Source organism: Dendropsophus ebraccatus, chromosome 3 (genome assembly GCF_027789765.1).
Source record: "Dendropsophus ebraccatus isolate aDenEbr1 chromosome 3, aDenEbr1.pat, whole genome shotgun sequence".
Lineage (NCBI taxonomy): Eukaryota > Metazoa > Chordata > Amphibia > Anura > Hylidae > Dendropsophus > Dendropsophus ebraccatus.
Window position 1 is genome coordinate 23,689,951 of NC_091456.1, and position 72,089 is coordinate 23,762,039.

Consider the following 72,089-nt stretch of genomic DNA (forward strand, 5'->3'; position numbering starts at 1 on the left):
CAAAAACCTTGCTATGTTGGGAAGGTGTTAAGTGTGAACTCATGAACGTAAGCTGACGTAATTCTGTAAATACTTTACTTTGCTCTGAGGAATACGTTGGTCAATGTGGACTCTGGACCATGGATCTTTAACACATAAAAGCCTGTACTTATTGTACACAAGTAGTGATGAAGTTTTGCCACTAGATGTCGCTATTATGGGTATATGTACTTAGATGCTGCACGGCTGAAGTATGGAAAGGGTTATTGTTTATTTGTATGTCACATGGATCTGTGAACCTATAGGAATGTCTTCTTCTTCTTTCATCTCTCTCATTACTTCTTCTAATGCACTCTTCACCCACTCACAGCGCACCTTGGATTTGCTGGGGAAGGAAATCACATGGGTAGAGGAAGTGTATGAGTCTTTTGTGTTGGATATTGTAGAGGAAGGATGCAAGCTAGACAGCTCTCTACAGTGGTCCTCTCTGGGCCCTGGCCCTCTGCCAAGTCCCCCTACTTAAGAGTCAGTCTTAGTAAGGTCGCCATATGAGTAGCAAGCAAGACAAGACACAGCTAACAGTTTCTCCGCAATTTACTCTACACAATACTATGCAGTGTTAAGCCCTTACAGGAGAGGACAAGTCAAAGATCATCTCAACCCACGCCATGGACTAGGAGAGTCACAGTGCAGGACAGTCTCCACAAAAGCCAAAAGAAGCTAGGAAGTGATCCGGATAGAGCAAAGTTGCAAAGAGCCTAGGAACTCTATCTCGCAGCGCGGTTGTCAGCAGGAAATCCTCAGCATTCCGCTCATCCCAGGTAACAAGGTCCGGGGCCTTGTGTCACCCACTCAGGCCGGTCCCCTGACACTGGTAGGGCATTAGGTGGGGCAAAGACCCAAAAGGTCAAAACATAGGCACAAGTATTCTCCTCTTCTTCTAAGTATTCTTCTATCTCATCCTCCAACATTCCGGCAGAGCACAGTACTACTTTGGTTGGGACTCTCACGACATCCTCCTCTCTGCTCCTCTGATTCTTTGTATCTCTCAGTCAGCACGACTGCACTCTTCACTGTATTCCTATCACAGATCTGGTTGCTGTATTATTAAGGGTACAACCAAATGTATTCTCAAGTGTATTATCAAGTGTTTTCTCAAGAAAAACATACCCTGTCAAGGGAAAGTTGTATTACCTGCTGCACACAAGTACTTTGAGGGTGCGTTCACACCTACAGGATCTGCAGCAGATCTGCAGCAGATTTGATAGTGCAGATTTGATGCTGTGTTCAGTTATTTAAATGACATCTGCTGCAGATTTGCTGCGGATCCGCAGTAGAAAATCAGCTGCAGGTCCTGTAGGTGTGAACGCACCATTAAAGTAAACAAGATATTATTTATGATAAGGAGACTTTGTGATTCTTCGGCCCACACTGACACAGTGTATACTACATCCTTGGGACACTTCCCCTTTCTGTGGGTGGCAGTTCCGATAATCCGGGAGGGTCACTACACCACCCACCGGCCCACCGTCATATCAACCCAAGGGACCCGTAGCAGCCCAGCAGGACACTGTTCACAGGGGAACAAGGTACAACTAGCCCTTTAAACTAACCGACACTGGCCTGACGACATAACATCATTGGCCCGGCTGTATCTCGGCCAACCACCATAGAACTGGCGTCACACATAACCTAGCAAGTGACCGGCCATACCTCCACACCGGGGGTCACCACAAATGGACATGTCAGTTCTTTCAGCGGAGATTGGAGGCACCCTATACTTAGCAGTGAGGCAGGCGGAATTCTGAGCAGAGTCCGTGGTGGGGATTCCACTCACAATTTATGCCTGTTTTCCGGAGTGTGAATGGGCCCTTATACAGAGCTGTATCAAAACTAGGCACACACAACTGCAATAAGGGCTATTATCCAGCCTTGACTTTACAATACAGTATTTATATGGAGAACCAACACTGACTGTCACCACTGGTTAAACCATTCATTGTACTGAGACCATAAAGTGTCCCTGTCAATTACAAAAAAAAAAATAAAAAATGTTTTGATCAGTTAGGATCTGGGCGTTCAGACCACCTCCCCCCTCCCTCTCCCATTGACCATTGGACAGAGATGGGAGAGGTGTGCGCTTTTCCCCCTGGCTTACATAGGCTTCATTTTAAAGTGTCACTGACTTTCCCCAGGTCCCCCCCTCCCCCCCCCCTCTCTCATTCACTGCTCATTATCAGGAAATCTCGACTCTTTTACATCAGTCGGCCCTGTCTGTTCTATGGAGAGGGAAGGGGGGAGATTAGTCGCCAGCAGAGAGCAGAGAACAAAGGATTACACAGTGGGACCTGTGTGAAAGCCGCTTTCAGAGGTCAGAGAAGTCAGTGCTGACTTCAGAGGAGATAGCCTGGTGATGTAGCTGTAAATTAACTCTTTGTTGTCCTGTTTTGGTGCCTCATCTCCCTCCACCCCTCCCCTCTCCATAGAAAACAAAGAAGACAGGCGGAAGAGCTTCAAACTGCTTTTTCATGATAAAAATGCATTTTTCGACTAGTAACCCCAATTACAAAGTTTCTTAAAATCGCCTGTACTATTGATTTCTGCAAAAAGATTTAAATGACAGTGACACTTTAAGGCTATAGAATCCATCTACTGCAATAACAATGCGGCCAAGGGAGTGAAGCGCTCAGACACGCGCTTCTCCCAGCTTTATCTGTACTCTCTGAATTAGAAACTGTATGCTATCTGTTGCTGACAATTATGTGTTTGTACCTAGAAATCTTCAAAATTGCTGATTTACAAAGAGGGTTAACATTGCAATCTTTCTGTAATGCCAGAGTCTCAGCTAATGAAAAGCCAGAAGTTATAGAGTCACCCTGCAAGGAGTGACTGAATGAACTTCATCACCAATCCTCACCAAGCTAAGCCACAGATTTTCTGCTACATCATCCTCCTTAAAAATCTATGGCTCGACCTATCTCTGAGGTATGTACTAAATATATAGATGAGGATATACTAAAAAGATGTAATACTATTTATTTTATATATTATTACTAGAGATGAGCGAACCTGGAGCATGCTGGAGTCCATCCAAACCCGAACTTTCAGCATTTGATTAGCGGTGGCTGCTGAACTTGAATAAATCCCTAAGGCTATGTGGAAAACATGGATATAGTCATTGGCTGTATCCAGGTTTTCCAGACAACCTTAGAGCTTTATCCAAGTTCAGCAGCCCCAGCTAATCAAATGCCGAACGTTCGGGTTCAGATGGACTCTAACCCGAACCCGGTTCGCTCATCTCTACTTATTACCATTAATTTTAGAATCTAAAATATATAGGTACTGTTGATAAAATGTTTCCTAGAAAAAAATAAAAAATGCTGTAACATCACGTATTGTTGAATTTCACTTATTCTAATATAAAGCTATGTTCCCACTTCATATTAATATTGGCGGAAGGCGGGCACTTTGTTGCATAGACAGCCGCTAACAATGATCATTATTAGCCGCCATCTATGTTACAAGACGGACGCCTTCCTTCCTAAATAGTAAATTACAGCCTCAGAATATTATCTTAGACGTTGATAAATATAAAATTGTACATAAAATTTCTTAGATATAGTAAGCTGGGCTATAGCAGTCAGTGCCTAGTAGCGGCTACCATAGCACATAAAGTGTTTGGAGCCATTAAAAGTGGCATAGATGATGAAGTGTTGTTCTATGGTTCTATTACATATAGTCAACGCTATGTTGCAACATTATACAGATATAGCCTGTGTTAACTTGCTCACAATAACATGTTTAACTCAGCGTTCTATTTGACCTTACATACCTCCCTAACATAATTGTTGCGTCAAGGATCATGTTAACCGTGGCGACATCTGTACATGCCCCGATGACACTGCCCGACCCTTCATGTAGAGGAAAAGCTGTCAGGCTGTGTTGTCATGGAGCCTGAAGTCAAACGGCAAGAAGCAAAGTAAATATATAACTTCTTAGATCTTGGGACAACTACTAAAGAGGGATATTCTGCTAAAAAATTAACTTTTATTAAGACGCCCTTCTAAAATAAGACACCCCCAACTACCCTACCAACCAGCCTAAAGTAAGGCATCCACCCAAAATGAGGCACCTCTACTCTAAACTAGGGCATTCACCCCTACTCTAAACTAGGGTATTCACCTAGTCCTCTCATGGACCTTCACAGCCGGAACCGCAGACATACTGGTCCATGGCCCCCACGTCCTCCGCACATCCCGACGCATGTCCCACCATGTCCCTCCAGCCACACACTTGACTGATGATGTCCTCTTGGTTCCACTGCTGATGCGCTCCTGCTTCAGCAAGGATGTGAGTGTTTCGGGGAGGTCTTGGGGATGTCTTCCGGTGGGCCCCTAGCTTTAGAACTTCCACAAACACTGACTGACATGTCTTTTCTCACTGATTCTTCATTGGTGGGCCCCCAGGATCATATCCTCTGGTGGGCCCCAGATACCCCAGTCCGACACTGGTCTTGGAAAAAGTGTGCTCCCTGTCTCGCAGTGAGGACCAAAATGGTACCTCAGAGCAGGTAACTAGGAAACAGGGCTGCAAAACATGGCCACTTTGAAAAAACTTTATCGAAAAGAACAAGAGCAAGCACATACCAATTCTGGCTTGCAGATGGCAGCATAGATAACAATGCATGGAATAGACAATACAAATGAATGGAGAACTCATCCAACAATATTAACAGCTGAATAACAGTACTGATAAGGGGAAAACAGCACAGTAAGAACATAACAAACAGCCTATTCTTACCTCTCTGCGCCCCCTCCTGTGTCCTCCTAAGTCATCTTCGGGTTCCAGTTAAGCGATCCCACCTCCACTTCCAACACAGACCTGTCACGGCAGTGACAGCCCGCTCAGCCAATCACTGGCCTCGGAGCTATCCCGCCTTGGTTGAGTGGGCTGTCACTGCCAAGACAAGTCCGTCCCGGAAGTGGAGGCAGGATTGCTTAACCGTAACCCAGAAATGATATAGGAGGAAACCTGGGGAAGTGCAGAAAGGTAAGAATAGTCTGTTAGTTATGTTCTCACTAAGGGCAGCAACATATTAAAAGTAAATTTTGAGCAGAATACTTTTTTAAATACACGAATAACATTAATTTCTCTGCATTTTTAAAAATATAAAAAATGTCCCCCCCCCCATCTCTCCTACCAATGTTTTTATATTTGCAAAACTATCTCAAAATCAAACGTTTTTGTTTTTTTGTATTCCCAGGTGCTGCCTCTTAACCTGCCCCTGCTAACTCTGGTTTTGGGCATTGGTGGCACATTTCAGTATGGTCTACACATTTCTCTTATCAATTCTCCTTCGAGAGTAAGTTGTCCTTTGTAAGCCATTTGGTTCATGTCCCATCTGCTCAGTTGGGAATGTCCCAGATATGCCTCCGCCTTCAATGGAATCACAATTTATACTGTTGTCTGGCCTGGTTTATTAGGTCTTTTGAATGAGAAATGGGCATGTGAGAATTATTTATGGCTATGGCAGAAAAATTAGAAATGAAGTTGTTTTACCTGTGTTATAAATTTGTGTAGGTATACTGCATTCTAAAATCAACAATTTTTTTTTCTTTAGTATGTTCAAAAGTTCATCAACAGCACATGGGAGAACCGGTATGGCGTCATCCTACATCCAGACACCATCACGTTACTTTGGTCCATGATTGTTTCTTTGTACAGTATTGGTGGACTCTTGGGCTCCCTAATAGTGGGACATCTGTCAGTCATCTTTGGAAGGTACTTAAGTGTTTGATATATCGATTTAATTTACTTTTGCCCTATCCACAGGATAGAGGAAAAGTAGGAGGTCGGGGGAGGGGGGGGGGGGGTTAGTGTCCGACCTCTGTGCCCCCTGCCAATCTCCCTATCAGGCCCCGCTGGCTCTGTTATGCATAGAGTCAAGGGTGCAGCTCGTGACCCGCTGCTCTATTCATTTCTATGGAGCAAACGGAAAGAGCCAAATACAACGCTCCTCTGGCATACTCATGTCTTTCCGTCGCTTCATAGGAATTAAGACATCTAGCGGGGCCGTTTGTTTGCACAGCCCACTTTTAAAATTAAACGGCCAAAAAAATAGGTTGTGTGGTCGTGGCCTAAAACTATAACGGAAAGAATTGCACCTTTTTCTGTGTCTTGGCCCCACTCCTCCTTTTGGTAAAAATACAGACCAAAATACTACGTGTGAACCAAACTTTTAATTTCTGCTCCCATTATTCTCGTGTAGAAAGAAACCCCAGCTGTATAATAATCTGATCGCTATACTGGGAGCTGTGCTAATGTGTACGAGCCGTTCTGCCCAATCATTTGAGATGATTATGTTAGGGAGATTCTTCTATGGAATTAATGCAGGTAAGTGAAGCCGAATTCTAAACCATTTAAACCTGACTCTATGTATATGTTGGTATTACTATGCACAGATTGATATTATGCACAGCTATTTAGGAATCTGACTATTGCTTTACTGTTGATGCCAGTTGTATGGCATGTAAATGTAAGGCATATTTATCTGTCGTGTTGTATACTTTAATACATGTCAGTTGCTTGACTACTGGGACACACTATTTGGAGGTTATAACGTCATTATGGGTCCAGGAAGGGCCTAACATTAGTGTTGAGCAGACTCGCCAAAACTGTCCTGGTTCAACAACTTCTATGAACCCAAATGCTCAGCATTTGATTTCCGGCGTCCGGAGAAGTTGGAAACCGCCGTAGGGAGTCCTGGAAAACATGGATATAGACTAAGACCTATGGCTGAATCCATGTTTTCCTGGTAGCCCTAGGGCGGCATCCAACTCCAGACACCAAGAATGAAATGCTCAGCATTCGGGTTTGGAGAAGTTGCCGAACCCAGATAGTTTCCTCGAGTCCGCCCAACACTACCTAACATTTACATACAGTAGCCGCACGTGTTGTGAGTATTATACCATAATGCTGATTGGAGGAGACTAAAAAAAAATAAAAAAGTGTGCTTTAATGGTCAGGTGCAAATGGTCTGTATGTGCAGTCAAGTGGACCAGCAATTGATTAGTGAATTTGAGGCCTGTTTATTTGGGAGGCATCAGTGAAGGGAAGGCCAGCATGGGAAAGGGAGGGACATGATCTTTGAGACTAGAGTGGCTTGTCCATTGCAGAAGTGGTGGTGGGATGGAGGCTGGAGTGTGTGACATGGGGCCTGTAGTATGTGAGTGACCCATGGCAACAACTGTCAGCTGAGCAACATTTGGAGGGTCACAAGAATACAGTGAGCTGACCTGAGGTAATTACTGCGGCCATCTTGTGGGCTGGGATAGTCTAGCCATGGAAGTGGGTAGCTTGCAGAATTCAACTGGGGCTGAAAGAGATGTCAATCCAGGAGAGAGCCAAGTCACAGAAGTGGTAGCAGTCAGCAGAGGACCCAGTGACGCCGCAGGAGGACACCAGGGGAATGTGGGGAAATAAGAATAAGATGTTTTTTATGATGGCAGTAATATATAAAAAGTTTTTAGGGGCCAGAGTAATTCAATTCTATAGACACATCATTTTTTTGGAAAGTGCTTCCTTATTTTACTCCTTACTTTGAATCTACTTTTAGTTTTGGCTCAAAAGCCGCCATGTGTGAAACCGGCATAATGGCAAATGCTCTGATTTTGGTCTATATTATTAAAGCGGGTTATGTATGACTAACAGCATGGTATGGTTAGTGCTTGTCTGTTTCACTATATGCCTCCCTGTTGGTGTTTGTTCTAGGCATAAGTCTGAATCTTCACACAATGTACATTGGGGAATGTGCCCCTCAGAGTAAACGTGGACTTGTCACTGTATCCGTTTCTTTTTCCATTGCCTTTGGGAAGTTGATGGGATTTGTCATAGGACTCAGGTACTGTCAGCAACACTTTTTAAAGGCAACATGCCATCAGAGAATGATCTATTGTGTAAATATTGTTTTTATGTTAAACACATTTTTTAAACAATTTTTGGTGATTTTTTTTTATTTCCAATTTTTATCTATCTATCTATATATATATATATATATATATATATATATATATATATATACTGTATAATAAAATAGTCCTGGAATCTTGCAGTTTTCATTCTCACCAATGGGGGCTAAAACTAAGCTGAGACTTCCTGATCTCTCTTTGGTGATAAGAGGAGGCTGCTGTAAAGTGACAGAATTAAAGCATCAGGTGACACCAGTAGATAGAGGAGATAATAGCAGCTCCCTGTGGAATGACGCTCAGTAATGTTTCACATTCATTTTAAGGGGACAGTGTGTGTCTATTGTCGTCTATGTCTATGAGTCTTACTGTCACTAAATGCTGTTAAAAACAACGCAGACAAGATGGCAGCCCCCTTAACAATATACAAGTGAAATTAAAAAAAATTACAGACAGAAAAAAAGAAACAGATTGAAATAGAAGAACAACTTTTAGTGTCTGGTAAAAGAAAATCTACATGATACATTCCCTTTAAAGTTGTTTATAATATCCTCTTATATTCTTCATATGTTAACTAAGCAATTCTTTACTACCAGTAACCATTGTTTGTGCTATTGTTTTCTTTAGTTCAGTACATGTCATAACTTTACTTAATTTTCTTCTAGGGAATTGCTTGGGACAGAGGAGCTGTGGCCCTACCTCTTGGCATGTAGTGCAGTCCCAGCACTCATTCAGCTAGTTACATTACCGTTTTTCCCAGAGTCTCCTAGATACCTTTTTATCGACAAAGGTGACAAAGATGGTTGTCTAAAAGGTATAGAGAGGTTACACTGTCTCTAGTAAAGTGGTGTCACTCTATTCATTATTACATCAGATGTTTTTATTATTTTTTCCAGCTATGCAGCAGCTGTGGGGTCCGGGGGATCATAGTACTGAACTGCAGAACATGTTGGCAGAGAAAGAGGTGGTAGGAGAACAAAGCAAAGGTTTGAAGGATCTACTGGTGGATCGCACAGTGCGCTGGCAGATGATCTCACTCATGTTAATATGTGGAGCTATGCAGCTAATAGGCATCAATGCGGTAATTGTTTCATTCACCTTCTATGCCTTATTCTTTATATTACATTTACTGATTTTATCTCTAGTTTTTTGTGCTTATAAAAATATCTATCTCTGCTTTACCACGTGTCTCTTCCTGTATATATATATAAATATATCTGTTTTGCTGCCGGAATAATACTGTGATGTCATTAGCATTTTGTCAATTCCTATGAACTTTTTTAAGCTGCTGCCTTTGAGTGACAGCCATTGTCCCCATAACAGTGCCAGTTACTGTACCCCATAACAGTGCCAGGCATTGTCCCCATAACAGTGCCAGTTACTGTACCCCATAACAGTGCCAGGCATTGTCCCCATAACAGTGCCAGTTACTGTACCCCATAACAGCGCAAGCCATTGTCCCCATAACAGTGCCAGCCACTGTACCCCACAACAGTGACAGCCATTGTCCCCATAACAGTGCCAGCCACTGTACCCCATAACAGTGCCAGCCATTGTCCCCATAACAGTGCCAGCCACTGTACCCCATAACAGTGCCAGCCATTGTACCCCATAACAGTGCCAGCCACTGTACCCCATAACAGTGCTAGCCATTGTACCCCATAACAGTGCCAGCTACTGTACCCCACAACAGTGCCAGCCATTGTACCCCATAACAGTGCCAGTCACTGTACCATAACAGTGCCAGCCATTGTACACCATAACAGTGCCAGCCACTGTACCCCATAACAGTGCTAGCCATTGTACCCCATAACAGTGCCAGCTACTGTACCCCACAACAGTGCCAGCCATTGTACCCCATAACAGTGCCAGTCACTGTACCATAACAGTGCCAGCCATTGTACCCCACAACAGTGCCAGCCATTGTATCCCATAACAGTGCCAGCCACTGTACCCTATAACAGTGCCAGCCACTGTACCCTATAACAGTGCCAGCCATTGTACCCCATAACAGTGCCAGCCATTGTACCCCATAACAGTGCCAGCCCCTGTACCCCACAACAGTGCCAGCAATTGTTCCCCATAACAGTGCCAGACATTGTACCCCATAACAGTGCCAGCCACTGTACCCCATAATAGTGCCAGCCATTCTACCCCATAACAGTACCAGCCACTGTACCCCATAATAGTGCCAGCCATTCTACCCCATAACAGTGCCAGCCACTGTACCCCATAAAAGTGCCAGCCATTGTACCCCAAAACAGTGCCAGCCACTGTACACCATAACATTGTAATCCATTGTACCCCATAATGGTGCCAGCCACTGTACCCTATAACAGTGCCAGCCATTGTACTTCATAACAGTGCCAGCCAGTGAACCCCATAAAAGTACCAGCCACTGTACCCCACAACAGTGTCAGCCATTGCACCCCATAACAGTGGCAGACATTGTACCCCATAACAGTGCTAGCCACTGTACTTAACAGTATCAGCCATTGTACCCCACAACAATGCCAGCCACTGTAGCCAATAACAGTGTCAGCCACTTTATGATACCCCTACCCTATTCATGCTTCTCTCTCATCTTCTACTGGGAAGAAAGAAAATACACCTGAGCAGCCATTCTTCTTGCTTCATTTGACATTGTTCAGGTTTTCTACCCAAGGGAAGCAATCTAGCCGCTTGTTAGAAATCAAAAATTGTTATGATGAACACAGGAGACTTGGGAGGTATCTCAAAAAAGTTACATGTGGGATTACATTTACAAAATAATCCATATGAGCTTTTACTACATATTGCTGCACTATACTACAGACAAAAACAACCAAATTGTTTCGTTAAAGTGACTCTGTACCCACAATCTGCCCCCCCCCCCCCCAAACTGCTTGTACCTTCGGATAGCTGCTTTTAATCCAAGATCTGTCCTGGGGTCCGTTCCGCAGGTGATGCAGTTATTGTCCTAAAAAACAACTTTTAAACTTTCAGCCCAACAGCCGTGGCTTAGAATATCTGTGCCCTAACTTTGCACCACCCCTCCGTCCCTCCTCCCCACCCTCTTCATCATTAAGAATACCACTGAAACATTTTATCCTGTCTGAACATTGCACAGGTGCTTTGACGATCCAGCCCATGTGCCGGGCTGACACAGGTGAGGAATAAGAGACAATCTGGCTGGAGCATTCCTAATGATGAGGAGGGTGGGGAGGAGGGACAGTTGTGCCAGCCTAATGCATACACAATCTAGGCCACGGCCGTTGGGCACGGGGCTGCAAGTTTAAAAGTTGTTTTTTTGTTAATAACTGCATCACCTGCCGAACGGACCCCAGGACAGATCTTGGATATAAAGCAGCTATCCGAAGGTACAAGCGGTTTTGGGGGGGGGGTCAGATTGTGGGTACAGAGTTGCTTTAAAAGCTTTTTTATTTTTTATATTTTAATTATATAGTTTTACAATAATGACCAACTAAAAATAGCATTCCTTGTATCCACTGCCAGGTTTACTTCTATGCGTATGACGTTTTCCAGAATGCAGGTATTGCAGCTAGTCAGGTACCATACATGTCTCTTGGCATCGGGATTGTGGAAATGTTTACAACAGTTCTGTGTGTAAGTATTGCGTCTACTTCAGCTTCCACCACATTTTCTTTATTGTAGAGTGCTGAGACTTTACTTTGCACATGCAACTCATTGTCCTGCTGTTCGATATCTTTGTTGTCTTATTACAGGGCTTTCTCATTGATCGTCTGGGCAGAAGAACGCTACTCTGGGTGAACTATGTGATTTTGTCGCTGACGTTGTCCTTACTCACTGCCACTCTCACCTTTCAGGTAAGAACCGTGTTGCTGCCGTGTAAGTATGAAGGAGGCTGTCGCACAGCCATCCAGTGCTGATGAAGAAAGAAGAAAGCCTATACATCTCATACAAGGAATTGTATTGTTTTTATGGTTAGACTACCATAGCAATACAGGAAAAAGTAAAACTTACTCTCATAAAGGGCTATTCTCATGATCAAAAATGATCTCCTATCCACAGGATAGGGAATAACTAGCAGACTGGTGGAGGTCTGATCTGTGGGACCTTTTTTCTATGTTACTTTTATCTGTTTCCCATATTTAGAATGGAACTATAATCAACTGGTGTCTCCTTCAAGTCAACTGGTGTGAGAAAGTTATATAGATTTGCAATTTACTTCTATTTAAAAATTTCAAGTCTTCCAGTACTTATCAGCTCCTGTATGTCCTGCAGGAAGTGGTATAGTCTTTCCAGTCCACTGTGCTCTCTGTTGCCACCTCTGTCCATGACAGGAATTGTCCAGAGGTTTTCTATGGGGATTTGTTACTGCTCTGCACAGTTCCTGACATGGACAGAGGTGGCAGCAGAGACCACTGGAAAGAATACAGCACTTCCTGCAGGAAATACAGCAGCTGCTGTATGTCCTGCAGGAAGTGGTGTATTCTTTCCAGTGTGACACAGTGCTCTCTGCTGCCTCTTCTGTCCATGACAGGAACTGTCCAGAACAGTAGCAAATCCCTATAGAAAAACTCTCCTGCTCTGGACAGTTTCCGTCACAGGTGGCAGCAGAGAGCACTCTGTCAGACTGAGAAGACTACATCACTTCCTGCAGGACATACAGCAGCTGATAAGTACTGGAAGACTTGAGAATTTTAAATAGAAATAAATAACAAATCTATATAACTTTCTGACATGAGTTGATTTGAAAGACAAAGATTTTTTTTTGCCGAAGTTCCCTTTTAAAAGGGAGCAACATGATCACAGGATCAGACACAATTTAAAGGGCTTTTTTGTATTTTAGAACTATAGAGACAGATGTGTTGTGTACGCATAACGGTAGGATATGGAAAGTTGCTCTATCTTCTATTTTGGACGCATAAAATATTGGTTGCAAAGTTAGAGTGTAGTTCTCATACCACACATACACATGAACTAAATATGTAGTCAGCAACGTAAGAACGGTCCAAACAATTACAGTACATGATCCAAGAAGAAAGGACAACGTAATTCTATAAGATATACAAGATGTCATTTATGTTTAACACATTGAATGAATGTCCTTGCAGGACGTCTACTCCTGGCTGCCATATGCTTCTTGCATGTTGATTTTCGTCTTTACGTTGAGCTTCGGCTTGGGTCCAGGTCAGTTATTTATTAGTAAGATAAACACAGTTTTTAGTGCTATTGATTCATTTATTAGTTAATTGGATAGAAATCAGTCTAAAAGAACTGGGGTACAATAAACTTCAAATCACGCAGTTCAATTTTTATATGTATGTATGTTTGTGTATGTATTTGTACGGGTCCTATTACACGGGGTGATTATTTGCCCAATCAGGCCGAATCGAGCAAGTCATTGGCCACCGACCGTGCATCGCTATGTGTAATAAGGGATGCGTGGTCGGCGGCTGATTTAAAGGGGTAGTGCACCCAAAAAATTTTCTTTCAAATCAACTGCTGCCATGAAGTGACAGAGATTTGTAATTTACTTCTATTAAAAAATCTCAAGCCTTCCAGTACTTATCAGCTGCTGTGTGTCCAGCAGGAAGTGGTGTTTTCTTTCCTGTCCGACACAGTGCTCTCTGTTGCCTCCTCTGTGCATGTCAGGAACTGTCCAGAGAAGGAGCAAATCCCCATAGAAAACCTCTCCTGCTCTCCAGACTGGAAATAATACCACTTCCTGCTGGGCATACAGCAGCTGATAAGTACTGGAAGGCTTGAGATTTTTTAATAGAAGTAAATTACAAATCTCTGGCACTTCATGGCAGCAGTTGATTTGAAAGAAATTTTTTTTTGGTGCACTACCCCTTTAAGTGTATAGAAAATAATAAACAGTATACTTACCTGTCCAGGCTCCTCTGGTGTCCTAATGTCTTCTCTACTCTCAGCCGCTGGTACGTAGTGAGCCGTCTGTGACAGGCAGCTAAGCCGATCACTGCCAGCGGCACTGTCATGTCTCAAACAGTGATTGGCTAAGCCGCCTGTTACTTCAGAGACAGCTTCACACATGCCAGCACTGACTGTGGTGAGCAGGGAACATGCTGGAGGACACCAGAGGAGCCTGGAGAGGTAAGTATGACTTAATTATTTTCTATATACAGCAAGGATGTATGTGCTGCAGAGGCTCGGTAAGCAAGCACCAATCTAGCAGATTGGCGCTTGCTTACATTAAATATCAGGCCTAAGAATATAATCTATTAGCATTGTTACTAGTGAAACAGGGAAACCATGGATAAAGCTAGGTTCACATTTCCATTTGGAGTACTCCAAACAGAAGTATGAACCCAGCCTCAGCAAAACTTAGCGGGTTCGTAATTTTATGTCTGTAAATACCTGGATTAATAATGATGGATGTTTTCTAATATTTACATTATAGGAGGCATTTCTTGTGTCCTGCCCACAGAGCTGTTTGTACAGTGTTACAGACCAGCTGCCTATGCCATAAGTGGGGCCTTCATTTGGCTGGGATTATTTGTCATTGGCTTGGCTTTTCCTTTTATTGAGGTAAGGTCTTCAGTATAGTTGGTGTAATCTAGATGAATATATCATTTGATATGAGCAAACCTCAAGCATGCATAGGTTTGTCCGAACCCGACTGTGCTGCATTTTAATACCAGTGGCTGAAGAAATTGGATGAAGCCCTAAGGAGTCTAGTAAAATATGGATACATATGGCTGAGTTCATACTATGGGATTTTGCGGCCGTAAAAAAAAAAAATTTCCAATATTAGCCGATGACGGACGTCTCTAATCACTATGATCATTATAGACAGCTGTCATTAGCAAATATCAGACGTCTTTTTGAGGACCATTGGCAATGACGGCGGTAAAATACTGTAGTGTGAACTCAGCCTATGGCTGTATCCATGCTTTCCAGGCAGACTTAGGGCTGCATCAAACTTCATAACCTGACTGGTTCTGTCATTATAATAGTGACCGCAGCATCTAACAGGGAGAGAGAGGGAGAAATCTCTCTCTGTCCTCCACCTTGCAATGCAATGGTACCAAGGGCAACTGGAGGCCTTAGGGAAGCCACCGGTTTCCTGGCTTCAGAAGCCAGTCAGGCTTCCAGTACTTATCGGCTGCTGTATGTCCTGCAGGAAGTGGTGTATTATTTCCAGTCTGAAACACTGCTCTTTGCTGCCACCTCTGTCCGTGAGAAGAACTGCTCAAAAAAGCTTTTTTATGGGGATTTGCTACTTCTCTGGACAGTTCCTGACATGGACAGAGGTGGCAGCAGAGAGCACTGTGTCACTCTAGAAAGAATACACCACTTCCTACAGGATATACAGCAGCTGATAAGTACTGGAAAATTTTAGATTTTGAATAGAAGTAATTTACAAACCCTTATAACTTTCTGACACTAGAATTAAAAGAATAAAATTTAATATCTGCAAAAAAAAAAAAAACAATAAAATTCTTACGTTCTTTTTAGTGAGGTCTGTAACATATATTTGCGCTGGGCCACTCCGCTGAGGGTAGTAGTACTGGTGGTGGTAGTACTGGGTAGGAACCCTTTTGCCTGATGGTAGTCACGGTATTGGCACAAGGGATAGCAGCTGTAGACCAGGAACCTGACCAAGCGGAGGCCGAGCAATTCTTCGTTGTGCTTAGTCAGGGCACCAATAATTAAACCAATGCCAGGGTTCGGTAGTTGTGCATTTATTGAAACGGTGGTAACTAGTGGCAACAGTCTCTCCGGATGCAACCGGGAATAAGGCAGACTTGGATAAGGCAAAGCAATGGGTGATGCTGCAATAGGCTTTGATGGTAGCGTACTGAATGATGGGAGTAGTAGTACTGAGGATAAGATACTGGGCGGAATGAAGCTGAGACGAATACTTGCTGTGGATGATGATGGGAGATGATGAGAGGAATGACTGAAGAATCGGCACCCAGATCTTTGATTGAGATGAGAATCTTTAGGACTTAAGAAGGAGGACACAGCCAGGTCCCAACTGGACCGGAACACTTCTAGCAATGCTGGAGCAGCAGAGCACACGTGTCTCTTTCCTGACGGTGGAGAGAAGACACACACAACCTGTCCCCTTGAAGGTAGAAGATAGGACTGAGGCAGAGAGGAAGTCACATGGTATCCCCAGCCAAAGCTCGATGGCTATTGGGGTTACCATGGCAGCAGGGGCAGTCACGTGACATCAAGCCATTGCATCATCACACCATTAGGCATACTGGACTGAATATACATGAGAAGTACCATACTTGAACACTGGGGGGGGGGCGACATAATACCATTAGGCACTGATAACTGAATATGCATGAGAAATAAATGAAATAGCAGACCTGAATACTGAGAGGGGTGACACAATATACAGTTTTCAGAACAGAGGCAATAAAATACTGACTGACTCAGATATAAGAATACACTTTTGAGAAAAACAACAAGAGGAGAAACTCTATTCTGGGACACTGCATATTTATTCAAATGTTGCACTGCTCATCTCAGTGATTGTAGTCATAGAATAGCCTAACAATTAAATCATATGAACGGATAATATATATGTGGAGATCCAACTACACTAGAAGTTACATCACTGTATTCTGTTTTTAACAGGAAGCACTGGGGACATTCTGCTTCATTTTCTTCTTGGTTTACTGCATCTCTATGGCTATATATTCCTTCTGTATCCTGCCAGAGACCAAGGACAAGAGTATCATGGAGATCCTGGAATCCTTTAATAAGCTGAATTTTGGAGCTATAAAAGACAAGGAGGAGGAGCTTACTTCTACCCGATTTTAAAGCTTGAAGACAATGTGTAAATAAATTTATTAATGTGTGTAAATATTTATTGTTTAACCTAAAGACCATACCACTTGCATAGGGAGAAAATTTTTTTTATAGTGCCCTTGTCATTAGGAAATAAAAACTTTTGACATGGAACAGAGCCATACCAAAAGGAAAAAGTCCAATACCACCAAAATAGTAATTTTTCTCCATTGGACTGTTGGGCTCTTTTAACTTTATAAACATGTAAAAGTGGATATCCACCTTCAATAATTGTTGGCCAAACAATCATTTAACAGTGACATGTCCAAAGTTTTGATCAGTTGGGGTCTGGTTGTACAGACACTCATCTTTAGATGGAGTCAGGAGAAGTGCATGGTTGAGCGCTTCACTCCCCAGCTTGCTCTGATCTCCATCTCACTGGACTCTATCCAGTGACCAGTGATGGTCTAAACCCCCATAACCCCACTGATCAAAACTTTTGATATATCTTTTTAATGGAAAAATGCATTCTTCAGATATTTTTTTAAATGACAGTCATCCACAAAGACGGTCATCATTATAGCCCTAATTTTTTTATCTGAATAATTATGCCACCATGACCCCTTAAAGGGATTTTCTGAAATATTTTTTTAAAAATACAGTCAGTTATCGTTGGAAAATAAAAAAAAAAGATGGCATCCTCACCTGTTTTACGCATCCAGTGTTGCGGCTCCTCCATCCTCCACCTTCTATGTAGAGATGATATGCCTAAATACCCTGTAGTAAATTACTGGTCTCAGCAGTAGATGCCACAAGACCACTGACGTAGCTACCATAGAGGCAGACCACACAGCTGCTACGGGGCCCGTGCAGTGGGGACCCGCCCTGGCAAAGCGTGATTTGCCTTCATGGGACTGCCAACCCCCCACTGGACAGCCGCTGGCCCGCAACCAGCCTCCCGTCTCCAGACAGCTATTGACCCGTCCCCCACCAGCCCAACCCCCCCCCCCCGGCCAGCTGGGCTGGATGAGTATGTATGTGTACTGTACGCTTGGGGGGGGGGGGGCGGGTTGGTGGAGTGTACAGGGGGTTCATGGGGCCCCATACAGTTTTTTGCTATCGGGCCCTTATGAATCCTAGCTACGCCCCTACAAGACCCCTAAAGCCAGTGATGATTGGCTAGGTAATTTCTGCAGGGAACTAAATAAAGGTGGCACCTGGTGTTCTGTAGGTCAGGGAATTCAAATAATACAGATAAGGACACCTAAAGAGTATCCAGCACTGTGACTGGGGGCATGTGTCTCTAGGAGAGTGTGCGTATAGCTCACTAACTGCAGCTACAGATATCATTGTGCACACATGAGATATATATTATATTTCGGTATTGGGTAAGAGCCATGTTACTGGCATGTTAGTAATTATTTAGGATAATAAACACACTAATTTGAGAACTAGATGACTAGCACTCAGCTGGAGGGGTCAGCCTTATAGGCCTGGACTTTGTATCAGCCCAGTATTGCTGCCATTTGGAATTTGTCACATTGAAAAACATTATTGGTAAATGATTAATTAAATAAAGGGAATGTTTCATCAGAAAAGAAGCTATTGCATCAAGCAGGTCCTTGTATTATCACCGGGAGGTTCTCAGGCTGTATGTGGGTCAGTTGTATTTAATAGATTCTGAACAAGCCCCTTTGAAAAAAAAATCAATGACCTAAATGTAGAGATGAGCATTGCGAATCTGACGAATTCCAATTTGCAGTGAATTGGGCATTAAATTTGCTCCGTAGTGCTTCACGGTTTCACCAGATTCGCTTTGCAAATTTGCTAAACATGGCGGCTTAAAGAACTGTCTTTTGGCGGGAGCAGGGGATTATCCATAATCTCTTGTGCCCGTCCAATCAGCTGCAAACCCTACTGTGATGTCAGCAACCCCCCCTATATAAGGTGATTGGCATCCTGGAAGCGGCCAGTCGGCTGTGTATAGCGGAGAGCAGGTTGCAGCAGGCAGTTAGAGCAGAGAGAGAAATACAGATAGATAGGGACAGAGAGGTAAGGAGAGTGGATTGCGGGGGGGTTTCTGTGGGAGCAGTGAAGCCATTGTCCAGTATACCCAGTAACTGGGTAACTGTTGTTCATTATACCAAGTCACTGGGTCTTGTGTGTGCATTATAGGAAGTCACTGGGGGACTGTTGTTCATTATACCAAGCCAAGGTTGGGGAGAATCTTAAAATTGTTGAGTATTTGCCACACCTAGTAGTCGCTAAATAGGAAATAACCATTCTGGTCACATGGCACTACTATGGACAACTGCAATGTGAAGTGTTTTCAGATCCATCTTTCTGGGCGAGAACTAATCTCTGCAAAGCTAAATCCAGTCCTCTGTCCCCAGAGGGCTGGAACTTTGTAGTCAGTCCTTAGGGATACAGTTTTCTCTCCACCATATCCAGAACCAGCATTTTGACTCCATTTGCGTACAGAAAGGTTTGATGGGCAAGTTTCCTTGCAAGTTGGGTCTCATCATCAGCAGGTATTCTGGTGGATGCTCAATGGTCCAGTCCAATCACATCCTGGAGCGGGTCCCCCTATAAAGTGTATTATTGCCCTGTTCTGTATGCTGGCTATTAGTCTTTTTTAAGCGTGCTAAGTGAACCCTTGTTTCCTTATATTCTGTTTCACTGTTACTCTGTTTTTACGTTTCTTTTGGATTGTGCTTTTGTACTGCATTATCAGTTTGGTTTGACACCAGCCTGTACGACTACCCCTTTCTTGTTTGTTCGTCTTGTCTTCATTTTATGTTTTGCACCTTGGTCACAGGCTACAGACTGTCCCCAGTTGCTCGCAGCCGCTTAGGGTTGTCTAATGCAAGTAGCCAGGGATAGCTGACAGGGGCAAGTTTGGGGCTCACAGTCTGTGTCCTCCCCAACCTTTCTCTGGCCGAATGACACATCCTGTGCTGACAGTAATTATTCAGGATCATAATGATAGTCCATTATAATGCTCCATCCTTTAATGAATTGTCAATGCCTCTTTTAGAAAGTTGGCACCAGATTGACATAGAATTTGGTTGTATCATTAGAGGGGAACTATCCACAGGATAGCTCCCTAGTGGCCACAAGGTGCTGAGGATGAAGGTATGTCTCTTACATTCATCCTCTGCGCAATTCCTGTGCTTTTAGCTGTGAAATCTTCTGCCCGGTAAGCTATTAGGAGCACCTATCCAGCATTAGGGGGTGGAGGGGGGATCACTGTTTGTGTGGGAGAGTTGTGGGCACTGGTGGGCACAGATGCACAAAATCCATTTATTTTTCACAGAATGCACAAACTTTTTTTGCGTTTTTTTGCGTTTGTGTCACAAACTTATTTTTTAGTCCAGACTGGCCCAGATTTACTAATGTGTTCCTGCCAGAATTTTGGCTAAAAAAGTGGCGCACAGGACTTTTCTCCACAATTAATTATGCATTTTAGACACTTTTCCACCTGGTACAAAAAAAGAGGAGGGTTTATGCAAAAATGGGGCATGGTCTATTTTGCACCAAAAAAAAAAAAAAAGCACTGGAATCTGGCTGAAAATTCTAGCGGACTTCAAGCCAAATAATAGATGGTGTAAACTTTGCACCAAAAAACTAGACAGTCTTTTAGTGTGACAGATTTATCAAACTAAATTACATTCTTTAACAACTGTCATCAACTAGGGTGCCGTTCATATTGTGAACAGGAATTAACTGACCAATTAGAGAGCTTGTTGTTGGTTCACTAGTCTTAGAGGCCTATTACTTGGGACATTTATCGTGCAGAAAATCATTATATACTTTAAATTTAACTATTAACTATTGTAACAATCGTAACTAATGGTGCATTTACACAGAGAGATTTATCTGACAATTTTTTTAAAGCCAAAGCCAGGAACAGACTATAAACAGACAACAGGTCATAATGGAAAGACTCACATTTCTCCAATTTTCAAATCCATTCCTGACTTTGGCTTCCAAATTCTGTCAGATAAATCTCTCTGTGTAAACACATAATAATGGTGTGTTTAGGGTCCATTTACACAGAAAGATTATCTGACAGATTTGAAGCCAAAGCCAGAAACCGACTATAAACAGAGATCAGGTTATAAAAGAAAGACTGAGATTTTTCCTCTTTTCAAATCCATTCCTGGCTTTGGCTTCAAATCTTTGACAGATAATCTGTCAGATAATCTTTCTGTGTAAATGGACCCTTACACAGAGAGATTTATCTGACATATTTGAAGCCAAAGCCAGGAATGGATTTGAAACGAGGAGAAATCTCAGTCTTTACCTGTTCTCTGTTTATAGTCTGTTCCTGGCTTTGGCTTCAAAAATCTGTCAAAAATCTCTTTGTGTAAATACACCCTAACAACTATTCTTTTGTGTAATATGGTAATGATTTCAGGTTTCAGGTTAACGATAAACGATAGTCTCGTTAATCATTAAAAATAACTTCGTCTTATAGGACCCTTAGTCAAGCGTATATTTCCCATTCAAAACTCTTGTAATTTAGCAGTGTAATCTCCAGGGCGCAGGTTCTTATGAAGCACAGTGTTAATTTATTCTCCGGGTAGGAAGTAAAATACACATTTGTTTTGGCTTACCATCTCAAGCACATTTCTTTTTGTTTTGCAATGCTGTCCCCTAAGGTAAGGACATTTTCATCAGATTTATTTTGTGTCAAAATAAATTGTGTTTTTGCGACATTTCTGGTAGGTTGTGGCTCAAACTATTGAGAAACACAGGAAACACTCAAGGACAGTGCTCAAAAATGTTCACTGGCCCCATAGAGAATGAATGTAGTGCAGGCTGTATAAGCGGTGTGCTCTATTCATTCCACCAATCAGCTTGTTATCCTCTATCCTAATGATGCGTTTACACAGACAGATTTATCTGACAGATCTTTGAAGCCAAAACCAAGAGCAGACTATAAAAAGGGATCAGGTCATAAAGAAAAGACTGGGATCTATCCTCTTTTTAAATCTATTCCTTGCTTTGGCTTCCAAAATCTGTCAGATAAATCTTTCTGTGTAAACGCACTCTTTGGATAAGAAATAAGTTAATGACAGGGGGATACCCCTTTAATAATTTCATGTCTCAATGTATTCAGGATATCATAAAAGCCTATGGGATAACAACAAAGTACAGTTTTTTGTGTGTGTTTATTAAAAATTCAGAATTTTTTGTTCCTCAACATTCGGCGATAACATATTTTCATCAACTTGATCTGACAGCACATTTGCCAGCAAGTAAGTGAATTTATTTTCATGTGTTTGAGGAGTGTTTAATGAAGCCGGCTATTAAAGGGGTTATCCAGCGCTACAAAAACATGGCCACTTTCCCCCTACTGTTGTCTCCAGTTTGGGTGGGGTTTTTAAACTCAGTTCCATTGAAGTAAATGGAGCTTAATTGCAAACTGCACCTGAACTGGAGACAACAGTAGGGGGAAAAGTGGCCATGTTTTTGTAGCGCTGGATAACCCCTTTAAGCAGATGTTGCTAGGTGCTATATGCGATTTTTGTATTTGCAATGAAGTAAGAAAAGCTAAATAAACATCCGTAAGGCTTGAACCAGACTCCAGGGTTTTTCCGGATTAAAAAAGGCAATAAAAACACCAAAATTGGTGCATTGCCTAAAAACACTGCAGAGGTTGGCTGAGAGTCAATGGGATGTTTTTTGGTTTGGATTTTTTCTAGGGAAGTTTTGCTCTTTTTCATTCAGTTTTATGAAATTGCAGTAGACTAGACATTTGAGTGTTTTATTGCAGAAACGTTGGCATTTTCCTCCCATTAGGGGGACAAAGATACCAGAACAAACGCCATGTCTATATGCATATTGCAATTTTTTTTCCCAGTGTTTTTTTTTTTTTCATAACACATTCAGAGAAATTGTGGAATCACAGGATGAAAAAAAATCTAATTACTTGTAATAAAAAAAACGCAAGGGATAAAAATGCCTATACTAATTTACACTAAAATGAGAAAACGGCAGAAAAACTCCTGGAAACAAATGGCAAAAAACAGTAAAGACTGGTGGCATTTTTGTGGCATATTTTAACACAAAAAAAAACGTGTCTTAGGGAAGCCTAAGTAGTGATTCCATAATTCTTGACAAGGGCTTGTACATACTGTATGTTACATGGTTGCAGGCTAATATCACCTTTTGTAATAGGGCTGACAATCAGCCATTGAAAAAACAAACAGATTTTTTGACCTCTCAACAAATCATTGGCAATTGGCTGCACCGCTCCCCATGAAGTAGACAATCCAGGGCTTGTTCATGCAACCCACCCTAGAGCCAAATCTATATAATCATTGTTTCTATATACTGTGCGGTCAAGCCATGTAACTGGGCCCTTAGTCCTAAAAAAGACAAAGGATAAATTACAAAAGATAAATCCTAGCCAACTCATTTAATCCCTTGGAGATATATGCTGTACATGTGCAGCATGGCTGTCTGGGTTTTGAGGACTGGTGCCATACATTCACAGAATGCTTCTGTGGTGTCCCACCACGGATGTTTCTAGTCTTTACACCCTACGCAAAAGTCTGTACTCTAAAGTAGAAGTGGTAATGAAGTAGTATCCAAGTTTTGCCACTAGATGTTGCTGTTATGTGTATTATGTACCTAGGTGTTGTACGGCTGAATGTAACTAAAGGGTTATTGTTTTAGGATCTGTGCACCAATGGGAGTTCTTTCTCTTTTCCTCCTATCTCTATCCTTCTGTTTCTCTTGCACTCTCTTCTCACCCACTCACAGCACAATGGGTAGAGGAAGTGTAGCCACACCTTAGAGAGTCTTACCCTGGCTTTTGTAGAGGAAGGACACAAGCCAGAAAGGTCCCTGTAGTAGCCAAGAAGGGCCCTGGCTCCTGCCAGGTCCCCTGTGGACAGTCTTACTCTGGTCTCTGTAGTGAACAGATGCACATGAGACACCTTAGCACTCTTCTCTTAAAAGCAGCACTACCAAATACTATGCAGTGCTGAACGCACTCTTAGAGAGGACAAGTCAGGGATCACCCCAACCCATGCCAAGAACCAGACTAACAGAGCAGGAAGTTATCCTACAACTGAGGAACTGATCCAGATAGAGTACGTAGGCTTCTAGCAACTTTGCTCTATCTCGCAACACAGGTGCCATCAGACAACTCTGACCACTCTGCTCAACCTAGGTAACAAGGTCTGGGGCTTGTGTCACCCTCTAGGATGGGTCGCCCGATGCTGGTAGGCAATAGGTGGTGCAAAGACCAAAGAGTCAAAACACGGGCACAAGTATTCTCTCTATTCTCAAGTATTCTACTTATTCTACTTCTAAAGTTCTGGCAGAGCACACTTCTACATTGGGTTGGGACTCTGTCAACATCCTCCTCTCTACCTCTCTGAATTTCTACTACCTCTCAGCTCGCAACTCGCTCGACACGACTGTATCTCTCTCTCACAACTTCCCAGCACAGTTCGAGTTACTAAAGATATTATCAAGTCAAGATCGTAATATATATCACTGTATTGAGCCTTCCTACAGTAAAGAAGAGTTTATTTATTTTAACTGGACTCAGTGGTTATTCACCAAGAACCTACACAGCCCTTGCATCCTCCTTGGGTCATCTCCCATTTCTGTGGGTGGCGGTACCAATAGTCCGGGTGGGTCATAACTCCACTCCGGACCACTGTGATAAGCACCCAAGGGACCCCCGCACATCCCAGCAGGTCACTGGCCACAGGGGAAAGGATATAGCCAGCTCCTTTAAAATAAAAGCAGGTGTGCCACCATACCTGTGTGCCCAAACGGCACTGGCATCACGACAACCTAACATCTGGCTAAGCTATATTCCGACCAACCACCATAGAAGGGGCGTCACACGTTACCATCTAGCAATTAAGCGGTCGAGCGTACACCACACTTCTACCAGTGTCGGACTGGCCCATCAGAGGATCCTCCAATGGGCCCCCAGCTCAGAACCTGCAATAACATTGACTGACGTGTCTTTTCTCACTGATACACCCCAAATACCCCAGTCTGACACTGGCTTCTACTATAGTACTATGTAGCAATAGTGCATAGCCATTGTGGCATTTAAGTGTGTCAGTGACAGGATTGGTACCTGTCACTGATCACGTCAGCTGGAGGCCTTCTCCTCACCTCCCATTTGTTTGAATGGCGAACTGATACAAGAGTCTGCCTCAAGCATCACAATAAGGCATTATAAATATTTTGTAAAAAAAAATTTTTTTACTGTTCTAAAACATTGCATTTACATTGCATTATAAATGGAAATTCCCCAAAATGATTGAAATTGCATTTTTTTTTCCTTTTTTAAATTTTACCTAATACATGTAAATAATGCTTTTTTGAGTTACATCATACAATTGTTCCAGCAAAAAAAACAACACAAATTTGGCTCTGTGAAAGAACAAGTAGCAAAGGGGGGAAAAAATGAAAATTGGCCGTGTCCACCAGTTTCTCCACTGTGTCCTTAAGGGGTTAGGTCATATCCCACTGCAAAGAGGAACATGAGGCTGAATTATATGACTCACTATTTTACTTCATCTTTACTTTTCAATCAATATAAGATTTTAAAGTGACTGTCAGTAGGTTTATTCTGCCCTATCCAGAAGTAGTATAAACTAAGGACAGAGAAGCTGAACAGAATGACATACAACATCAGAAGCTGAACTGTGACAACACATATCAGGGTCCAAACTTTAGAATCTGATAACTAGAACTAAAATGTTTTGTTTGCTGGAAGATCTACAAAAAATGTCAGAGCTTATGAAATAATGCAAAGTCATTGTAATTATAATAAAGGGAATTCATGCAAATAACCTCCGTAATTGAATAATGGACGCTGCGTCGATTATTAGTATGAAATAAATACATGATCGCAGCAAGACGTGAGTGCCGAGAATTTTCCTACAACTTGATACTGTTTTATCTATGAACACCACGGTACGAGGATTGAGGCTATGTTCACACGTCGTGAGAGACCGGCCATTCCGTGACCCTGGCCGAGTCTGCGACCTTTCGGCCGCAGGGTTCTGATGCGGGCGCATCAGCGCGCGCTTGCATCAGAACCTCCCATAAGCACACAATGAGCCGCTCGCTTCACTGTGTGAACTGACAGGGTTTCCTACGGCTGCAATTCATTGAATTGCGGCCGCAGAAAACTGACATGTCAGTTACTTGCGGCCCCGTGCAGGATCCCGGCCAGAGCGTATACGATGTATATACGCTCCAGCCGGGATCCCATAGAACAATAGGCATTGTTCACCCGTACAAAGTACAGCCGTTGTTGCCGATGGCAACAACGGCCATACTTTTACGTAGTGTGAACATAGCCTAAGGGTGGAGTGCCAGTATACAGACTTTGATTTACCAATATAGATGAATGCTGATTGGCCAGCAGCCGTCCACATCCCTGTACACAACCCCTGTGCACTTCTGAGCAGTGATGCTAAAATCAAAACCGGGAGCATACATAAGGCAAACATAAGGTTTTTCTTTATATATGTCATGACAGGTATACTTTAAGGCTATGTTCACACACTTTTGAAATGTTGGCCTTTTATATCTGATAGCCGCCATTTAACTGTAAATAACAGCCATTATTATAAGAATAACGGACATTGTTATGGAATAACGGAAATTACTATACGAATAATGGGCCTTCTTATAAATAAAACGGACATTGTTATACGAATAACAGGCAGTGTTATAAAATGAAGGAGATTATTTGCCGTTAAATGATGGCTATCCAGTATCGGACTGGCCCACCAGATAACCGGAGGATTATTCGGTGGGCCCGCAGCTTTAGAACCTGCACTAACACTGACTGACATGTTGTTCCTCACTGGTCCTTCATTGGTGGGTCCCCAGGATCGTTTCCTCTGGTGGGCCCCAGATACCCCAGTCCAACACTGCGGCTGTCCTATAAAAATGTCTTTCGTTTTGATGGTGTGTGAACATAGCAATATATAGAATACATCCATATTTATGTTCTCAGGATAATGATATCTCAGGCTGCTTTGCAGAACAATATTGTCGTTGGTCACGTATCTGGCTCTAGATAACCGTTCATGAATCCAAATCAAACAATGATAACCTTATGCGTAGTTTTCTGAGTCCTAGGTGTAAAGGTAATTTCAGTAAAGTGATAGAATCGTTGCTCATCTCATCATCAAAGACATGGCTGGGTTCCTCGCAAACCTGGTAAGTGCATCTCCTTATAGTCATATATGTTACAGTGTGTAATATATACTAAATATTTCTTGGGCTAGGACTACAGGTACAAACTGAGGTGACAGTGTGTGCCTGAGGATCACACGCTGTACAAACAAATCATAACCACAAATTCTGGCCGTAGGTAGTGTTAAACAATGGTCATGTGCGGTGGAATGGTCATTGTTTGTACAGCGTGGAAACATAGCCTTAATGTGAACAGTGTGAAGAACAGAGCCAGACGTCAGGCAGTATACCGGCAACTGTCTGAGGAAAATGTGGACCTGTACATGATACAGGAGACCAAACAGATATGATACATCAGTATAGAGAGGATCTTAGAGATCAGTGCTGGGTGATGTCGGATATTACATTTCATATTGAATAATATTACCTATACAGTCATCAATATTTATGCTTTGCTTGTTTGTTTGTTTTCAGTTTAATGTAAATATGTGGATTGTTTGCTCCGTGCACACAAAAGTAAAAGCGGCAGAATTGTCCGCCGCGGAATGCCGCCAGCCTCCTTGTCATAATGACACTCTATGGGAGGCTCGCATGGCTCCTCTCTCGCGTGTCATTATGTCAGGGAGGCTGGCGGCATTCCGCGGCGGACAATTCTGCCGCTTTTGCTCTGTGTGCACGGAGCCTAACACTGATTTTCAAATAAAAGATTGACTACAGGTACAAAGCTGAGGATGGGCAAAACAGTAACGCTGGGTTCACACTGTTTTTGCAATCCGTTTCTTTGAAAAAAAAAAACTGATGCATTTGTGTGCATCTTTTTTTATCTATTTTTCCATTATAAAAAAAAAAGAAAAACGGATTTGTTTTTTTTTAACGGACACAAAAATGAGGTCAACTACGTTTTTTTGTGTACGTTAAAAAAAACAAAAACATCCATTTTTTTAAATAATGGAAGTCAATGGAAAAACGGATCAAACCAGATGCACACAATTGCATGCGTTTTTTAATCCGTTTTTTTTTTTAAAAAAAGGGATGAAAAAACGTATTGCAAAAACGTAGTGTGAACCCAGCCTAAGGCTTAGACTGGGTTCACACTGTTTTTGCAATCCGTTTTTTTTTTTCTTTCAAAAAACAGATGAAAAAATGGATGCATTTGTGTGCATCCGTTTTGATCCATTTTTTTTTATTGACTTCCGTTATAAAAAAAAAAGACGGATCAAAACGGATCCAGTTTTTAAACGGATCCAAAAATGAGGTTGACTATGTTTCTGTGTAAGATAAAAAAAAGGAATAGTTTTGATCCAATTTTTACAATGGAAGTCAATGGAAAAACGAATGAAAACAAATGCACACCATTGCACCCTCTTTTTTCATCTTTTTTTTTTTTTAAACGGATGAAAAAAAAAAACGCAAAAAAAATTGCAAAAACGCACAGGTAAAGAACAGGAGTACAACAGGGTGAGGCAAAAGTCTCAGGAAACCTTTCATTTCAGAAACAAAAGTTTAAATTATGTATTTGAATACCCAAGCAAGTAATGGGCGAGGGTCCTATCTTTTAGGCTATGTCTAGAATATGGCCAATGTCTTGAAAGCCTCCAATGGAAAGGTAGTCATGTAGCATCAAAGGAGACCAGAATGTCTCCAAAATCGATTACCTGAAATCACTCGTGGTTCAAAAGTTATCAACAAAAACTAGAAATCTTCCCGGAGACGCACAGCTATTTGCCGTGTTTAACATGTTGTCCCTGGTGCTGAACACAGAGCTGAAGGTGATGGATCCAATTGTTATGGACAGGCATTGACAACTTTTGAGTGGCAAGAGATATTGCAAATCTGATTGAGGCAATTCTTTGATCTGGTACATGACCACCTTCCCATGGGAAAAAAACTTGCCCTGGATCCAATTGAACAGCTTTCATGTTGCGGACATAGACTAAAAGTTAGGCCTCCTTACCCATTACTTGCTGGGGTCTTTAGATATGTAATTGTCTCTTTTGTTTCTAAAATTAAAGGGTGTCCTGAGTTTTTTTTTTTTACTCCCCCTGTATTACTGCAGAATCCAGACAAGGTATCCAATGTGACCAGCTGTGGTCTTCACTAGAGATGCGCGAACCGGGTTTGGGTTAGAGTCCATCCGAACCCGAACGATCGGCATTTGATTAGCCGGGGCTGCTGAACTTGGATAAAGCTCTAAGGTTGTCTGGAAAACATGGATACAGCCAATGACTATATCCATGATTTCCACATAGCCTTAGGGCTTTATCGAAGTTCAGCAGCCACCGCTAATCAAATGCCGAAAGTTCGGGTTCGGACCGACTCGATCATCTCTAGTCTTCACACTGGACACCCAGACTATTGCTATACTTGTACAGCGGGATGTGCGCAGGAGTGAACCAAGAAAAAAAATTCGAATTTTGGCGGGAGTTAACAGCTACATCAATTTCTTAAAATGAGATAATCAATAACCATTTAAATAGAAAAACCTATTAAAGTAATTACGTCCTACTGCATAAGTTTGTGGTCATTTACTGGCAAAGTTTCATCTCATTATATCTTTTAGCAGATGCATGCCCCCATGCACTTTTATTTTCTGGTTGTTACCCCATTTGTCATATTGGAGAGGTATTAAGTGTGTTATTTAAGCCAGTGTTATATTTTAAAGCTTGTCTTGTCCTTTAAGTTTTACATGTTAAATTCTAATCAAGTCTTTGTATTATATTAGGTTCAACACTGGAGAATTCTTCCTCTGATTATTGTGCTAGGTCTTGGTAATGGTTTGCCATTGGGTTACCATGTATCAGTGATCAGCTCATCATCTTTGGTAAGCAAAACTTTCCGTCTTTCATTTTTCAACCAAGTAAAATTATAGTTAGTGTCACCATCGTTTTGAAAAAAACGAGACATCATAGAGACATCAAAAAGACATGTCAAAAGTTTTGATCGGTCCGGGTCTGAGTGTTCACACCCGTACCGATCGTGAGAATAGATCTAGGTCACATGATCAGTCTATTGCCTATGTAAGTCTATGGAGCACGACTGTTAACTGTAAAAGTTTCCAATGCATTGGACATGGGCACGACTCTCAGGAAAATTATAACTAGGTATACACCATCAGTGAATTATGTACAATCTTCTCTTTTCTCTGGCCAGTGCTTTGCCACAACACCTCAATTCATGTCCTCTGCAGTTTGTCAAAGGCTTTATGAACCAGACCTGGATAAGAAGGTATGGATCAGCTATACCCCAAGAAACAGTCACCCTGCTTTGGTCTACAGCCATTTCAGTGTATAGTATTGGTGGATTGCTGGGATCATTGGTGTCTGGATGCATGAGCAGAAGGTTTGGAAAGTGAGTACTTTTATTCTAAACTACAAGCCATGGTAAAAGTCTGCAAAGTGGGTTTTCTTACAACTCATAAAAATCTTTATCTACTACATTAAAAAAAACCTTTTAATCTCCTCCCTTCCATAACTTTTTAGGTCCGTGTTGAATAATGTTAATGTAGTTTTTGGCCAGGTTCTCACATCATATGACACCAGCCGTTCTGTGACCTGGCCGTGTCAAAGAATGGCTAGTGTTAGGGCCCTATTCCACCGGACGATTATCGTTCGCATAATCGTTAACTATTAACGATCTCAAACGACCGCTATTGCGAAAGACCTGAAACGACTGCGAACGACCGAATGACATCTTATTCAATGCGAACGTTTTGCGAACGAGCAACGATAAAAATAGGTCCAGGTCTTATAAAGCAATTAACGATTTCTCGTTCGGACGTTAATCAACCGACCGTATTTCAACCGAACGACTATTGTTTAGATTTGAACGATTTAACGATAATCTGAACGATAATGGTCCGGTGGAATAGGGCCCTAAGTCAAGATCATCTCGGCAAGTACTGAAGTAAAGGACGGATGATCTTCATTTCTGTTGAATTGTTGAACCAATTCACCATTGCACACAATGGAGAGTGCGGCCGGAGCTGCACTCACCATTGTGTGAACTGACATGTCTGTGCGTCCGCTATTCATTGAATGCGTTCAATGACATGCCAGTTTTTCTTGTGCGGCCGGTTGGACACACTTTAAACACTTTTGTGCCATTCTCTACAAGGGAGGTGTGGCTTATCATCTACCATTTTTGTAAACTTAAACTATAAACTAGACTGTTTAAATGGGCACTGCCATTAAAAACAACTTTGCATATTCTAACAGAGGCATCAATATCTAGCATATTTGTCATTCACGTCATTAAAAAATGTTGTTTTCTGTCTGAAGTTCAAAGTTATAACACTGACTTATAGGTGTCACTATGTAAAGCTCCACTCCTCGTTGTCAATGAAAGCATGTCAATATAGTTATAGCAATTTTGACAGTAACCAGGAAGTGAGGGTAGGAGATTCACAGCTCTGTTCCTATCGTGTCAATCACAATGCAGGGAGACAGAAACAGACATCACAGAGACACACAGTAATCTCCTGAACTAATCATATTCATAATTTTTACCACAATTTCGGCAAATTCACAGAAAAATCGCATTAATTACCTAATGTGCCTCTCTGTCTATGTCTCTGATGTCTGTTGTTGGCACCCTGCACTGTGATTGACAGCACAGGAGCAGAGCTTTGAATCTCCCACCCTCACTTCTTGGTTGCTGTCAAAATTGCTATAATTATTGATGTGCATTCATTGACAGCAAGCAGTGGAGCTAAAAAATAGTGATAGCTAGTGACAGTCTACTTTAAGTTTACACTGTCAGAGTATCAAAGTATCCCATAGTATTGTAATATATATTAAGTACACGCATTTCTAACTTTAGGCTATGTTCACACTACGTAAAACTACGCCGTATGTGCAATGGGATCCCAGCCGGAGCGTACACACATTGTATACGCTCCGGCCGGGATCCCATGCGGCGCCGGAAAAAACTGACAGGTCAGTTTTCTGCGGCCGAAATTCAGTGAATTCCGGCCGCAGAAAGACCTGTCAGTGCACACAGTGAAGCGAGCGGGCAGTGCACACAGTGTGCCCGCATCAGAGCTCCGCGGCCGGACGGGCACAGGGGTCACGGCCGGTGTCACGGAACGGCCGGTCTGATACGCCGTGTGAACATAGCCTTATACTGATTGATACTTTTCATACTGAAGTTCTGTCCTCTTACATGGAAAACTGTGTGAGATGCCTAACAAGATCCTCTTTCTTTCTCTTTAGGAGACGGTGTCACATATTCACCGACCTTTTGGGTATAACAGCATCTCTGTGCCTTGGGCTCAGCAAGATTGGGGGATCATTTGAAATGATTATTGTAGGACGGTTTCTCTATGGATTCACATTAGGTATATGTTAGTGATAGTAGTTCAACCCCTGTCGATTAACAAATCATAGGTCATCATGACAGTTATTAAAGGAGAAGTCAGGGGGATTATAAAATCCTGCAGCCGGCAGGGGTAAGGGGAGAGGTAAGTTAGTACTTGTAATAAATTTCCACCCTGCCCCTGATAGGTGCAGTATTTTATAATGCGCAGGACTTCTCCTTTAAGTGTCCTTATAATTCTCATCAGTTAGCAAATTTTGTCTACTTAAGTATAATTGTATAAATATATACAGTGGTGTATAAAAAGACTGTGCTTGTAATCCAAATCACTCTTAAACCAAAGCAAATTTTCCCATAAGGAATCATTGAAATGCAGACAAATGGTTCCACACCCCAAAAATAATGATTTTTTGATTGAATGATTCTGAATAACAGGTAAAACAAGCATTTAGAAAGCTGGATATGTCATATTATAAGTTACTGTACAGTATAGCAATCAGCATGTGGTGTATTATGTATAGTAAGTGCTAAAGAATAAAAAAAAACAGCAACAGTTTGTAGATACAGAATGGAACTGCAGATCCCCATAATGCAGTATTGTAGTACAACAGGCTAGAAAAGAGAAGCAGGGCTGCTGTTAGAGGTCTGTGTTGTCACATGATCACAATGGGGAAGGGGGGAGGATGTTCAGCATGGACCAATCAGGAAGTGAGAATCGCAGAGCTGTGCAGGAGGACAGTGACAGAAACTTTTCTATACAGCAGTGTGACTGGGTGAGTGTAAGTGCAGGTGGATTATAGCAGCAGTTTGTGTAGCTGAGTGTAAGTGCAGGCACATTTTAGCAGGAATAGAGAGGAAAGGAAACACAAGGGCTGACAGAGACTGCAGGAAGCATGAAGGAAAGAGCAGGCCAGATGTGGGCACATACATGCGGCACTCTCTGTCCGGGGAAAGAGGGGTTACAGCTATGAAGAGAATACTTTCACAATCCTGTCCCCTGATGCAAGCCCCAGCCTGAAGTGGATCTGCCATGATTTGGAAGGTGAGGGAGACTTCCTGGGTCAGAGTACAGTGCTGTAGACCCCGCTATGCAGACCATGCCCCTCCCCCACTCCCCCTCCCACCGAGTACAGGGAGCTCTTAAACCAAAGCAATGCTCTTACACCAACTTACAATTTTGATAAACCGTGAGCTCTTTTTGCAAAACGCTCTCAATCCAAGTTACCCTTAAACCAAGGTACAGCTGTACAACCCATTTCCAGTAATCTAATAAATGAATAAAATGAACAATGACAATTCCCTCTTGCAGAGAGTTTTATAGGCTCACTGCCTTTACAGAGAAGAACCCTCCCTCTATGTTGGTGTACAAGCTTCATTCCTTCCTCTTTTCCCTTAAACCTACGGATACAACAGCTTTTTATTTTTTTGGCAGGTTTGGCACTTAACATATATATTCAGTATCTTGGAGAAATCTCTCCCACTAAGTTGCGAGGCTTCACTAACACTACAGGCCCAATCTTCGTTACTACAGGCAAGCTCTTTGGTCAGATTGTTGGACTCAGGTAAGAGCCAGCCGCAAATATCATGTAAAAGTGTGGTATCCCACCACGGGTGTTGCTATTGGCTACACCCTTCGCTAAAGCCTGTACTTATTGCAAACCACGATTTTCAGTCTGAACCAAAACTTGTATACACATTTTTAAAATGACCCAAACGTACTCACTAGCTTTACCTCATTGGTATGAATGAAGCCCTTGCCCTTACAAGCACAGATACCTCGGCATCCCATTTGACAGGATACCAACGTGTCCGTGTCTCATTCCCATATTATGTTGTGTGCCAAGTTAGGCTGGGTTCACACTGCGTTTTTGCAGTCTGTTTAATGTAAATGTTTTATGGGGGGGGGAAAATGGATGAGAAAACGGATACAATTGTATGCTATACATTTTCCACTGACTTTCATCAACATAAAAAAACAGATGTTTTTTTTTTTGTTTTTTTTTTAGTGTACACAAAAACATGATTGGCCTAGCTTTTTTTTTGTATGTTAAAAGTAACCATTAAAAATGGATATGTTAAACCGACTGCAAAAACAGTAAAGTGTGAACCCAACCGAATCAATCATGCAACGCTATCCGGTGCTAATACTAACTATGTATTTATTTATCAGACTCACATTTCTGCTTTTTACTGTTGTTGCCTATATTACTATTATTCTTCTATAGCATATGATTATTATTTACTGAAGAGCTTTCCTCTAGTCAGCTCTTCCTTAAAGCAACAACATAAGGGGGGGGGGGGGGGGATTTACAAAGCGCCTGGCATACCAAATCTTCCAGCAGGTGTAGATTTGTGTCATGATTTACACTTGCGAACAGGCGTAAATCATGATAAATGAGGCGTAGGAGGAAGCCATGCCTCCTCCCTACCTCATCACGCCCCCCAAGCTCTGCCAGCCCACCCATCGGGCGAGCGGGGTGTACGGGAGGCGTACGCCAGGGAAAAGGGGCAAATCTGCCTCTGGCATAGCTTTCATAAATCCCCCCAAAATGTATTTTCTACCATTACTGTTTAACTTCCTTTTTACTTTACTACCATTTTTATTTCACGTTTCTCTTATTATTTCCTTTCAGTGAAGTGCTGGGGACAGAAACCTTGTGGCCCTTGATGCTATCACTATGTGGTTTTACAGAACTGCTGCAATTGATAGTAATGAACTTTTATCCTGAGACGCCTCCATATCTGATGTTAGTGAAGAAAGACCAGGAGCGCTGTATAAAAGGTGATTTGAGTGATGTAAAGTGCTGTGGAATAGGTCAGTGATATATAAATATCCCCTTGCCCGTCTGCCGTCATCTGACAGTGATGTAATCTTTGGGAGGCCGGCTGACCCGCTCCTGCCGTCCCCCATCTGCCGCGTCATACCTATGCTCAGCCGCGATTGGCTGAGCACAGTTATGCTCAGCCAATCGCGGCTGAGCACAGTTATGACACGGCAGATGGGGGGCCGGCATGAGGGACGGCAGGAGCGGGTCAGCCGGCCTCCGGAAGATTACATCACTGTCAGATGACGGCGGACGGGGACGACACAAATCAGGTATGTATGATGCACTACACTTCCGGGTCCACGGGCGGGGGGCGGGGAACATGGGGAAGGGGGCCTTTTACATACATAACATACATTACAAAGTTGTATAACTTTGTAATGTGTGTTATTTTGTGAATAATTTCTTAGTGCCGCACTACCCCTTTAAAGGCTTGCCCAGTCTTACAAAGTTGAGGGGTATGGGTTCAGGCTGGCTTAAAAAAAGACTTATGCTGCAGTGGCTATGCTATGTCTTGATAGTACATGGTCCCACTTTTCAATCAATAAGCAGGAAAAGCCTGCTCATCCAGTCACTGGCTTACTACACACCTACTTTTTTTTTAAGCTTTTTACGAACGACTTGAAAGATGACGTGTTTCATTTGTTCAAACGAACGAATAGAAATTTGCCAACTATTCATTATTACCATACAACACCCCTTATTTTTTTTTAACCTTTTAACGAACCTCGAAGACCAATGATTTTTTTTTTGACATGCTGAAACAGAATTTTGAACGACAATATGATTTCGCATTTGTCGTTTGCTCGTTTACACCTATTACACGGAACGACTATTGTTGACGAGCGATCGTAGGAGCGAGTTTTTGAACGATAATCGCTTCGTTGAATAGGGCCTTCAGACAGGTCACTAGTATGGCCAGTGATCGACCAATCAGATATTTCCTGTGCATTGAGCTGAAACAAGGAGTGGTGGGATGGAACTGGTGTGGGTTTGGGGGCAGGTGAGTATAACAGTTTTTTTCCTCTCTTTTTGTTACCAGCCTGAGACCATACTCCACATATTTACAATTTTTCACCACCAGAGAACCCCTTTAATGCCAGCTATGATGCAGAGGTGAATACACAGTGCACCTTGCTTTTTTGGGGGTTGTGTAGCTGCCCATCCCGTCCTAAATCTGCTGCTGAAAGTGCCTATGGATAGGCTCAAGAGCATCATCTCTGGACCATGAGTGAAGGAATAAGGTGGTCTTGGTATATGTTTAAATATCTTTTTTTTATCTTTTTTTTATGATGTAGACGGGGGCATTACAGGAGTGGTATAGGACACCTTCAGGGGTGGAGTTTGTGCCTTGAAGGATCAGTTTTAATTTTAGGACAATATTAGGTAAGTGTATACATTGATATGGCTCTAATGGTTATACTGGTATTCTAGCTATGCACAGGATTTGGGGACCTGGAGACCATCAAGCTGAACTGAATGAAATTTTGGCAGAACAGGAGAAGCGCAAGAAATATAAGAGTATAAGTATCATTGAGCTGGTGAAAGAACCATCTCTACGGTGGCAACTCTACATTGTGATTGTTATTACATTTACTCTTCAGATGTCTGGCGTCAATGCAGTTAAGTAATTTCTCTATATATTCAACATAAATATACTAAGAAAGTAGCAGTAGTTACAAGAGGTCATGTTTCCTTTCTGCTAAGCCCCATCAGCATTCAAAAAGCTGTGAAGTTCTGTAGATATTTTTTATGCAAAAAAAAAACAAAAAACTTCTGTATGACTGGTATACAACTGACTATTTCTATGGAAGATTAATATTTAAGGACTGATTACAGTCTAAAATAAACTGCGAGAAAGGAGCAACCAGCGTAATATTTTTTTTTTTATAGTGTGATGGGCCTGTTAATATAAAAGACAAGTGATACTTACCTACCCTGATCCCCACAGCTCCTCTTCCAGGGATTTAGTGCATAGTCTAATCTCAGTCAGTGATTGGCTGTGCAGACAGGTCCTGCCTGGACTACTTATCGGCAGCCAATATTATTATCTTTGGCTGTTCTCCCTGAGATCAGCGATCTGTTTCTCTTCTGGCTCTACTAGGCATTGCTTCCACCTAGCTAGAATCCTGCTCTACACTGATGAGGGGCAACACCCCGAAACAGCTGTCTGTGGATGGATACCTGGCCTTGGTTTTTCCCTTGTCATTACATTGACTTATAGGGCCAGTTAATATGGTGGTTTTGGTGGCTTCCATACAGGAGCCACCCCTTGGCTGGGTCCTTCCCAGAGTGATATCTGGATAGTCCTGTGTTTCGAGACTCTTAAATAAGGCTCCACGGGCTCTTTTTTGCATTTTACTTGTCATGAAGGCAGGAGGCAAGAGACAGCAATAGAAGACTAGAAACTAGAGATGAGCGAACCGGGTTCGGGTTCGAGTCCATCCGATCCCGAACGTTCGGTATTTGATTAGCGGTGGCTGCTGAACTTGAATAAAGCTCTAAGGTTGTCTGGAAAACATAGATACAGCCAATGACTATATCCATGTTTTCCACATAGCCTTAGGGCTTTATCCAACTTCAGCAGCCACCGCTAATCAAATGCTGAACGTTTGTGTTTGGATTGACTCGAGCATGCTCAAGGTTCGCTCATCTCTACTAGAAACATCTGGAATGGGAGCTGTGGGGGATCAGGGTATGTAAGTATCAGTTATTTTTTATTTTCAATAAGCCCATTGCCCAGAAAAATATAAAAAATGTTATTATGCCAACATACACATTTTTGGCAGAAATATATGCAACTGAAAATTATTTTCATTTCTTTAAATGGGGTTATGTCACATGAATGGGACAGCTGCAAAAATTTTGCGGATGCACTATTGACATAATATACAGTCCTGAAAAATTACTGAACTTGTGAATGAGGCCTTTGTTCACACGGGATCTGCCATTGGACCCATCTTCATCTTTGCAGCTCATCCTGACACAGGTAAAGAGTAGAGATGAGCGCACCTGGAGCATGCTCGAGTCCATCCGAACCCGAACTTTTGGTATTTGATTAGCGGGGCTGCTGAAGTTGGATAAAGCCCTAAGGTTATGTGGAAAACATGGATATAGTCATTGGCTGTATCCATGTATTCCAGACAACCTTAGAGCTTTATCCAAGTTCAGCAGCCGCCACTAATTAAATGCCGAACGTTCGGGTTCGGATGGACTCAAACCCGAACACGGTTCGCTCATCTCTAGTAAAGAGCAGAGCATTACATGAAGTTCTATATTCTGTTGTATAGAGGCGCTACTAGACTACACTTCAGTAATACAGATGAAATTCGGTAAAATCTCCATGCTGATTGGCTGATGTCAATGTAACTTACGGTGTCATTGTGTTAATTAATTTTTTTCTTCTTTTTTGTTTCAGATTTTTTATTACGCAAACAGTGTTTTTCTCACCGCTGGTTTGCCGCCCGAGAAAATTCCCTATATATCACTAGGCATAGGAAGTTTTGAGCTTACGGCTGTCTTGCTATGTGTAAGTATTTAGATAAGAATTTATTCACTGTTTTTGTATTTACTATAAAATCTAATTAGTTTAACCCCTTAGTGCTGCAGCTAGTTTGGGCTTTCATGACCAAGCTAAATTTTCAAAATCTGACCTGTCTCACTTTATGCAGTTATAGTGTCGTGATACATGAATGTATGCTGGCGATTCTGAGATAGTTTTTTCATGACATATTGTACTTTATATTAGGGGCAAAATTTGGTCACTATCTTGTGTGTTTTTTGTTAAAAAACATCAAAATATCATGAAAAATTGGAAAAATGATAATTATTTTTTCCTTCTTTTTTAAATATCAAAAATACGCTATTCAGCATATGGTAAAAATATCATAATTATTGTATTCTCTGGGTTTCTACGGTTATGTCGATACCAAATTTGCATAGTGTTTTTTTTAACCACTTTGGCACGATAGAAACTATGTTCCTGAAAAAAAAAAAAGGATAAAAACTGTCGCCACATTGCAAGATCCATAGCGTTCTTATCTTTCCCACGACAGAGCTGGCTTTGGGCTAATTTTTTGCGGGAAGATGTGTAGTTTTTCTTGATACCAAGTATTACATGTATGTGACATTTTGATCTCTTTAAAGACGTATTTTCGGAAGTGGATTGATGAAATACACCAGTTCTGCCGCTTTTTTTCTATTTTTCTTCTACAGCGTGTGTCGTGCGGATATAATTAATAAAATGGTTTTATAGATTGGCTCGTTACGTTTTGGTGCAAACTTTTTTTTTTCACTTTTACACTAGTGTACATTACTGTACACTAGTGTATACTAAGCAGTAATCTTTTGATCACTGCTACAATACACTGCACTACTACTGTAGTGCAGTGTATTGCCTATGTCAGCAACAAGCTGACAGGCAATCTACTCAGTCCTGTCTTTCGTATGGCTGTGTAGAGGCTTCACCCTGGCTGTCCCGGGGGCTTTCTGAAAGCTTCTAGGATAGCCATGGTGACGATCGGAGGCCCGGACCTCGCCGTGGGACTCCCTATCAGGTGAGTATAGTACCGCACCTGACTGGAACCCGTTACATGCCGCTTTCATGACTTGACAGAGGCATATAACAGGTTAAAACTACCCAGTGCAGTAAATTACTGCTCCGGGTAGTTGCAGCAGGAGACCGGCTGTCATGCTGACTGCTGATCTCCTGCAATACCGCCATTCCTGCGCCGGCACCATTTATTCTGTCCCCACCATAAAAAGCCAACAGGGACAAAATAAAGCCCTGAAGTGACCGCCGTAAAAAAGGCGATACGGCGGTCACTAAGGGCCAGCACAAGGAATTGTAGGAACACTTAAGTCAATCTTCTATGCAGAAATATCTTCCCACTATTCAGTAAATGGTATTTGATTTCCTATTTGCAGAGTGTGATGACAGAGCGATATGGAAGAAAAGTCATTCTGCTCGGGAGCTATGGGCTCATGGCGACTATGTTAGGTGGTCTCACGGTTACTCTATCACTTCAGGCAAGAAAATATATCTTTATGTTTATCTGTATAAACTGCTCCCCCTCCATCATCCTAACGGACTACACTTCCATGATGTCTATTTCCTCTTCCCTTCAGGGCTGGACTTATTGGATCCCATACTGCAGTGCTGTGTTCATCTTCTTGTTCATCTTCTTTTTCGGCATGGGGCCAGGTATTTGGGCTCTTGTGTCAAATGTGAAGTATTGTTCGATTGCTCCCATATATTGTCTGGCAAGTGCACAAAATATTTAAAGGGAAACCATTAGCAAGTTCTAACCTGCGGACATCTCCCTACAACACACGGGGCGCTGAGGATGAACGTGCCTCCAGGTGCCTAGAAAGTTTCCCAGGTCTGCATCCTGATTTTCCAGGCCCCTGGAGTGGAGTCCAAGTGCAGCAGTCCGATAAGCCGATGGCCTAGCGCAACAAAGCGCTTCTCTTTGTTAAGGCTATGTTCACATTACGTAAGAGAACGGACGTTCTGTGACCCGGCCGGGTCACGGAACGGCCTGTCTCTGCAAAGATCATCCCAGCAGTTACTGGCCGGATGATCTTTCCGGCCGCAGTGTTCAGATGCGGGCGCATCAGCGCGCTCCCGCATCAGAACTCTTATAGCACACAATGAAGCAAGCCGGAGCCGCTCGCTTCATTGCGTGAACTGACAGGTCTTTCTGCGGCCGCAATTCACTGACATGTCAGTTTTTTGCGGCGCTGCGAGGGATCCCGTCCAGAGCGTATACAATGTGTATACGCTCCGGCCGGGATCCCAAAAAAGAATAGGCAGTGCCGATGGCAACAACGGCCATACTTTTACGTACTGTGAACATAGCCTAATACTTAAATTCGCTCATCTCTAGTTACATTCTAAAATACTGTATACTGAATAGATCATTGTCAGAAAATGTCATCTTGCACCACACTGTGGATTCCCTGAGACAGATTTACACTGAGGGTATAAACCCACACACCGAATATGCTGCGTATTTACTGCTGCGATACGCAGCAAATACGCAGCAAATACGCAGCAGATTCGATCTAAATAACTGAACACAGCATCAAATCTTCACCATTAAACTGCTGCGTATTTGCTGCGTATACGGTGTGTGGGTTTGTACCCTTAGGGTACAAACACACACGCCGTATACGCAGCGTATTTACTGCTGCGATACGCAGCAAATACGCAACGGATATGCAGCAGATACGCAACAGATATGCAGCAGATACGCAGCAGATTAGATCTAAATAACTAAACACAGCATCAAATCTGCTGCAGATCTGCTGCGTATCTTCTGCATATTTGCTGCGTATCTGCTGCGTATACGGGGTGTGTGTGTGTTTATACCCTTACTCTCAAATTTTTAGACAGTTAAGAATGAAAGAATGTGCCAGGTGGCTTTGGCTGCGTTCACACTACGTATATTTCAGTCAGTATATGTATATTTCAGTCAGTATTGCAACCAAAACCAGGAGTGGATTAAAAACACAGAAAGGATCTGTTGAAATTGAGTGGATGGCCGCCATTTAATGGCAAATATTTGCTGTTATTTTAGAACAACGGCTGTTATATTGAAATAATGGCCATTATTTACTGTTATATGGCGACCATCCACTCAATTTCAACATTGTGTGAACAGATCCTTTCTGTGTTTTTAATCCACTCCTGGTTTTGGTTGCAATATGAGGACCACAATACTGACTGAAATATACTGACTGAAATATACGTAGTGTGAACCCCTTATACTGTTACATACATCTGGTTTATCTTCAGACTGTTTAGTCTAAGCCTATTTGTTAGCCAACATCTAAGTCCCGCTTAGGGTAGCTTCACACGTACCGTATCGCTGCGTATTTAACACTGCGTTTTTATAGCTGCATTTTTGGTGCGATTTTTACATGCGAGTTTTGATTTTCACATGAAAATTTAAAACTCGCATGTAAAAATCGCACCAAAAACGCAGCGATAAAAACGCAACGATAAATACGCAGCGATACGGTACGTGTGAAGGCACCCTTAAAGTGAATCTGGCACCTTTTGACTGCCTACATTGCTGGCAACATCGCTTAACATATAGATCAATAAAAGCATTTAGAACATACCTCTGTTGCATGTATCAGTGTTTTTATAAAAAAAAAATATATATATATAAATATTCAGGCTGTGTATAGAGTCAGAAAGGTGGAGCCTGTTGTTCCCTAGGCCCTTGCACCACCACGCATCACTATGAATAAGCCCACCCCTTGCATAATGAGTGATGTGTGCTGTGCATACAGCACAGTGAGACGTAGCAGTGCTATGGCCAAGGGAACAATAGGCTCCACCTCTATGACATTATTCACAGCCTAAATAAAGTCTTTTTTACAAAAATAAAAACACAGACACTGGCAACAAAGATATATTCTGAATGCTTTTCTTGATATCTATCCAATGGTGCCACCAGCTTGGTAAGCAGCCAGGGGGTGACAGACTCACTTTAAGCCATATCTCCTCTAACTAATCCACACTGCTTTCTATCAGGCCACACACCTTTATTTCATGCAGCACAAAATTGTCTAAGCCACATAAAAAGTGTGGTGCTAGGTAATATGGAGCATATATTGCACCGAATATCTGGAGCATTTCCAGTATTAGGCCACGTTCACACAATGTATTTTTTCACTAACAGCCGCTGTTGCAGGATTGCAACAATGGCCGCTATTTAGTGAAAAATCAAATAACATTGTTTTTTATGGAATCCCGGCCGGAGTGTATACACACAGGATTCATTGAAAAGCAGCCACACAAAATTGACAGTGTAGACAATGTAAAGTACGGCTCCACGCACTTTACATTGTCTGCAATTGTTAATTGGAACGCTGGCACATCTGGATGTGTGTCACCAGGGCCGATTCTGGGGTCTCTGCCGCCTGAGGCAAACCTCAGGCGGCCCCCACCGAGACAACCGCTCACCTGTCCCACGCCGCAGCCAGCCTGCGCTCTCCGCTGTCTCCACATCCCATCAGGTCCCGCGACGTCACCCTGCAGCTGTCATAGACCTCCAGGCTGTGGTGAGTGGAGCGATCGGGTCGCGCGGGGTGGTTGCGGTTGGATGCGCCACCCGCACCGCATCAAACCGCAGCGCGTCCCCCACCGACCCCGGGCACTCACCACAGCCTGGAGGTCGATGACAGCTGCAGGGTGACGTCGCGGGACCTGACGGGATGTGGAGATAGCAGAGAGCGCGGGCGACGGGACAGGTGAGCGGCCGCTGTCATTTTTGTTAGCTAAAATGACAGCAGGGGGGACATAATGCCGCCCCCTGCCGGACCTCAAAATCTGCTGCCTGAGGCAGAAGGCTCATTCCGCCTCATGGCAGAAGCGGGCCTGCGTGTCACAGAACAGCCGCTGTCTTACAGAATGTGAACGTGGCCCTAAATCTGACTTAATTGTCTGCTATGAACATTTTAAGGTTTCTGTTCTTGACTGCAAAAATACCTTGAAATCCTATCCTAGGATCCCCCTTTGGCAGCCTTGCCCACCTATTCACTTTAGAATATAAAGTGATACAACTTACCTTTTCTCTTTCCTATTTGTAATGTAATTCACAGGGGCGTAGCTAGGGGTTCAGCCTAGGGGGGGAGAGCAAGTCTGAGTGGGCCCCCAACCGATTATGTTACCCAAAGGGAACCTCGCTTGACAACAATGCTTTCTAAATAATAAAGGGTATATTCTGCTCCATTACTCATAGTGAATTAAGAGCAGTGTTAGAGGTTTCTACATTTACATATATAGACACATAAAATGAAACAGTGACTTACAAGGGGTGTCTTCTCATCGGAGTCGCTCACTATCCCAATGTCATGGATGTATAGGCAGTATAACAGGTTCACCTGAGAGCTGTAGTTAAAACTGTAAAAAAAAGTTAAATCCATTATGCAAAGACTATTATTTTCCCTATACACTGACTGACCCATATACCATAGAGGTAGATAATTTGCATTCTGCCTAAGACAGGTGCATCACTCACAGGGAGGTACCGCAGGCTCAATCACTAGCTAACTCGGGCAGCCACTACAGGCTGCTGCACCCTGCTCTCTGTGATCCGAATCACAGCTTTCTGATTTAAACATACTTGTCCCTTATCCTGTAAGAGACTGGGGTGGAGGGGTCGGACCTCTGCCCCCATTCCCCCAGGATCTCCAGATCAGCCCCCAGCTCCTCTATGAAGCTGCCAGAGAGAACTGGGCCAAATAGGGTTAAATCAGAAAACCACTGTTTTCCACATGTCCAGCTCCCCCTGGTTTCCACATGTCCAGCTCCCCCTGGTTTCCACATGTCCAGCTCCCCCTGGTTTCCACATGTCCAGCTCCCCCTGTTTACCAGCTCCCCCTGTTTCCACATGTCCAGCTCCCCCTGTTTACCAGCTCCCTCTGTTTCCACATGTCCAGCTCCCCCTGTTTCCACATGTCCAGCTCCCCCTGTTTCCACATGTCCAGCTCCCCCTGTTTCCACATGTCCAGCTCCCCCTGTTTCCACATGTCCAGCTCCCCCTGTTTACCAGCTCCCTCTGTTTCCACATGTCCAGCTCCCCCTGTTTCCACATGTCCAGCTCCCCCTGTTTCCACATGTCCAGCTCCCCCTGTTTCCACATGTCCAGCTCCCCCTGTTTCCACATGTCCAGCTCCCCCTGTTTCCACATGTCCAGCTCCCCCTGTTTCCACATGTCCAGCTCCCCCTGTGTCCACATGTCCAGCTCCCCCTGTGTCCACATGTCCAGCTCCCCCTGTTTCCACATGTCCAGCTCCCCCTGTTTCTACATGTCCAGCTCCCCCTGTGTCCACATGTCCAGCTCCCCCTGTGTCCACATGTCCAGCTCCCCCTGTGTCCACATGTCCAGCTCCCCCTGTTTCTACATGTCCAGCTCCCCCTCTTTACCAGCTCCCCCTGTGTCCACATGTCCAGCTCCCCCTATGTCCACATGTCCAGCTCCCCCTGTTTCCACATGTCCAGCTCCCCCTGTTTCCACATGTCCAGCTCTCCCCGTGTCCACATGTCCAGCTCCCCCTGTGTCCACATGTCCAGCTCCCCCTGTTTCCACATGTCCAGCTCCCCCTGTGTCCACATGTCCAGCTCCCCCTGTGTCCACATGTCCAGCTCCCCCTGTGTCCACCAGCTCCCCCTGTGTCCACATGTCCAGCTCCCCCTGTTTCCACATGTCCAGCTCCCCCTGTTTCCACATGTCCAGCTCCCCCTGTTTCTACATGTCCAGCTCCCCCTGTGTCCACATGTCCAGCTCCCCCTCTTTACCAGCTCCCCCTGTGTCCACATGTCCAGCTCCCCCTATGTCCACATGTCCAGCTCCCCCTGTTTCCACATGTCCAGCTCCCCCTGTGTCCACATGTCCAGCTCCCCCTGTGTCCACATGTCCAGCTCCCCCTGTGTCCACATGTCCAGCTCCCCCTGTGTCCACATGTCCAGCTCCCCGTTTCTACATGTCCAGCTCCCCCTCTTTACCAGCTCCCCCTATGTCCACATGTCCAGCTCCCCCTGTTTCCACATGTCCAGCTCCCCCTGTTTCCACATGTCCAGCTCCCCGTTTCCACATGTCCAGCTCCCCCCGTTTCCACATGTCCAGCTCCCCCCGTTTCCACATGTCCAGCTCCCCCCGTGTCCACATGTCCAGCTCCCCCCGTGTCCACATGTCCAGCTCCCCCCGTTTCCACATGTCCAGCTCCCCCCGTTTCCACATGTCCAGCTCCCCCCGTTTCCACATGTCCAGCTCCCCCCGTTTCCACATGTCCAGCTCGCCCCGTGTCCACATGTCCAGCTCCCCCCGTGTCCACATGTCCAGCTCCCCCCGTGTCCACATGTCCAGCTCCCCCCGTGTCCACATGTCCAGCTCCCCCCGTGTCCACATGTCCAGCTCCCCCCGTGTCCACATGTCCAGCTCCCCCCGTGTCCACATGTCCAGCTCCCCCCGTGTCCACATGTCCAGCTCCCCCCGTTTCCACATGTCCAGCTCCCCCCGTGTCCACATGTCCAGCTCCCCCTGCGTCCACATGTCCAGCTCCCCCTGCGTCCACATGTCCAGCTCCCCCTGCGTCCACATGTCCAGCTCCCCCTGTTTACCAGCTCCCTCTGTTTCCACATGTCCAGCTCCCCCTGTTTCCACATGTCCAGCTCCCCCTGCGTCCACATGTCCAGCTCCCCCTGCGTCCACATGTCCAGCTCCCCCTGCGTCCACATGTCCAGCTCCCCCTGCGTTCACATGTCCAGCTCCCCCTGCGTCCACATGTCCAGCTCTAGTCTATTCCTAAAGATACAGACTGCCTGTGCAGTCTGTATCTTATGCTTTTACCTATAGCTGTGTAGCGGAGCAGTAAGGCCGGGGGCGGCCATCTTGATGACGTCAGTGGTGCGTTCCAGCGCTGGAACGCAAGGGACGTCATCAAGATGGCGCCCGGCTTTACTGCACCGCTACAGAGGACTGGGTAAAGTATAAGATACAGACTGCACAGGCAGTCTGTATCTTCAGAAATAAACTTCATGAAGATACAGACTGCCTTTGCAGTCTGTATCTTATACTTTACCCAGTCCTCTGTAGCGGTGCAGTAAAGCCGGGCGCCATCTTGATGACGTCCCTTGCGTTCCAGCGTTGGAACGCACCACTGTGACGTCATCAAGATGGCCGCCCCCGGCCGTACTTCTCCGCTATACAGGATTAGGTAAAAGCATAAGATACAGACTGCACAGGCAGTCTGTATCTTCAGGAATAGACTTAGGGAGAGAAAATTCAATAGCGATCTGAGTGGGCCCCTGCCAGAGTGGGCCCGGGGGCGGCCGCCCCCCCTGCCCCCCATCAAATTTCGCTACTGGTAATTCAGTATACTTCTCATATATAAGCTTTTTTTCTCAATATACTATTAATATACCTGCATATAGTGGAATCTATACTGTTTAGGCACTTCTTCAGGGTGAATTGATATCTATTGACAGTGTCACCTTGTCTTTGATCTTTAGGGACACTAACCATTGCAATAGTTATAGAAATTTGCAGTCACTCTTCCCGTGCTGCAGTGTTTGTGATCATTGGTTCCCTCAACTGGATTGGACTCTATGTGATAGGAATGGTATTTCCATATGTGGAGGTGAGTATGCACTTACACCAGCAGATCTTTTCCTATTTTCTCACTATGCATTTCCATAGACACACAACTTAAGGCTGGGTTCACACTACGTATATTTCAGTCAGTATTGTGGTCCTCATATTGCAACCAAAACCAGGAGTGGATTAAAAACACAGAAAGGCTCTGTCCACACAATGGTGAAATTTTGTGGATGGCCGCCATATAACAGTAAATAACGGCCATTATTTCAATATAACAGCCGTTGTTTTAAAATAACAGCAAATATTTGCCATTATATGGTGGCCATCCACTCAATTTCAACATTGTGTGAACAGAGCCTTTCTGTGTTTTCAATCCACTCCTGGTTTTGGTTGCAATATGAGGACCACAATACTGACTGATATATATGTAGTGTGAACCCAGCCTTAGTAAAAGTGTAATAGATTTATAAAACCCCGCTCACACCGTTTAGATTGGTTGTTCCTCTACACTCATATATTTAGTGCAATACAAAGTAGAAAGGCAAAACACTGGACAGGGGCAGGGAACGTCAGTGTAGAAGGTGAAGCAAGTTGGCCTAGTGTAGGTATAGGGACCTTCTTGGGGGTCTTGTACAATGTAGAACTTTACTCTGCCGGGATTAGTGTAGAAGAAGGTGTAGTAGAAGAATACTCATACTCATGTTTAGATAACTAGATATCTGACTGCCTTCTGTCCAACCAGATCAGAGAGTGCTAGGTTGGGTAGTATGAGCCCCAGACCTTAACAACTGGGTGAAGCAGACTTCCCGGGACCTCCCAGGATAGCCATGCATGAGTCAGTATGATACTTTAGCTTTCCCGCTCTTTGTCTTTCTGGGGATCAGTTCCTTGCTCTGGTAACTCTTCTGAGAATAGTGGAGTAGGATCCCTGGCATGGACAAGGTGTACCCTAGAGGAAGGTTACCCCTCCTGTTGGTTTAGCACTGCATCTCGCAATAAGTCTCTCTCATAGGAAGAATGTTTCTCTAAGTTTCTGGCTTCTGACAAGAGCCCTGGCCAGGTCCGGCTTTATGGCAGCAGGAGCTTTCTCTTTTGTTTATGTCTCCTTTCACCATTTACCAACTGAAGGCCTCCCACCCGGAACTAATTGGTGAGGCTGTGTAAGGAAGAGGAGGTGTGAGTGGCTGAAAGTTGTGTGAAACACCTGCACCTGTGATTTGACAGAACAGTGAACAAACAGTAGAACAAGTTAACCCATTCCATTCAGCTGTGCTCATATACAGAGTTGTAGAAAAAAGTGAGACATCTAGTGGGGGAAACACAAATAACAACCTTATCCCCTTATACCTGAGGTACTTTACCCAGGTGGAATAAAGACTTAGTGGACCACCGGTACTGGGACACTACATATGTACTAATGCTAGTGAATGAGAACCTCACTCATTACCAGCTTCCTTCAGTAGGTGGCAGCATAATACCATGTTATACAAGGTCCATACACATAAAAGTCATATAAGAGAAACACAGGCATGCATGATGCAAAAAATAGCAATGACACATAGTAATGACACTGCAGTTACCTGACAACCCAGTAGTGGATTATAATAGGTCCTTTTCGGGTGGTAGCCCGGGGCCCTGAGCTCCTGGGGGGCCCATGGCCACCCAAATAGACTTATACTCTCAGTACAGTACTGTCTCCTTCTACAGTTCTGCCATTATTTGCAAATATTGCTGCTTTTTTTACCACAATTTTGCACAAATCAGGGCATCATGACATTATCTATCCTGTACTGCAATAGTGCTGCCATAGTTACAGGGGGGTTAGGGACCCAGGCTTGGTGAACCGCCCGGGGCCCATGGTAGAGTTAATCCGCCCCTGTGACAACCAACTTGGTAAAGGCACAGGATCGGTACTTGGATACTGGACCCATCCATCATAAGTACCCATCTGATATATACATGAAAGAATCCCCTGGATGTATACCTCTGATGGACACTGTGAGATTAAAGGAGAACGCTGGGGAAAACAAAAAATACAATGCAGGCTAGGGGGTGAGGGTACATAATAAAGGAGGTATACTTATCGGTCCCCATGCCCCCGCAGTGCTGTCTCACCACTCCCAGACCCCCACTGGCCCCCTGCAGCTCCAGCTCCTGCAATGTAACTACCTGGCTGAAAAATGCCCACTTAGGGTATGTGCACACTACGGAATCCCGCCGGAACACCCGTTGCGGATTCTGCAGCTTGCATCTGCTAACAGATTCCGCATCTCCACGGTTCCCATAGGTTTCATTCTTTGGTTTCGCTGTCTGCCCAAAGAATTAGCGGGTTCTTTCTCCGGGCGGATGGCGGAATCTAGCAAACCACGAGCGGGTGCGAGCTGCGGAATCTGCAACGCACATACCCTTAGCCAGTAGCGACTGGGGCGGCACCCCGCTGCAGTCACTGACTGGTTGAGTGGGCCTTTCTCAACACTTTAACACAAGAGAAAAATGTAGACCAGAGAGTGAGAGCAAGCTGGTGACACGGCATAGCTGGGGCATGGGGATGGGAAAGTATAGGTTCTTTATTATGTTCCTGCACCCCCCTACCTGCACTGTATTTTTTGTTTCCCCTGGAGTTTTCCATTAACTATAAAAACAGTCTAACTGGGTAAATTGTGCTATAGGACCATCTTTCATTGCTCTCACTTTTTGCTTTCTCTCATTTCCAGGCTGCTCTTGGCCATTACTGTTTCCTCATCTTTTTTGCCAGTATTGTGGCCTCTGGAATATTTCTGTTTTTCTTCCTCCCGGAGACAAAAGGGAAGACACTACAGCAAATCACAACTGAATTCAACAAACTTAATTTTAAAAATAAAAAGTCACACCAACCTATAGAGTTTTCTACCTGCTTATGATGATCTGCTGGGACTATGTAACTGTAGTTGATTTTCCTGCTCTGCATATAGAAAAATGTGTAAACAGGCAATGTGCATGTTGCACTATAATATATTTGTACATGTTTTAAAAATAAAATATACATATATTAAACATTAAGTATATAGCGCATTTCTGTTAAAAAGTGATGCAGACCCAGCATATACACTGCTTGCAATATATAGATGTTACTTGGCATGTAGTCATCTTCTCACTGTTATGTCAGACTACTCTTAGATACCCTGTTTGTAGTAATCCAAGAGTGTATAAATCTAATACAAAGAGATTTAATATAGTGTGTCTGTCAGCTAAATATGCTGTCTATGTATGGGCAGCATATTACGGCTACAGATTCTAACTTCAGCTACTTAAAAAAAAAAATCACAAAAAAAGGTTACGAGTCCACTATTTTCATGAGGGGAGCACTCCCATCTATGTGCTCTGGTATGTATGCACGTTTACAAAGCAGTTTTTTTTATACACAGTAGACAGATGTATTGGTTATGTTCTTTCAGCTCTTCTAGTACAAACCTGTAACATTATTATGTCCCATTGACAATCACAATTATTCTACTGCCAGACACAGTTTTAGAACAGGCCACAAGATGTAACCTGACAGGTGCTTCACAGAGTTTACTTCACCCAGGAGAGCTGTGGACAGCGGTGAATCACTAGCCTACAATGGGTCATTATACTCCAGTGATCCACCAACATCCACAGCCCTCCTGGGTGAAGTTAACCCTGTTAATATGGAAAGAGTATGTTGAAGCAATAATAGTCTTGTCACAGACCGTCTTCAATAACTCTCTCTCCTGAGGAGATCTGCCACAGAGATTGAAGGAGGCCTCTGGGTGCTGGGATATTAATGGATCTCATAGTTTACCCAGGGGGCCAACTCCCTAATACTGTTGTCTGAGGGGATTACAGAGATGCAGTCTTTTATCTATGTACCTTCAAAACTGCTGCCGGTCAGATTAAGATGAGCCATCTCTCTTGTATATAATGAATTGAACATATCAACATACACATAAATATAGAACACAGGTTCCATGCTAGGCCCAATTTTAGGGACTCAACTTCAGTATACTGCAAGTTCCCCCCTTCCCTCTTTGAAATAAGCCACTTGACTATATTAAAGGGGTGCTCCAGCAGGGGGGGGGGATTTTTTCCCTGGGACCGGGGAGGAGGTGGTTGAGGGAAACAACGTCCACTCACCTGCCCGCTTCCAGTGGCCGGTCGTTTCCCTCAGTCACCTCCTCCCCAGTCCCAGGGACAAAATGCCCCCCCCCCCCCCCGATGGAGTACCCCTTTAAAGTTTTCCTATAAACACCTGTAAACAAGAGTCTGGTGACTGCTGTGGTGATAACATGATAAACATATAAAAATTTGCACCAGACAAACATAACTATTAGCTTTCTTGGTCTGAAAATCAGGAACATTTCTTAAATGTTACACGTACCAACATGGCACAAGTTAAAAACTTTGGTCAATTGGACCTACATAACATAGCAGCGGAACTGCCCAAAAGGTGTATAAATGAAAAGCTCTTTAACTGTCCCTACTTAGAAAGTAACTGATAAAGGGCCAAGATATAAGATTAACTTCTGGCCCCTAAGATATCTTGTCATCTCACACCTGACGGCACACACAGTTGGGTGGAAGACACCTCCTTTGGTTTTGGGGGAACGACTGGTTTTGGGGACTTCCTTGGAAGTAGGAGGGACTAATGTCTGTCGACTTGGGGTCTCCCTTAGAAGTGAGTGGATTTGGCTGCTGTACTGATGGCTTCTGCATCTTCCTCCCACACTTCTTCAACCAAGGAACAAGGTTCGGCCAGGTGATTGCAGCAACCCAATATAAGCGTGGCTCTCACATAGGGGTGTACTCCAACTCCTCACCGGGAGGTAATCCCTCTTCACAGAGTGCCGACTCACAGAGAAAGTACAACTGTGTCAAAGATTCCTCCCACAAAGCCAAAACCTTTAACTTTATCAAATTCCTGGATGGCGCTTGTCTCCGTTCTGGGAACTGTTCTCCCAGAGGAACAGAGATGTATCCCCCTGTTGTTGTTCAACAATCAGACATGCTCCAAAGCGCCACTTCTCCCATTGAAATCAATGAGACATTAAAAAACATGTTTTTGTGGTGAAAATAACTCTAAAGTCCCAAAATTATTTAGTTGTTTAAGTGAGGTTTGTTTAAGGTTCCATTTGGGCAAACCGGAACTTTGTGGCAAAATTCGGCTAAGCTGCCAAACCAAACTTTTGAGAGGTTTGCTCATCTCTAAATGTGGACCACAGTCTGATGACTTTTACAGACATTGGTGTCCATATTGTCAGGACGGGGAGATAGGGATGCGACGAGACAGTGGGCCCCAAGTCTGAACCCACCCACTGTCCCTACCTACTTGCCTCAAACGGCCCTAGGCAGCCTCAGACAACCACAAAGACATGCCCTATACTGTTTAAGTGTGACACAGAACAAGACAAACAAACAAACACAACAAAGGAGAGTCAAAGGAAAGCCAAGTTAGAACCAAACGGGCAACACGGTACAAAATCAGGGAACAACGGATAGTCAAAGGTCAGGCGAAGATCAAGTAGCAAGCAGTGGGATTAGGAACGGACAGGGCCGGTTTTAGACTAGATGTGGCCCTGGGCAAAGTTGAAGGTGGGGCCCCAAATGCTGAAATATTTTAGCAACAATTTAAGGTCCCCATACATGTTACTCTTTTGTTGGTGGTACCTGTTGCTCCTGGTGGGTTCGGCCATCAGTGTAAGGTGTATGGGGCTCTCTGGACAGTCCTCTGACAGATGATATCAGTGGACATAGGGGGTCGAACTTGATGGAAAATCATCGCCCAACCTCTTTGTTCTCAGAGAGATAAGCCGCCATCAGATCTGTATGGCTATGGCTTTCCCCTCTCATAGAGAACACAGGAACACTCAGATGTGCCAAATTTCTGTGTATGGGGAGGACGGGACCGGATGGGAGAGATAATTGTCAGCTGAAGGATTGTTCAGCCAGCAGTTATTGGAAGTGTACGGCCACTTTTAAGGCCGTATTACACGGCCTGATATTCCGCAGAAGTGAGCGCCAATCTGGTAAAATGGAGCTCTCTTTGAGAGCCTACTACAGCAAAAGCTATGGAGGAGATTTATCAAACTGGTGTAAAGAAGAATTGGCTCAGTTGCCCCTAGCAACCAATCAGATTCCACCTACTTAGAATCTGAGTAATGAAAGGTGGAATCTGATTGGTTGCTAGGGGCAACTGAGCCAGTTTCACTTTACACCATGTTTGATAAATCTCCCCCTATGTGTATATATACAGTATATCATTAGTGATGTGTGTGCAATCCTTGCTGTATATAGTAAACAATAAAGATATATACTACCTGATCACGTTCCCCGGTGCCCTCAGTCCTTGTCTGTGATATATACTACCTGATCATGTTCCCCAGTGTCCTCACAGAGTGATAGCGTCCTGATTCGGACAATTTTCGCTCCATGTATTAGGGCCCTTACTCAATTCAGAAGGTTACATGCCGGGACTGCCCCTATATGCAAGGACTGCTGCTACATATCAGGACTGCCCCTACATTCTGGGACTGCCGCTACATGCCGGGACTGCCGCTAGATGCGGGGACTGCCGCTACATGCCGGGACTGCCACTAAATTCTGGGACTGTCGCTTCATGTCAGGACTGCCCCTACATTCTGGGACTGCCGCTACATGCCAGGACTGCCGCTACATGCCGAGACAGCCGCTACATTCTGGGACTGCCCCTACATGCCGGGACTTCCCCTACATGTCGGGACTGCCACTACATGTCAGGACTGCCACTACATGCCAGGACTGCCGCTACATGCCAGGACTGCCCCTACATGCCAGGACTGCCCCTACATGCCAGGACTGCCCCTACATGCCAGGACTGCCGCTACATTCTGGGACTGCCGCTACATTCTGGGACTGCCACTACATGTCAGGACTGCCCCTACATTCTGGGACTGCCGCTACATGCCAGGACTGCCCCTACATGCCAGGACTGCCGCTACATTCTGGGACTGCCATTACATGTCAGGACTTCCCCCTACATTCTGGGACTGCCGCTACATGCCAGGACTGCCCCTACATGCCAGGACTGCCGCTACATTCTGGGACTGCCGCTACATTCTGGGACTGCCACTACATGTCAGGACTGCCGCTACATTCTGGGACTGCCCCTACATGCCAGGACTGCCCCTACATGCCAGGACTGCCGCTAGTGGTGTAAACACAAGAACTATTTATATGAATTGCATAAAAAAAAAAAAAAAAAAAAATCACTATAATCAGGACCAAATATTACCTCCATACCGTTATTGAAGAAAACACACTATATATAGGCCAATATTACCGCCATAAAGTGACCGCCCCATAATTACTCTATATATACACTATATACAGACCAATATTACCGCCATAAAGTGACCGCCCCATAATGACTCTATATATACACTATATACAGACCAATATTACCGCCATAGAGTGACCACCGCATGACTCTATATACACTATATACAGACCAATATTACCGCTATAGACATTCCACTGTATAATGAATGACTCTATATACACCGTATACAGACCAATATTATGTGGCTGTCACTCTATGGCTGTACTTTTGGTCTGTATATATTGTGTATATATAGAGTCATTATGTGGTGGTCACTGTATGGCGGTAATATTGGTCTGTATATAGTGTCATTATGTGGTAGTCAATCTATGGCATTAATGACTATATATACACTATATACAGACAAATATTAATGCCAAAGAGTGACCACTGCATAATGACACTATATACAGACCAATATTACCCCCATACAGTGACCACCACCTAAGGACTGAATACCACCTTTTTTTTTTCTCTCAATGAAATACACCGTATTGCCTTATATACATAGGAGCTACAGCCAATCAGTGGCCTCAGTGGTCACCTGCAGCAATTACATAGGACTGATGAGGCCAGAGAATGGCTGCAACTCCTATACACAGTCTATTCACCTCAACACTTGGAGTCAGAAGTGTTTATAAACACACACACCATTTTATATATATATATATATATATATATATACACACACACACCATTATATATATATATATATATATATATATATATATACACATACACACACATCCGTTAAAACACATTATACAGATTCAAACCATCCAGTCCATACACTATACACAGGACATGTAACACACACTGCATTCATCCATTATACACTTACATTCATACACATTACACACTACATATACAGAATACTTACTCCCTCTAGCATGCTGGGTGTATTGGTGAATCCCCCTCATGTTCCTTGCAGCAGCAGGCTGTCATCCTCACCCGGCAGCCCTCTCCTCCATCGTCCCAACAGCTCCACACCAGGAGGAGGAAGTCACGTGCAGTACGAGGAGCTGGAGGGAGGGGGAGCTACACACACACGGAGCAGACACTGAGCCCAACGTCCTGCAGCCTCTGCGTGACCCCTGATAGCAGCAGCCAGGGATCATTCACAGATGCTGCAGGACGCTCTCCTACTGGAACTGCGGTAGGGGGCCCCTGGGGGATGGGGGCCCTGGGCACTTGCCCTGCTTGCCCCCCCCTAACGCCGGCCCTGGGAACGGGATTGCAGGAATAGACAGGGGGAGCTGTGATCAGGGTATGAACCTTAATAGACAGCGATGAGAGACTGGCTCTGCTTTCATTTATGAGGATCAAGAGCCAGGTCCGGATCCCCATTGGACCAGCGCTCTGATCCTCAAGGTTCCAGGCAGAGGAATATGTCAATCAAAAGACACTGCTCAGCTGCAGGGATCAAGGCTAGCAGTGAGCAGTGTAAGGGCCCTTTTACACGGAAAGATTATCTGACAGATTATCTGCCAAAGATTTGAAGCCAAAACCAGGAATGGATTTGAAAAGAGGAGAAATCTCAGGCTTTCCTTTATTACCTGATCTCTGTTTATAGTCCATTCCAGGCTTTGGCTTCAAATCTTTGGCAGATAATCTGTCAGATAATCTTTCCGTGTAAAAGGGCCGTAACTCCTGCATTGCCAGGAGGCTGAGAAGCAAGCGGGTGTGTCAGACAAAAACCAAAAACAGGCCCAGTTCACACCAGGCTTACTGCACATTCCTGACACATATACATTGTTTCACATTGTCTTTGACAGATAATACAGTTGCTTTTCAATGTCTCCTGAACACCACTGTAAAGAAAAATGTTCCAGTACCAAATCACAGCAGTTGTTAAAGTGTACCTGTTGTTGTAACTTTTGAACCCTAAATCAACAGTAGATGTGATTATAAAAAAAAACAAGTTTGTAATTTGCATTCATTATTTTTCCGTTATCAATTTTGTTTTATAAAAAAAAAACCAGTATTTACTAAAAACCAGGCATCCTCTAAGATAATGGATAAAAGGAACATCCAGCAAGGAATAATATTTATCCAGGTATGATGCTGGTAATAGTGCATGCATTTCTAATCCTTTCAATGTATCTGCTCCCTAGATCTGTGGTTGCTTTGTTCTGTAGCCCCTTGTGACCCTGCATATCATTATATTACATCACAGCCACAGCTTGTGACATTAACACAGGAAAAATAAGATAGCAGATGACTTGTGTTTTGAGGCTTTGCTGAGTCACGTCGATGTGGTAGAATTAGGAAGTTACTGATTAGAATTTGAGGTCACTTCGCACACCTTTCCTCCAGTTACTACTCATGTAATGAGTGATTGGTAAAGTATTAACAAGAGAAATATGTATACAGCATGTATAATATATCAAACAAATGTTCTGGCATTGTTACCATACATTGTATCCATATAAGTACAAAGAGTATTCTTTTTCTTTCTTTCCTTAGAAAAGTACAATAATATGGATATAGACATGACGTTTTTTGGGACATTTTTTCCATTCATATAAAGGCCTATAGAAGTAAAACACCACTATTTCTTGAACAAACAGAAAACTCTCAGCCTAATTCAATTTCCAAAACTGCCGAAGTAGAAGAAGGCCAAACACAAAAACATCATGTGGCTTTAGCGTTTCATATTTCCCCACTGACTATTGTTTCATCTCTCTCTCTGTAATCTTTCTATGTAGATAATAGATAGATAGATAGATAGATAGATAGATAGATAGATAGATAGATACACTTAAGAAAATAACGCAGCACTCTTAGTATAAGATGGAGGAGCCATCTGTCAGCCGAGGATCAGTCGGCGTTCGGTAAATATCCAAAGCAAAGTACTGCAGCACTCCAATATTCGGGGAAAATTCAAAGTGGTTTATTCAATCCATAAGCAGGTAATGCAATGTTTCAGTCTCACAATCGAGACTTTTCTCAAGCATCTTGAAAAAAGTCTCGATTGTGAGACTGAAACATCGCATTACCTGCTGTATGGATTGAATAAACCACTTTGAATTTTCCACAAATATTGGAGTGCTGCAGTACTTTGCTTTGGATAGATAGATCCCTCCTCCCCACCCTCCTCATCATTAGGAATGCTCCTGGCAGATTGTCTCCTATTTGTCAGCTGTGTGAATACAGAACATGGGCTGAATCGTTAACCACCTTTGCAATGTTCAGCATGGAGAAAATGTTCCAGTGGCATTCCTAATGATGGAGAGGGTGGGGAGGAGGGACGGAGGGGTGGTGAAAAGTTAGGGCACAGATATTCCCGTTTGGCTCGGGCTGCAAGTTTAAAAGTTGTTTTTAGGACAATAACTGCATCACCTGCCGCACGGACCTTGGATTAAAAGTAGCTATCCAAAGGTACAAGTGGTTTGGGGTGGGACAGGTTATGTGTACAGAGTCGCTTTAAAGCTTTAATCTGGTTCTAGGAGCAGCGTAGAGAAGTGGAAAAGGTGCAAAACAATTTATGGGGGATTGTTGAGTGCACCTATATGCTTATTGTGCATTTTATATATTTTTTTTATGGGATCGCTGGCATTCTTCTTTAATTTGAACTGATCTTTACACCTATACATCTTATGGGAGAACTCAAGCCACAACAAAAAATTTGGTGTCAGCAGGGGGTGGTGGGAGCATAATAAAGAATGTATACTTACCTGTCCTCCTGCCCCCCACAGCACCGATCACAGAGCCACAACAGCCTCCTCTAGTTCCCACTCCTGCAACGTCACAACCCAGGCTCAGGAATTCCCAGTTAATTCCCACTTAATCAGTCAGTGACTGGGCCAGGACACCACTACAGTCACTGATTGGCTGAGTGGGTAATTTCCTCCCCGGGTAGTGATCAGGGCCGAATTTACCACTAGGCACCCGTGGTCCGGTGCCTAGGGCAGCACCTTGCAGGGGGCAGCACCAGGGGGGAAGAAACAATTTTTTTTTTTTTTAGACTTCCACCTCCCGTTCAGACTGGTGTCTTTTCAAAAGGGGTGGGGGTGGAGAGGGTATGGCTGTGGTAAATGTAACGCCTGGAGCTATTACCTACCAACCTACCGATCCTGTGGTGAGAATTCCCTCAGACAATATGCAGACGGCTCTAATCATTGATTCAATGTGGAAATTTGTTTGTTTTAAGCCGTTAAAAACCATAAAAAAGCGACTCAGACAATGTTTCTACATGTAGAGAAATGTATGTGGCCGAAACCACGCTCCCCAAGATGGGGCGTCTTCAGGTTTAGTGCCTAGGGCAGCAGCAGCTCTTAATATGGTACTGGTTGTGATGTAGCAGGAAGCCCCAAGAAAATGAAGTCCAGCTGCTGTCTGAGAGATAGTGATGTGGCACAGGGATGGGTATATATTCTATGTATATTATATTATATGTGGCTGAAGTTCTCCTTTAAATGACATTAGCAATTGCATGGCTATAATCAGACACCAGATGGCAGACTTGTCAATAGTCTCAGCAGGTCAATGGAACAATACATAAATTAAAGAGATGAGTAAACTTTGCAAAAGAGAGGAAAATTTGATGCATAGTCATTAAAGCGACTCTGTACCCACAATCTGACCCCCCCAAATAGCTGTTTTTAATCCAAGATCTGTCCTGGGGTCCGTTCGGCAGGTGATGCAGTTATTGTCCTAAAAACAACTTTTAATCCTGCAGCGCTGTGTCTAACGGCCGGGGCTTACATTTGTATATGCATTAGGCTGGCACACCCTCTCTGTCCTTCCTCCCCGCCCTCCTCATCATTAGGAATGCTCCAGGCAGATTGCTTCCTATTCCCCACCTGTGTGTATAATGAACATGGGCTAGATCGTTAATACACCTGTGCAAAGCTCAAACAGCAGTAAATGTTCCTGGAGCATTCCTAATGATGAGGAGGGTGGGGAGGAAGGACAGAGAGGTGGTGCCAGCCTAATGCATATACAAATGTAAGCCCCGGCCGTTAGAGACAGCGCTGTAGGATTAAAAGTTGTTTTTAGGACAAAAACTGCATCACCTGCCGAACGGACCCCAGGACAGATCTTGGATTAAAAACAGCTATTTGGGGGGGTCAGATTGTGGGTACAGAGTCGCTTTAATGACTATGCATCAAATTTTCCTGCCGAACGGACCCCGGGACAGGTCTTGGATTAAAAGCAGCTATCCAAAGGTACAAGTGGTTTGGGGGGGACAGATTGTGGGTACAGAGTCACTTTAAGGAGGTTTTCCTATGAGAAACCTTTATCTTCTATCCACAGGATAAGTGGATAAATGTATTATTTCTGGGAGCCCAAATGTTGGTACACCCATCAATCATTAGAACAGGGGTAATGAGCACCAGGTTGCTCTTGTAGATAAGGGAGGTCCCTGGTTATAGGCAGGCATAAATAGTACTATAGGCATGTCTCTTTCAGACCACGTGGAAATAAGTTTAGTTTGTCAGAGGTGCCCATGTTGTATGATTTTCTTCTGTTTTTATATATGCCACAGTGTGGCGTATGGGGAAAACCTTACATATGGAGAATGCCAGCCTACAGGTACCTACTGTCTGACCAACAAGGACATGACCACCGCTGGAGCAGAGACATACATTCAGTGACCTCAACAGAAGATTGTCTAGTTGCAAGGTCTTCTCATAGTTTACATAGTTTACATGTTAAATAATAACTTTATTATAAAAGCTGTGACCTACCCCTAATGCGAAGAGGCATTTCAGTACCACCAGACTGCTGCACTCTGCTGTTTATGGTCAGAGACTTTAAAGTAAACCTGTCAGCCAAGTCAGCCCACCCCCGGACAGGGCCTAGCGTTCGTCCAACCTGTTGATAGTTCCCCTTTAAGTAAGCAAATTGGTACAATCGCTTTAAAGGGCCATTTTATAGTAAAATAGTTCAGAGTACAGTATTAGTAAGTGTTCTCACTGTATATACTGACAGCAGCTTCATGTGTACTCACTGTATATACTGACAGCAGCTTCCTGTGTACCTCATAGAGCTAAAATCAGACTCCCCTCCTCGAGACTCAGCTGTCCTGCTCTGCTGTGTCTATCCATAAGATGGCCGACATGGAGGAGCATGTGACCATGCCCCGCCCCCCCCCCCCCCCCCCCCATTGTCCACCACTGAGTCGGTTTATGTCTATGGAGGACACAGGGGGTGGGGCATGGTCACATGCTCCTCCATGTCGGCCATTGTATGGACAGAAACTAAGCAGAGCAGGGCACCACAGCCAGGAGGAGGGGAGGCTAGGTGCACTAGGTTCATACACAGTAAAATAATACCAATATATATGGCCTCAATTTTGAAGTAAAAATAAAACCAAATGTTTAATATAACAATGTCCTCCATTGAAGTCAATGGGAAATTGCCCGACAGTGCACACATTGTACAAAAAAACTACCATAATTTATTACGATTGTCCAAATTAAAAACATGAACATGGTCATTAATTACATCCTGCATTTGCACACATTTTCACAAAAAATTATGGTTGTATTTTGGTTGTATTATCAAGCCATGTTCACATGGCGTAGGACACCGGCCGGATTGTACTGCAGTATCGGCCGGATTATCTTCACTGCAGCTGAATTCCGATGCGGGCGCATCAGTGTGCGCCCACATCCAAATTCCCTGCTGCACACAATGGAGCGTGCGGCCGGAGCCGCATGCTCCATTGTTTGCACTGTATACTATGTGTATACACTCCGTCCGGGATTCCCTCAGCTGTAGCACAATGTAAGTGCCGTAGTAATCTTGGCCGTTGTTGCCAATTTTTAACATGGCCGTGATTACTATGGAACTTACGTTGTGTGAACATAGCCCTATACTGTATGTATACATAGTAATAAAGCGGTAATCAGTAGTCTGATGCGGAAGAACGTGGGAGCAATTATTATTATTAGGTTGAAATGGCCATAGTATATATGGAGTATATAGAGCTGTATAGTAATTGTTATCATCCTGTTCATTCTTGGCCGCATCATTGTATTTTCACATCACTGTACTTGTCTAGCAAAGTTTTTGGTTCACTGACCACCTGATATTTTCTATGTAATAGTCGTTAATGTTTTGCCATACTTCAAGCCTCTCTATATCTCCTTACACCTCTCTATCAAAACACATAATCATTTGCACTTCTTCCGCCTATTACACAACTGAACGAACAAAATACAAAAGTTTTGTAAGGACTAAACTTTTAAGGACTAACTCTGACGTACCAGGGTGCAGACAAGTAGTAGCAATAACTATGAGCAGCATGTCTTCAGAACTGGTGAGTACACTATATACTATTGACAATTTTGCTTGTAATTTACTTGTAAACATTCCATGTGTATCCTTAGGGCTATGGTCACACACTATATTTCCGTCAGTCTTTTTTTAACCAAAATCAGGACTGGAACTGACATAGCAGAGTTAGGCCATGTTCACATGGCGTAAGAGACCGGTCGGTCTATGAATAGATCATCCCGGCTGGTACTGCAGGACCCGCAGAGTTCTGATGCGGGCGCATCCGTGCGCGCCCGCATCAGAACTCCCTAATGCACTCTATGAAGCTTGCGTCCGCAGCCACTCGCTCCATTGTGAGCACTGACATGGTTTTCTGTGGCTGCTATTCAATGAATAGCAGCCGCAGAAAACTGACATGTCAGTTGTTGGCTGCACCGCTAGGAGTCCCGGCCGGAGCGTATACTGACTGACGAAAAAGGGCCATCACTCGCGAGGCACAAGAGTGACAGCTCGAGTCCGTTCTAAGTCAGTCAGGGATTTGCTGAGTGGGCTATCACACTCTGCCCAACCAATCACTGACTAACTGAGAACGGACAGTGCCGTGGCCAGTGATTGGCTGAGCGTGCTGCTAAAACACAGAAGTGAACCCCAGAGGAGTGTATACAGGTATGTAGTGATTCCTTAAATTTGGTTCGTGAATTTCACGAATTTTGCTGTAAAAATTTGTGTACGTCTCAAACCAAATTTTTCAATCATCTCTATTTAAAATTGTCAATGCAGTTTTTGAGCTAACAGTAAAAGTGGATTTTTGCCTCAAAAACTGTTAAACTTAAAAAAAAAAAAATCTGCGATGTGTGACGGCAGTCTATAAATCATTCCAAGTTCAGCCAGAATGATTCTGAATATTTTATTTGTATAATTTAATTGTATAATATTTTATTTGTTCTGCTATCATCTACCACGGTGTATGTGTGGTGGTGGGGGGATTTGCGGGGATATATGAAGACGGGCAGATCTGTACATCAATTCTAACTAAATCCCCGCCCCTGTCATCTGCGCCAGATATATTGAGAGCAGCACCCCTCAGAAATCGTGGAGGGGTAAATCAAGGTAAATCAGATTCAGGAGAAGGCCATGTCCACTCATGGAAAAAAGTCAAAAATTTTTCCTCAAAACTTTACAACTTTTTTCAGGATGATGATAAATCCCTCTAGTGACTTCTATTCTTTAACGTTTAAATCGGGTAACATTAGAGGATCCCATAGTGCACAGAGTGGTGATGATGATGATGGTAATTTTATTACCTTCATCCTCATCCTTATTCAATATGTAAATTAGTTAGTCTGCTGCACTGGGAGCACCGATTCGTCCTGTCAGTTTGCCCTTTTTAGAATATTCATCACCGCATTGACGTCATGCTCTATATTCATGAGGAGAGGGTGGGCCAGTGAGGTGGATCACTACAGTAAGGCCTGTAGTCCCACCCCCAGTGCACCAAACTGCCACATTTGCATACAGAATAATGTCAATATTCCCCCCCAAACAGCGCTGAGGATGAAGCTAAGAAAATTATCTACCTCCTCAGCATTCTGTGCCCTATGGGATTGGTCTTGTTAGTTAGTTAGTTAGTTAGTTAGTTAGTTAGATTGTTAGTTTCCCTTCATTCTACTTCTTTTTCCTTCCATTCCTGATTTTGGCTACAAAAAAAATGGGTGCAAAATAGTAACCTAATGTAAATGATGCTTAAAGCAAGTGTTTCATGAGCGTATCTGTATCATGTCTGTAGAGTTACAATACTTCTCTTTTCTTTTATACTATTGTGTCAGGTACATTACCAGAAACTCTTCTTGCTGATCTTTGTATTGGGCATCGGAGGTACATTTCAGTTTGGTTACCACATCTCAGTACTAAATTCTCCATCTCCGGTGAGTGCGACGCCAATGATCGTCTTCCCTTATTCTATTCCCCGGTATAAACTTCATCTGTAATGACTTTGTTACTAGGCGCTTGGTGCAAGCTGATATTAGATTGTATATATTTGTATATATTTTATATGCTGTCTCTATTTTGCAGTTTAATATAATAATTTAGTATATATGTTACATATATTATTTTGTACTGCATTTACAATTCTGCTATTGAAAACATATGGAACATTTCTAGACAGTTAAGTTTGTTTTTTAACAGCTTAGCTGAGATCTAGAGATGAGTGTGACTGCATTTAAAGGGATAGTTCACCAAAAAATGTTTTCGTTCAAATTTACTGGTCCCAGCAAGTGCCAGAGATTTGTAATTTACATCTCCGGTCTTCCAGTACTTATCAAATGCTGTATGTCCTGCAGGAAGCGCATTCTTTCCAGTCTGACACAGTGCTCTTTTTTGCCACCTCTTTCCATGTCAGGAACTGTCTAGAGCAGTTGAAACTGCCCATAAAAAACTTCTCCTGTTCTCTAGACTGGAAATAATACCACTTCCTGCAGGATATACAGCAGCATATAAGTACTGAAAGTAACAGAAGTAACTTACAAATCTCTGGCACTTGCTGGGACCAATTGATTTAAAAGAACTTTTTGTGAACTACCCCTTTAACCCCTTAAGGGCCCATGAGGTACCTGTAGGCCAGTGGGTCCAGTGGTCCGATGAAGTGAGCTCAGGAGCTGAGCTCACTTCATAACAAGTGGGGACCGGCTGCTATTTGCAGCCAGGTCCTCACTGTTAATGATGGGCTGCTTACATCAGTGACAGGAGCTGCAGCTCCTGTCACTGTCCAATCGGGACCCGCGCAGTGTAATGCGGGGGTTCCGATCCTTCTATCTGACTGCTAGAGGTCCCTTACCTTCCACCAGGCAGTCAGATCGGCGATCGATGCATAGAGTCTGCCACAGGCAGGCTCTATGCAATGATTGCAGATAACACTGATCAAAGCTATGCTATGGTAAAACCAAATGGTGTCAAAAAATGACCTGGAGATTGCGCTCACCACCGAACAATGAAGTAGAAACCGACGTTTACATAAAACACCATTTATTCAGTCCAACAATAACGCGTTTCAGGGCTATGGCGCCCCTTCGTCAGATTCAGGACAAACGTAGTATGCTCATGACACAGACCATACTTAAATACAGCAAGGAATCACAATGATTAATCTAAAGGAGGGGCGGTCCATTTCCTCCTCCCAGGTAGTTAACCCTATACACATCAGTGCAAAATTTACATAGTCAAGGTGACATATACAGAATTCACATAAAAAATACACATATAAAAAACCTTCATACAAAGTCCATAAAATCAATCCATATGTACATATAGTTCATATAAAATCAAATTCATGTTTGGGTAAGTGAATCAATTCATGACAGGCAACCCAGTGTACATATATCAATTCCTAATGAACAACTCATTCACAGTTCTACATATCAAAGACGTTGTATATTAGTCCACTTACCCCATCTTGAAGCATAAGGAAAGGGAAAGGGGCGATTTCTTATGGATTCCCTCAGAGGCAACAGCCGGAAGTACTCTGCATTCCAACTCATGGAGCGCAGAGAAAACCATCAAATGATCGGACCCAGAGCGGTCACATGATCAGACCACATCACATGATCGGACCAAAACCAGGAGTCGTATTGTGTGATTACTAATCTGTTAGGCATAAGTGTCATGTGACGTGTCATGTGACGAGAATCCTATATGACATAAGTGTCACTAGAAATGGTGAAATAAACATAAAATAGAAAAATATACAATAAAATATAAATATAATACAAATATATTGTGTTGCTATAAGAACAAGGCTAAATGGTATATGCAGACCCAATATATAAATGTAAAAAAAAATGTAAAAAATAAAAATAAAAAAATCTTTCAAAAATTAAAAAAAAAAAAAAGAAAATGATTTCCCCCCCCCTTTCCTCTCTTCCCTTTTCTTTTTTAGCCCCCTTTCTTATACCAAATAGCTGAACTATTGAGAGAAATTAAACAGTAATGGTAAAAACAAATATATATATATATATATATATATATATATAACTCAATTTATATTCATAATGACTGGACCTATAACCTTAAAAATATAGCATAGCATAGCAATGATCAGTGTTAGAAATCCAATGTGAAAATGTTAAAGTCCCCTAAGGGGACATAAAAAGTGTAAAGTAATTTTTTTTTTAAGTTTTAAAAAACACACCATAGCCCCTCCCCCAATAAACAATTTAATCACCTCCCTTTCCCATTTTATAAATAAAACTCATAAAAATAAAGAAATAAACAAACATTATATAGCGTAGTATAAATAATCATCTGATCTATTAAAATAAAACAATATTGTTCCCGCACTGTGAACAGCGTAAACAAAAAGCAGTAAAAAAAAAAAAAACAAGATTGATTATTTTTATTACATTTTATTTTAAAAACAATTAATAAAAATTGATCAATATGTCCGATCTACACAAATATGGTACTATTATAAACTAGAAATGACACCCCATACAGCCCCATATGTGAAAAAATAAAAGCGCTATAAGAGTCACAATAGGGCCATTGTAATCACACCTATTTGCAAAAAAAAAAAAAAAAAAGTTTTGCTGTTAATGAAAATAGTAAAACATTCGAAAATCTACAAAACCTGCATATCACTGTATTTAGACTGACCTATAGAATAAAGATATCATGTCAGTTTTACCATAAAGTACATTACTTAAACATGGAATCCCTCCAAAAATTTGCAGAATTGTGTTGTTTTTTTCCCCAATTTCACCCCATAAATAATATTTTGGGGGTTCTGTCATACATGTTATGGTAGATTGAAAGACGCCATTACAAAGTAAGTAAAAAAAAAAACAAGCCCTCACATAGTCCTGTAGATGGAGCTATAGCTCCTAGAAGGCGAGGAAGATAAAACCAAAACGCAACACTTGTAAATTGTCACGTCATTAAGGCCATTTTGGGCTCTGTCCTTAAGGGGTTAAATACCAGTGACTGATGAAGTTGGATGCAGCCCTAGGGAGTCCTGGAAAACATGGATATGGACTGTGTCCATATTTTACAGGACTACCTAGGGCTGCATCCAACTTTGTCAGCTTGTCATGCTCCTTTAAATCGACACTGTCATTTAGAAAAACATTTGACATCTCACAGGGACATGTCAAAGCTTTGATCGATCAGGGATCTGCTAAGACCGGCGGAAAGGAGGGTGCAGTAGCGCACTTCACTCCCCAGTTCACAGCCATCGCCATGCAAATGGCAAAATACTGCAGTTTTTTCCTGCGTTTACATTGTTTTATTTTTACTCAAAATTACGCAATTCCTGTGAATATACCCGAAGACGAGCTGTAACTCAGGATATTTACGAGATAAAAAACGTGCTTACTGAGTTACCATAGTGTCGAATTGAGGTAAAATGGGGTCCATAATGGGGTCAACTTTTTATCAGCTTAAAGTGGAATTCTCCGTACTACCATCCAATTGCAAAATTCTGATGGTTCTGTCTGCCAGAGCTTATACTGATGTATTGTTGCTCTCACATTAGTTTATCAAACAGTTCGTCAATGAAACATGGATAAAGAGACACGGGTCAAACATCCCCGATGGATCACTCACACTCATATGGTCTATGGTTGTGTCTGTATTCAGCATCGGAGGGCTAGTAGGATCCACTGCATCTGGCTACCTAGCTGTGAGGTTCGGGAAGTAAGTCAGTGTGAATATTGCTCAATGTGACTGAAATCTGTCTTGAGTAGTGTCCTAGCATTCTCCTTATCTACAAGTCTGTATATATATATACAGGATGGTCCAAAAGTAGGTGGACAGTATGTGTAATACGGTTAGAAAGGGGGAGATTTATCAAACATGGTGTAAAGTGACACTGGCTCAGTTGCCCCTAGCAACCAATCAGATTCCACTTCTCATTCCTCACAGACTCTTTGGAAAATGAAAGGTGGAATCTGATTGGTTGCTAGAGGCAACTAAGCCAGTTTCACTTTACACCATGTAAACGCTATTACACATACTGTCCGCCTACTTTTGGACCACCCTGTAGATATATATATTCATATAAATGAATTATACTGGAACTTTTCCTACCTGATCTATATCAATCTGCTCAGTTCCTCCTGTTCTATAACATGCTGCCTGCAGACTAGACTGCATTTTCACTGTGATGGATTCCCTTTAATATTCTGTTCTATGACTGTCCTGCTATATAGAATACTCCGTTATTTGGCACAGTTTCCAATGTTAGCAGTTGATTGACAGCTATATCACAGGGGTTATCCAGCCTTAGGGCCCTATTACATGGAGCGATAATTGGCCGCATTAGGCCAATTCATCCAATTATTGTTCCATGTAATAGAGACAAACCTACAATCATCGTCCACAGACCGCGTATCATCATTACACGCAGCGATGCACGGTCGGTGGCTGATAATTTGTGGTCTAGGGCCAGTGGCTAACGATTGAAAAAACTGTTCATACATTACCCTTCCATGCTTCCGGTCTCCTCCTGTCTTCTGCTTGCTTCCCGGCACGGCGTGGTGCAACTTCTCTGAGCTGAAAAGCCGCTGAGCCAATCATTGTACACCACGCAGTGCCAGGAAGCAAGCAGAGGGCAGGAGAAGACCAGGAGTGTGGAGACGTAATATATGAACAGTTTAAGGCAAGGGCTGCACAGACATCACTAACGATGTCCATGCAGCCCTTGCTAAAAGATAATCAAGCTGCAGAATAGGCTTAATAAATGATCGCCGATCTAGCAGTTTGGTGCTCGTTTACATTATTGATCAGGTTGTCATATAGGACCTCTAGGGTGCGTTTACACAGATAGATTTATCTGACAGATCTTTGAAGCTAAAGCCAGGAACAGATTATAAACAGAGATCAGGTCCTAAAGGAAAGGCTGAGAGGCTTTTCAAATCCATTCCTGGCTTTGGTATCCAAAATCTGTCAGATAAATCTCTCTATGTAAATGCACCATTAGAAAAACATTGCCACTTTCTTCCAGAGACAGGACGACTCTTGTCTCCAGTTCAGGTGTGGTTTGCAATTATGCTCCATTTAATTTGAAGGAGTTGCAAAACCTGCACCCAACCTGGAAACAAGGTGCTGTCTCGTTTTTCTAACACTGGATAACCCCTTTAAGACAACAAATTCAGATTCACCATCAGAAAGCACATAAAGTAGGAGCTGACTCCGTTTCTCATTGAAGTACGTTCCTATACTGTCCTTATTTAAAGTGACTGTACCCCCAGGCCCAGGCTGAAGCACTGGAGACGGGCCGACCCACCCCCAGTGGGAAGAAACCCCAGCCCCTCCATGACGTGACTCCATTAGAATCAATGGAACCCTATCATAGAGGGGATAAGGTTTCTTCCCACTAAGGGTTGGTCGGCCCGTCTCCAGTGCTTCAGCCTGGGCCTGGTGGTACAGTCACTTTAATAGCGGATAGAAGTAATCTAGAAGAAAAACAGTACCTAATACTAATGTTCATATTCCTACTAAAGGAAGAAGTGTACGCTATGTAATGCAGTGTTGCCTGTGGTCAGTGCTCTGCTTATGGGTCTCTGTCAGACTGTTGGCTATTTTGAAATGATTGTAGCGGCACGTTTCCTCGCTGGATTTTACTCAGGTCAGTGAAAAATTAAGTATTATATTTGTGGAATAGAAGAGTTTATATTAACTGTAGTACTGCAAACAACACAAACTCACAAGCATGGTGGCTAGCACAGCTGTAATCGGTGGTGACCTAGCTTCAGATCACGGTATAGACCAGTATCGGAGAAGTCCTGTAGAACACACGATAGTGCCATGTGTCTTGATTCCAATAAAGCATTGTATTTTACCCATTAATGAGTGGCCGTTACTCTTGCTTCCTTAAAGTACTGCAAACAATATTTGGTTTCTGTCCCTCTTAGGTTTAGGTATCAATCTTCATGCACAGTATGTTGGAGAAACTGCCCCTCGAAAACTGCGCGGTTTCATCAATACAACTGGACCCCTGTTTGTAACTCTGGGCAAACTTTGTGGACAGATTGTTGGACTCCGGTAAGAACCTTTGGGGTTACTGCACACTAGACAGTAAAGTCTGCACCCAATGGTACAGATCTTATTGCATACTTACCAATGTGCATTTTACATTGGATTCTCTAAGAGAGGTAATAATAATAATTACACTGGACAACAAATTTTTCCCAAATTTTTGCTTCCTTGAAAATTTGAGGTGATTATGATAAACCCATTTGAACTAAGCAGAAATATAATTTCGGATAGTCTGTATAACATAGAAATTATGAGAGTCTTACTAGACATACTTGGCTCAAAGTCTGAATTAGCATCGTTCCCCATCTCTGCCCCACAAACCGCAACATCTTTATCGGCTGCCTCCTCTAGGCTCCATGTCTCTGGTGGCTTTAGTACTGGAAGAGTGTCATTTTGTGACACTGGTCTCATAGCTGAAGGCAGATTGGGATATTCACAGGATTTCATATTCTTAGCAGAGAAACCAGAGACATTGGTTAGAAAGAAGTAACAGTTGATCCTTCTGTTCCTGCTATATCATTGGGTTAGCAAACGACATTGACTTGCAAGAACCAGACGAGACATGTTAGCTCTATCAGATCGTACTTTAGTAGTTTATAGCTGCTTAGATTTGAAATAACTTGCAGAATCATTGCAAGCAGATTTTTCACCCTTAGCAGCGTCCAGACATGTCTAGTTGCCTAGTCTGTAACTATTTCACTGAAGTTATGGAATTTCAATAAAATGCAAGAATCTCATGCCTTTGCTTGCCTGTTATGTATAAATTATATAATAGTACATGGATTGTGGACAGTTCATAGACAGCCTGAAAATATGAAAGAAAAAAAACAATCAAACAGATGATTTCAGAAAGATAAACTCAAAAGTTTTCAGGAAGCATATTTTTTTTGTCATTATCCAGTGTTGTTATTATTACTATTATTATTATTATTATATTTTTTTTATTTAAACATTTTTTTAACTCCCACATGCAGGCTTTGCCACAATTTTATTTGACTTTCCCATTGAAGTCAATGGGAAAAATCTGCAACAAATCTGTGAACAACCTGCAGTATAAATTAGATCGTGATGGTTGGAATGAATATGCATTATTTATTACCACTTGCCGTCTGAGCTTCATCTATTTTCTTTTGATCTATACACAGAGAGCTATTTGGGACAGAATTCTTGTGGCCTCAAATTCTGCTTTGCAGTGGAATTCTATCTCTCGTTCAGCTGGTTACTCTGCCCTTCTTTCCAGAATCCCCAACTTATTTGTTGTTAGATAAAGGTGATAAGGAAGCTTGTCTGAAAGGTATGTTAAATGTTAGTTAAAAAATGGAATTTAAGTGTGGTTTCTAAAAACTTTTGACATGTCAGAGAGACATGTTTTTGTTTCTTTTAGATTATAAGAACTGGAGTTCCCCTTTAGGCCATGTTCACATAACGTATGTTTTACATAAATCACGGCCATTGTTGTAATTTTTACAATCAACAGCCTTGATTCATGCAAAACATATGTTGCATTTCAACGAATGGAATCCCGGCCAGAGCGTATACACATAGTATACGCTCCTGACGGGATTTCATCTGACCACACGAAAAACTGACATGTCAGTCTTATGCGGCCGCTATTCATTGAATAGTAGCCGCAGACAAATGTCAGTTCACACAATGGAGCGGTGAACTGGGATGCACCCGCATCCGAATTCACCAGAAATATAGATCATCCGGCCCGCAGTACTAGCCAGGATGATCTTCAGTAAAACTGGGCGTTCTGTGACTGTGTTATACACCATGTGAACATGTCCATAAATTGTATATTTGAGGGGGTAAAACATTTATATAACAAATGTCTAACCCCTATAAATGCCTTTTCTTTTTCCTCAAGCACTGAAACAGTTGTGGGGAGACAGAGATCACCAGCCTGTCATTGATGAAATGATGAAAGAGCAAAATACAGAAAGAAAAGGAAAAAAAATAGGCGTCTTGGAACTATTAAAGGACCCCTCCCATCGCTATCAACTCTTTACTATTATTGGTTTAATCCTCACTCTTCAGCTTAGTGGTGCGAGTGCAGTTGAGTATGATTTTTAATTTTTCACAAACTAATTTTAGTAACTTTCTGAAAAATGCCTCCATTGTGTTATCCCTAGTGCAGGAACTGAGGGGCGGGATATAACACAGTGATGATAAAATCTCAAGAACCGCCTTCCTACTATGACATTTTGCTGATGTACAGCCCAACAGAGACCTGAAAACATGATGTATATGCAGCCCTAGATAACACAGTATATCCATTTTTAGAGTCACATATGGTGGATTTGCTGCAGATTTTGTACAGTACGACAATAATGCTACATAAAAA

At 43.0% G+C, this 72,089-nt stretch overlaps 2 protein-coding genes across 2 annotated transcripts in view; both read left to right on the forward strand.

The window, feature by feature from the left end:
- Positions 1–4,242: 4,242 nt before the first annotated feature.
- Positions 4,243–50,163, forward strand: LOC138786409 (uncharacterized). Its single transcript, XM_069963400.1, has 24 exons — positions 4,243–4,329; positions 5,243–5,341; positions 5,600–5,760; positions 6,248–6,372; positions 7,750–7,879; positions 8,609–8,757; positions 8,840–9,024; positions 11,439–11,549; positions 11,669–11,770; positions 13,022–13,097; positions 14,332–14,459; positions 16,527–16,690; positions 19,860–19,878; positions 29,599–29,697; positions 30,064–30,224; positions 32,087–32,211; positions 33,622–33,751; positions 34,823–34,971; positions 36,449–36,636; positions 38,433–38,543; positions 39,941–40,042; positions 40,142–40,217; positions 47,043–47,170; positions 49,845–50,163. Exons 1-24 carry the CDS (start codon positions 4,243–4,245, stop codon positions 50,028–50,030), a joined length of 2,991 nt encoding a protein of 996 aa, XP_069819501.1. The 3' UTR covers positions 50,031–50,163.
- An 11,576-nt stretch (positions 50,164–61,739) lies between these two features.
- LOC138786410 (solute carrier family 2, facilitated glucose transporter member 11-like) overlaps positions 61,740–72,089 on the forward strand; it is an 18,748-nt gene continuing 8,398 nt past the window's right edge. Inside the window, exons 1-7 of the mRNA XM_069963401.1 lie at positions 61,740–61,754; positions 63,538–63,636; positions 67,239–67,399; positions 69,208–69,332; positions 69,619–69,748; positions 70,888–71,036; positions 71,613–71,800. Of these exons, the coding sequence (XP_069819502.1) occupies positions 61,740–61,754; positions 63,538–63,636; positions 67,239–67,399; positions 69,208–69,332; positions 69,619–69,748; positions 70,888–71,036; positions 71,613–71,800 (867 nt within the window). The remainder of the gene's footprint in view (positions 61,755–63,537; positions 63,637–67,238; positions 67,400–69,207; positions 69,333–69,618; positions 69,749–70,887; positions 71,037–71,612; positions 71,801–72,089) is intronic.

Coding starts and splice junctions, on each gene's coding strand:
- LOC138786409 (XM_069963400.1), top strand. CDS start 4,243: ATGTCCCACCATGTCCCTCCAGCCACACACTTGACTGATGATGTCCTC. Junction 5,761..6,247: donor CTGTCAGTCATCTTTGGAAG/GTACTTAAGTGT, acceptor ATTCTCGTGTAG/AAAGAAACCCCAGCTGTATA. Junction 47,171..49,844: donor TGGTATTTCCATATGTGGAG/GTGAGTATGCAC, acceptor TCTCATTTCCAG/GCTGCTCTTGGCCATTACTG.